The 72,089-nt window shown below is 47.6% G+C and overlaps 1 protein-coding gene across 4 annotated transcripts; it reads left to right on the top strand.

Annotated features, from left to right (window-relative positions):
* Positions 1–31,840: 31,840 nt before the first annotated feature.
* Positions 31,841–71,351, top strand: LOC144168917 (uncharacterized). 4 transcript variants are annotated; one of them, XR_013322292.1, is made up of 7 exons: positions 31,841–32,103; positions 33,709–33,802; positions 49,389–49,575; positions 51,351–51,519; positions 56,247–56,537; positions 63,203–63,366; positions 70,861–71,351. XR_013322292.1 is itself a non-coding variant. In XM_077697912.1 (7 exons), exons 3-6 carry the CDS (start codon positions 49,478–49,480, stop codon positions 63,348–63,350), a joined length of 696 nt encoding a protein of 231 aa, XP_077554038.1. In that variant the 5' UTR covers positions 31,841–32,103; positions 33,709–33,802; positions 49,389–49,477; the 3' UTR covers positions 63,351–63,366; positions 70,861–71,351. The 4 variants fall into 4 exon arrangements, 3 of the variants coding, with proteins under 3 accessions (XP_077554038.1, XP_077554039.1, XP_077554040.1); XM_077697912.1 differs by having other exon boundaries at positions 51,351–51,509; XM_077697913.1 differs by lacking the exon at positions 70,861–71,351 and adding an exon at positions 70,424–70,853 and having other exon boundaries at positions 51,351–51,509.
* The last annotated feature ends 738 nt before the right edge of the window (positions 71,352–72,089 follow it).

Genomic DNA, 72,089 nt, shown 5'->3' with positions numbered 1-72,089 from the left:
ACCAAAGGGCAATCAAAGACGTTTCTGTAGCCGTTAATCTAGTGTATAAAACTTCAGCCGGTAACTAGTTTGGCTTCTCAACTGTGGATATCTAATGCGCTAAGTTCGGTGAGTTGCTTACTATCTTAGGTAGTCATCGTAGTAGCGAACATTACAACAGAGACAGGGGTAAAGAGGAGAGCAAACACACGCTAGAACTTCAACTCAGTTTATGCAACACAAACACAGAAAACGTCCATATGTACATGAAATGTGGAAAGGATAAAAATACAGCGAAAACAAACAAAAATGTGGTTGATGCCTCTTTCATCCGAATCGGTACAACACGAATGTGAAAAATGCCTTCACAGGAGCATTTATTCTGCGTCCATAGAACTTGCACATCGCTATTTATATTACGTCGCTATGGCACCGTTTAGACACTGGATTGCACGCGCCGGAAATTAGCGTGAATCCGACTGAAATCACAACCCCTTGAAAACCATGCCAACGAAACGGAACCGAAACCGAAACCACAAGCAGTAGGTGGCGGGTGTTGCCTCGATCCCCACGCGTCCCGCGTACACGAAGACGCTGGCATCGAGGCGCCAACTGTAGGCGCTCATTAGTGTCATGATGAACTACTTCGCTTAACCTCTCCTAGATAACAGAATATCTTACACGGCATCTAAATGAAGAATGTAGTAAGAAAGATATAAGGCGTGTTCGTAGACCCACTTGTGTTTGAATTTGTAGCGCAGTGGGCAGAGCGCTGTGTACCTCCCATTGCGGCGAGAGAGTGGGGCTCGAATCCAGGCGCAGCCGCGCCAAAGCAACTTTTCCTGGCGGCGTCATTTCCGTGACAGATATGACACCAGTCAGATCTTCGTGTACCCTTGAATTAAACACTTTCGTGTAAAAATAGTACCGCACACGTCAGACTTGCTCATATCACAAAGCCACATGACAGTATGACATGATGTAAAAACAGTGCGGTAGGACCAAAAACACGAGGAAAGGAACCAGACAGGACGAGCGCTGACTATCAACTGAAAATTTTATTTGACCGGAAAGACATATATACATAAAAAACATTGAAACGATGCATGTGCTAACATTTGTGCCTACCGGTACATCACGTCGACCTACCAACTCGCCCAACTTTCCATCCTGCCACATGACAGTGCCGGCCATCAAATCACGTCAAATCACATCACAGTGGCTTGATATCCACATCACTGGGGATATTAAATGTCGCAAAGAAAACTGGGAGAACATGAGGACAGGACCCTTAGGTAGACACGTCCTGAACTACCCTCAGGGCTTTGGTAAAGCATTCACACTTGCTCCGCTTGTCTACTCGTTCCCCATAGCCTTGAGAGAAGCGTGTAGGCGCATACGAACACTCTTAGTGAAAATAATTTCGACTAGCAATTTCAGGAACACTGTTAGTAGAAAAAAGAACGGCAGATTATTCCCTGACATGAATAAAGCCGCATGGAATTGTACTGCTTATGGTTATCCTGACTCTACATTTTAATTGAAATAAATATAACTCATCGCAGGCAATCAATAAATGCATGAAAAAAAGTTTCTTAGTGCCAAAACAACAGTTTACGGCACCTCCATAGTCGTTCAAGTGCTATGCAATGGCACTTCAGGCCAGCCTGAGGCAGGGGGGCAGTTATTTTAGGCTTATAGAAGATTTCCGTTGTCATCAATGCGCAGCCAGCCAAATAAATTATTATTATCTTTACCGAGCCTATATGACACTTCTCAAGACCTCTGTACCGAAACCCATCAGTTGTTGCAAACTATGCGGTGTATTTTCTAGCGTTCGACAACAACAACAAAGCACGCGTCTCCGGCTTTCACCCCAAAAACAAGTGTTTTGTGGGTAAACGTTCCCTGGCAACCACAAGAACTAAACGTGAGAGGTAGGAGAAGCGCACCTACTAGCCAATCAACTGCACCTAGGCTACGGCGGTTCTATACTCGCCAATTGCGCGTGGTAACAATAATACACACGTACTTTTTGCCACCCTAACCGCACGTCTGCGAAAAGGCGGAAGGAGAGCTATCATTATTCCGTTCCGTTTCTCGGCATTAAGTCTTCCAACATCCTTGCCTCATGCGAGCAAACGTTTGCTCATGTGGGTTTGATACAACTTAGTGTTACGTCATAAAAGCTTTAGCCTCTAAAAGAGGTCTTTATAGGGTTTCAGAACATGCGTTTTCCCACGTCTTTGCCCGGAGACCTGTTTCCGCAGATTCGCAAAGGAAGTCATCAAATATCTTCTCGTGCCGAAGTATCCATAGAGAGGAAAGGAGCACACAAAACGAAGGTCTATAGATCACGGAAATCCGGAAAAAATGAGCCTAATATAGAACTCGGCCGGTGCTTCTATCCTCTGCCGGTATCGTTCTTTGGTGCGCATTGCCTTATCGTAGGCTGCCGAGCGAAGCAGTTTAGCGGCATTGAGGGGCGTTTGTCTTCCCCGTCCAACAGGATAGATATCAGCGTGCGTCCGTTTCGTTTGGGAGTAAAAGATGAGTGATGAGTTTTACGAGCAGACAGCGGAAATCTTGCAAACCAATAAAAAATTATGTTGGGGTCCTCGGGGTCACAGACAGCTGAACACTTATTTATTTTATGGAATTAACTAGCAGCGTATGTTTTCTGCGCCAAATTTTCTCTACTGCTTTCGTGTGATCTATCTAGATGGTTTTGTTTATTTTTTACCAGTCCTATAAGACGAACACGAGATACTACCGGTGTTCTGGGCATGGGGTTAAAAACACCAGAAATGCATACTTGAAACTAACTTCGCTCTCATGTTAATAAATACAGATGGGGGATTTCTTTCACCAATATTTTCTTCAAACGAGAGATTTCAAACCCTTGTGCGCCGATGGTCTATATAAGGCACAAGGGCTGATTACGCATGGCCGCTGGGGCGTCAAAAAAGCTCTTTCACCTTCATCACATAAAACTGCTGTTTAGCAGGCTCGTGCCGCGGCAGCTTTATATTTTTTCCCTCATTTACATGTAAACTTTTGAGAGCTTGAAGTGGACTCAGTAGACTGAACGCAACCCCATTTTTCGCAAACAAGAAAGCAGTCCTGTTTCATTGAAATGTAATGCATGTCCACAAATCCTTGTGCACCACCTAGATACACGAATTAGCGTATCGCATATTTAAGGTTAGACTTACTATAATTTTTCCGGGGGAAAAAATTTGAGCACTTGAAAACATTTAGCCCTAACGAGATTAAAATATCTGTATCTCCTTACGCAAACCACCTCGTGCATACGGTCCCAAAACCTCTCGAATTATCTTTTTCTCTCAAAGTATCCCACTATAGGCAAAAAAACGCATACGAATTTCAGAATTAGGTTTCCTAGCCAGCCTAGAATGATTTACCGTGTTTTTCCCATTACCCAAAAAGTCTTCGGCTCCGTAAAGTACAGTGAAATCGTCATATAACGAACTTCAGGAAACAGCGGAAAATTCCTCGTTATTCTGAAAGGTCGTTGTTGCGAAAATCGCAAAATTTAAGACAACAAAAAGTATTTCAATGCCTAAAACGACCAACATGTACAGCAATGCATCATTGAAGTCATTTTTCACAAAAAAATGCACAGGTGATCACGAAACAATGCACGTTTAATTAAAGTATTTGGCAATTTTCTTCTGGTGCGTGCAGCACAAGCTTCCTAGCACGAAGGACTCCAACTTTTCCACGTTCTTGTAGACTGAGTCAGTGAACGTGCGGTTTTTTCCCGGAAATGCGCAGAGCTTTAGTATGCTGTCCAGCCCATCCGCAGTCGTCACGTGCTCTTCGTAGTCTTCGAGTGCTGCCGCGGGACCCTCAGAAGCATCGTCGTTCATGCAGTCCTCGCTGTCTTCTTCATTCTTAACGTTCACGCTCGGGAGAATGTCCTTTGTTGTCAGCTCCCCTGATGTCCATGAAGATCCAGCAAGCCACCTGAGAAGCGTCGGAACGTAGAAAAACTTGGGGTGGGGCGCGAGTAGCATGGCCGCGGCTTACTGGACGGAGAAGGCCAACCATGCTTCATTTTATTCTCTTCTCCTCGCCCTCTTTTTTCTCTGTCTCGCATCGGCTCGCTGATAGCGCGGAGGAAGTTGCAAGACGTCCTCTTCTGCGCTGCGCTTTGCCGTGTCGTCTACTAGCATATCCGGTTGCCGCGATTGTTTAACGGAAATCTAAGAATCTCTGGCCTTGAAAATATGAGTTCGTAGTACTGAGGTCTTGTAAACATGGCCCGGAACTAAATAAAATAATGATTATTTTGATACGTTCGCTATTCCTAATTACGTATTGTGAAATAATTTTAGATAAAAACTATAAGCAGTCGGCGTGGGATTTCTTAAATGCTCGTCAATCTGAAAGTTTGTTAATGTGGTGTTTGTTGTACCGAGATTTGACTGTAATTATATCCTTTTAGGGTCAGGAACTCCGCAAAACAATGCTTACAGAATTTCACTATGAAATCTACCGAATGAAAACGTTAGTCACTATATAGACGTTCTTTCAAATACACAAATGCCTGTTAAGCCAAAATTGCTTTAAAATTGAAGTTAGCGCATTTATATCACGTACAAAATCTCTAAAAACGAAAAATAGAATGTTCAAAATTCACGAAGTATATTACCCGCTCAAATATTCATCCAGCAATGCAGAAGTGTCCTTCATCGCGTTTTCTACGGCGTCGAAAGTACGCATACAAATATCGAAAGAAGTAATTTTCCACAGTACTTTCAGGAAGCATGGCCAACCGTCAAGTACTCCAAGGCAGGCAAATACGAAAATAACGTTGGTCGTTTGTGTATTATTGAACAGATTTATTCTTAAAATCTTTTACAGGTAGAAATAAAGTGACCCTAAAACCTGTTCGCCAGGTGTAATCCGAACCCACGACCTCCTGAATACCGGTCTGATGGCATCAGACCTGCATTTTGAAGGTCATGGGTTCGCCTGCGACTTCGGGAGCATGTTTTTGAAGCGAAGCTTTCTATTCCGCACTGATAGCGACGTTTCCCCAAAACGCACTGCGCGAAAGCATACCTTCTCTGATGAGGAGGATGATCGTAGGTGAAGTGAAGGATGGCTCAAACGTGAAGCTTTCTGTAGTAGAAAGCGATGTCTTCAAAGTTTAAAGTCAATGTCCAAAATATATGTCGTTACGCCCAAAACGCGCTGCAAGACCGCCAACTTACACAATGGGTTTCTTCTAAGGCGCACCAAGCGCCTTAAAAAACGCTTCCCGCCATTTGAATTGAACCTGGGTCCTCCGCGGTATCAACGACCGTCAATGCGACTGCACCATTCTGATACGGTCGAAGCGATGTGGATTTTGGACTTTGACTCAGGTTGCATGGTGCCGTTTTAACCATTTTTATCCTAATTCAATAAAAGGGCTGTGATTTTTCTCCGCGTGGTTTTTTTTTTATATATAACAGATATCGACACGAAAAATACGGTCGTTTTAAACCAGCCTATTATTGCGCACTAGATTAATGTACCCACGGGTTGCATTAGTGACGCTCCCCTGTAGCTCGTCGGACGGTTGGTCGGCGCGTTTATGCTTATAGAAATTACAGAGTATGGGTTGAACGCGCGTCCCGAGTGAGTGCTTTATTGATATAGAAAGTGGAAAAGGAGTATCTGGCCTTTCAATGCCTATATTCATTATCCATCGATCAAAACTATGTACCCTCAAGTTTCGCTTTCATGCGCAGTTTAAGGTCGTTATTCACGTTACCGGGCAGCATTGACTGTTCGAACTTTATAAAATTCACTTAGTCGTCTACTTTAACGAAGTCCCGGAAAACAACCGGTAGCACCAGTAAAATAGAACGCTCCTTCTGAATGACAATAGCAAAATTTTGAACAACAAAAAGTGGTGCAGCTTGCACTCAGTGGTGCACGGCTGGACAAATAGCAGAGCTCACCTTTATTTCCAAACTTGCCGCTAAAAGCTCTCCATGACTGGCAGGCCCGGAATGTTGTATCGGCAGCCCTTCACATCTCCCCCAAAGTGGACCGTCATATAGCACGCAATACAAACCCCGACAACCGTCTTCCCGAACTCGGCATCGGAAGCGCGAACTTTCAGTATTTCCCGCTTCAGGCACAAATGCACGTGCACCGGCGAGGAGAACAGCACGCGAGAGATGACGCAACGAACGCGATCGCATAGGAGCCGGTTTTATAGGGCGAGGGACCCAGATTAGATTACGACCACTTGAAGCATTTTTCCCCGGGTTTCTCTATTTTTGTTTCATGTGCCGGCAGTCTTTTCATTGTTTTTTTTGTTGTTGTTGTGCTTAATTTGGAGGGTTAGGCTATCGCTTTTTCCGTTCTTTTATTGTGTTTTTTCACATCCCTAACCGCATGCCTCCATTTGCCTTCCCGTATTGTATTGAGGCGGCCTGGGAAGGCAAGATGGAATGGTTTTGCAGGCTACGGGCGCGTAAATTGGTATTTGTATTTGTATTTGTATTTGTAGGCGTCCCGCACTGCCTGCCAACACATTTTTTTTCTCCAAATGGCTGCACATGTTATTGTTCCACGCCGGTGCGAACCCCGCTTCCCTCAAGCTTTTGGGGTGGCGCATTGGTTATGTTGCCGGTTTCACGGCGTGAAGGTGCCGGGTTCGATTCCTGAGACCTCCCGGAACACATTTTTTTCTTACGGCGGGCACTTCAAGCCGCTACTCGTGGGCTCCTTGCCTTCTCGCCACTTCCCCTCACTCTTCGAGGTTTTTTACTGCGATGGACGGATAACATTCGGCCTAAACAGCTCTGCTGTTAAAAATCTGGAGATGGTGGTAGTTTGTTTTTTTTTTTTCTACAAGTTTCACAGTGATCCTTACAGTAAGTTCCTTGTGCCCTCCAAGCAGATTTCTTCAGGCGTGAGCAGTCGCATCCTCGGTTCTAGAAGCACACTCTAATCCATCTGTATTTTCAACGCAATGGTTGATCATCGAGCACGCCGTTGTTAGCAGATCACTCCTTTACTGAAGATCCACCGGTGAAGCATCACTGCGCAGCTGCATTTCCGCACTCCTTAAAATTCGCACTGCCGACGAGCTCCAAAACACGCTCTTCCATAAAAATATTTTCAGCTGCTTAACACCTTTTGAAAAATGCTCTTGGTGTATATAGAAGCGTATTTGGCATGGTTTCGGAGGTTTGATTGTTTAATTCGGATGTGACGTATATGATCAAATTGCTGGAGTTTTACCTTTACTCCAACGCACGCCAGACAACCCTGTTCCACTTTGTACCCCTGCCTAATTTCCCCTACCCAGAGCCACATTCTCTGAAGGCGCCCTTGCAACCCCACCCAAGCACACAATTACACGGGAGAGTGGCTGTCTGTGGCGGCGAGTGTCCAAGAGCGACGGGAGCGGCTGCCTGCACAGAGGCGCCGGATCCGTCCCTAACATCCCACGAACAATAAAATTTCTATGTTTATATCTAATGTAAGAGGGTACTAATCTCTTTATAATTCCTACTCTCTCTTGCGTTTATTATTTGTGTCTCCTCCTGTTGCGTCGGAATAATTCGAGTGCCTCACGAAGGCATCAAATATACTCGGGCACAACTTAAGAAGGACAACGCAAGTTGCCACTGTGCCTTATCACCTCAGCTGGCCGTTCCTCGAAGCGCCGCCAAACGTGCCTCACTGCCAGTATCTTGCACATGACGCTAGTCCTATCGATGATTTTTCTGGCTTCATGCGCTTGTAAATTACTGCAGCAACAATAAACAAACTACAGAGGAAACAGCACGTGGCGTCACGCATAAAGTGCTACCTTCTTTGAAAAGAGCGCGCCCGCGCTGACATCCGGGCCGTCGCATCCGAGGAGGGGTACACTCCCTGAGGTATTGCCGTTCTTAACTTGCACCCGAGTATAGCGCTTTGCTAAATCAGTATTCCCAGCTCTCAAGTATTCTTTTTCATGCTTGGTTCACTATGTGCGACGCTCTAGTAAGCGATGGTGGCCATTGAACATGAATTTGAGGATAAGTCGCGCTTTTTATGCTCACAGAAACGGACACAGGAAAAAAGCGTACACTTTCACGAGAAGACGGTGGTGTCTCTCGTTAAAGTGTACATTTCTTTTCCGGTGTCTGTCTCGGTAAGTATAACAAGCGCCACTTACACCAACAAGCCCGAAGTTCAAGCTTGGCTGAACAAATTTGACCACTGAGCTTTTGAATTAAGCCAATGGATTACCGCTAGTTCAGTAGTTTTGTGGGAGAAATGAAAGGCTGTGTTGAACTGTTGGCCCCTTTTGTACTATAATAAAGAATAACAATTTCCGTTTTTCTGTGGTAGATTCAGTTCGCGAGCGTCTTCGTTCAAAATTATTTGCATGCATTTAAAATTTTATGGCGCCCACATTCCTGACAATGGAAGCCTAAAACGCTGTTTTGCGTCCCTGGTTTTCGCGCGTAAAACGTGCTTTTAATGCTAAAATTGCAGCCTCCGGTAATCACATTCGCTAGCTAACCATCCGAAGACGTATGGTCTCCTTATTCCGAGATCCAAGACACAGGGGTAAGTGCTCGTCTCAGTAAACTTGCTTACCCCTGAGGCATTACATCTTCATCCACGGCATTTCATTCTTTTTCCTTGCCAATACGGCCTTTATTTCTCCGTGTAGATGAATTTCCTCGAACACCTCCGGCCTCTTCACTCTTCTTAGACATCTCATTTCTATTGATAGCGATTTCAAGGCAACTTCTGATTAGCTTCATACTAGCCACCTGTCCCACTCCAAGAAAAGTTTCAATGGGAAAATGAACCAGAAATGACGCATCAAGACAAAGGGGCATTCTCGGTATAAAAGACGTTGCTACCCTTTCGAGCAACCGGTCAAAGAACCATAGCGACGTAACGTTCGTACAAAGCGGAACAACAGCTTCTTAGCAAAAGTAAACCCCTAGTTCTACTTTTGCTGCATTTATTCTGGGAGATATAATTCTTGTTGGTGAATTCTTCCGGCCTGAACAATTTCACGTTTGTCTTTTAAAGGATGAAAGACTTCTAATGATACTTTAGCGTAAGTGTAAAAACGAGTGTGGTGATTCGACGACCTGTGAAGGTTTCGGGGTAAGGTGGGGAAAAGCCGGTCGCGCAAAATCGCGTTTCCTCTCTATATAAGTGAGGGCACACACCACGCCGGATTAATCAAGGGGCGGAACGCTGAATGGAGGTTTTCACACAATGCACCGATTCCCACATAGTCGACGTGGCACAGAAGTAGCCTACGGTATTGAACTGTGATGTGGCGGGAGTTATATCGAGCAGACGGGACGCTGTTTAAATGCCCCAAACTTTAATATTTTGTTCAGGCGTGAGAAAAGTTTTCTATGACCTTTTTAGGTCATAGACTTCCGACATCAGAAATATGAAGTCAGAAAAAAAATGATTCATTCCGACAGACACTAGGACACACTGGACGCTGCCATACACTGGGCACTGGCGGTCAATATATCAGTTGACCAGGAGAGATGCCTTGATTACCATGATTTATGGTTCAAGTGAAGACACGAACGTAAAGGTTGTATTGTTATCATTTGTAATAACAACGAAATTGCACAATTTCAGTTACCTGTCACTATCCCGTTGAGCCACTGGGGCTCGAGGCGAGTTGACACGCGTAAACAATATTTTTTTAGCAAACGGAAGTACGTGCTGCGCTCTCTTCTTTAATTTTGGAAAGTCCAGGATCCTTAGTCTGTCGATAGGTGGTGTTAAATGTCGAAACAACCACAAACTCCGAGACAAAAGAACAATTGTTTGAGTTCCCGTTCTCCACTCGTTAACGCAGCCGCTTTTCGCGCTCCTACTCACGTTTCCACTTCAATTCAATAGAGTTTTAGCATAGCGGCTAGCGCAGGCTCACGCTACGGCGGCGGGTTACCACGCCCCGACTGCGCAGGTGCGCGCGGGGATGGCAAGCAGGTTGCCCTCAGCCGACCGAATGCGCGGGCACGGCGAAGGCCGGAACTATTCTCCCCTACCGGAACTACTGTGAACCTGCCCAGTCGGGACCCACTACCCGCCGCCGTAGCATTAGCCGAGGGTACCCGCAATGCTGAAACTCTGTTAGCGAGCCAAGCGACGTCAGCCGAATGGAGCGATGCAGCTCGCCACTGGTATCGGGCAGTCAAAACAACTTTCGCACAACACGGCCGGGCTGGAGGAGCGGCGGGCGCGCAAAGTGCGCTTTCGCCGCTCCTCCAGTCCGGCCGTGCGCACAGATGGACGAGCGTCCCCGTTCCCCTCGCGCCACCACTGCAACCCTCCTCCTCCTTTCGACGCCCTATACCCTCCTTTCATCTCTCCACGCACTGCAGCGTAAAGGGGGAGGAGGGAGAGCAGGAGGGGCTAAGTACGGAGAGGAGCAAACACCCCTCGACGAGGGTCTCCGTTCCCCGCCGCGGCGAGCCACGTGGTATCACTTGAAGGGGAAATTCACACACACAGCGAAACTCTCTGGACCAGGGCATTATATAGGTGGCCCCTTAAAACGAGGAGGCAGGTGTGTAAGCGAGACGTGACTCGTTTTAAAATTATTTGGCGGATCAGCGCATTGAAGCTACACCTATGCTGGGAGGCGAGCCGTAGTGCAGGGCTCCAGAATATATTTCTTCTATTGGGGATATTTAACGCGCACCTAATCTCCACACACGGGCATTTCAGCTTTTTCAGCTCCATATGAAAACCAGCAACGGCGGCTGGGATTGAACCTGCTCACTGGAGCTCCGCAGCACAACGCCTTAGCCACTGAGCCACCTCAGCGGGTTCGCCATTTCTCGTACTATCTCAAAAAGAAATATTTCATTTGGATAAAGATCTCCGACGCAATATGTGGTACCAGTAAAATGCTCCCAGTTTGTATATATTTTTACTCTCACAAAATAATATCTAGTTTTGAGTGGCACCTTGTTTGTATACGCCCGCAACCTTCTGAGTATTTTTGGGTCATACTCCGCGAAGCGTAAACTTCGTGTAGCGCAAACTCTACTAAGCTAATTTGGACCTTTTCCAACAAAAATATAACCAAACACACCAAGCTTCTTGAATGAGTGAATGCCATGTCATTACGCATTGCACTGTGAAGAGAACGGAAAATTTTATCCTTGTGTTACCAATAGAATGCACCGTCGTTCGGCTGCAGACGCATACCTAAATTTATTAGATCCTTTGTGCCGTGCATTACTGGTTGAAAGCACCGTCTTTTTGTTTCTGGAATAGAACAACGGTGTTGCGATAACCTTCAACAGATGTATTGCGGCACAAATCTATTACGCTCTCGCATACAAAATACAGCACTGCCTTAATCTTGTGCAAGAAACGATTGTGTGGAAAAGTGCTGCCTATTTGCTGAGGGATTGCAGTATACCACACAGCTTCGATTTTTTCACAGGAGTATAGATAATTTAGGTGACGTTTTTGGGTGCTGTGCAGCTGGACAGTTGAAAATGCGGCTCTCATTGTCATCGTAACGAACAAATGAGCTTTCAGGTCAAATGCTGTATTGCACATTGTTTTCCGCGAACGGCAGGTAGTACACGTGGATGTTTGAACAATCACCGTGATAATCCAGTGCTTGTAAGCCCTGTAGCGACATTTACTTCAACGGCACTTATAACTTTTACACTTTCTGTGTGCTTATTATATTCTACCACCACGTCAGCGCAGCTATGGCAGTTTTCAGTTGCATTTCCTAGTACCTTACCTGAAAAGGTAAAGGATGCCATAAGAGAGCGCTGGCCGACAACCAGAAACTTTGAATGGCTGTCTTCTTACGGCAGAAACCGGTATTAAATTTCGGCACTTCTTCTAAAATTCCATGGAAAAACCTTGGAAATTCATCGGTTCGAGATGGAAAGTGGACGTTTGCCGACAATTAGGAAATATAGCTACAACGTTGTGGCTTCAGCTATGTGCCTCTGCCGTATGAATTGTAGCAATAGGTCCCTCCACCGACGAAAATATTATGGCTCTCAAAAGTTTTGGAGATTAAAATTTCTTTTGGGTCCGAATGAAGCCCGCGGCAGTGTACGGAATGAAAAGACGTCCTCTCGAATCTTATGCTCCTTCTTCGCTCTTCGTTACTTTGGAAGTGCAGCGCAACAACGGTCACAAAAGCTCGTATATAGTTTGAGGCACGAAAGATTCGAGCATACCTATTTTTATTTTTCTGCTTATCTCTAAAAACGCATCCTAATTTGCAAGAAAATAAGTGAAGTATGGCTGCGCATTGGAAGGAAGAAAATACCAATGTAAGAGAGGCCTGCACACCAGTACGTTCTCGATCCGAAGGTCAGTAAATCTAATAACGTACGAAGCCATTTTAAAGGGCTCCACAGACCGGCTCTTTGCTGGTGAGGGCTCATTGTTGAGAGGGTTTCGAACGACACAAGCACGAAGTAGGAAGTTTCGGCGGAATCCTTTTTTCTTCATTGCAGACGTTTTCAGAGCAGTAAGTGAAGTCGACAAGACTCCGTTCGGTTGCAAAAGGCATTATTAGGTTTAGTATTGTCAGCAGGTACTTGCGCCGGTCTCAGAAGAATTCGCTACCAAACACTCCACTTAAACCATTGTGGGGAGTAAATGATGGTATTCATTATAACACTCCACCAGTGAAAAAATGTAGTAAAACACTGGACGGTCACTCCTTTCATGAGCGTGGATATTACCGGCATGTGCATTTCATTGCATGCATAGGCCATTGCTATACTTTTGCGTTACTATATACAGTCCAATGTTTTTAGCGCACCTTTTTGGAATTATTTTATTCAACAAATCGGCATACATTTGAAGAGATTGAGCTACAGCAGTTGCCTGTAAAATGTAAAATGTTTGCATATGTTTTTGCAGTTCGACTATCAACGCTGAAGGCATCTGTGGCATTTAAAGGGAGTGTTCTTTTTATTTATAATTTCACTCAATATCGGACACTCGTAAGCTAATCTCGATATAAAATTAAGTGATGAAAAGGTTCAGACCCTTTGCTGCGAACAGAAACCTTGCGGCTAAACACAGGCTGTGCTCCTGCTTGACAGAGGTAGCCTCAAGCAGAGATTCTGCGGAAATCGTGTTTTCACGACTTTAAGGAACCTATAAGATAAGTACCCTAAACTGGATTCAAACATTCCTGAATTTTATAAGCCATATTGTGTATTTATGCGGCACAATGCTTAGTATTCTAGACGACGTATCGGGGGTTATGCTTCCCACAATATAGAATGCCGTACTGTGCTATAAACCGGAATCATTGTTGCCTTCAAAAATTTAGCTTCACACGCTGACGTGCAATATATGGCATGTCCTTCTTCTTCTTCGCGATAACAGTCAAACGATATAGTAAACAATAATTGCTTTTAATGCGTCATATAACCTTTGAATGACACCCAGCCAATGCTTCCTCCAAAGGTCTAAGTGGTTTCCAACTAGGTTTTGCAATTTGCTCGTCGGGATACGATGATGCGACCTTCTATTGCGTTGTGAAATGCTCACATACAGAGCGTCTTCATTTATTGCGGCTCTCTCGTCAAACCTTCCATCCGGCTGCCTTGTCTTTGCATAGTAATTCACCAATAACTATGTCCGACGTACCCGGGATAGACGAAAAACAATTGTTCGCTCTTCCAAAGAAATCTCGCATAAGGCAATAAAACAAGGAAGTACAGTCGGGTTCACCAAGCTGCTTTGAATTGTGCCAATTTGTAGCCAATAAACAACACCCCATGCATGGAAAGGATTGCGTGTCATCCGGAACGTTATCATCATAGGCGTCGAGAAGTGTCTTTTCGCAACTTCACAACCGCAGAATGCGATCCTGACGTGCTTGCGCTTGCTCGTTCTCCAACACACGCGCCGGGGCTTTAATCAACACGGTCCGATCAGCTTATCAAAGCCGTATATGGGCATGAATTAGGGGTCAGTTTTGTCGCCCACGTTAATACACCTGAAACAGCCGCGTACACGAGTACGCCATTGAGCAAACCTGCAAATGGCTGTACAATGAAACTTTTTAAACGCCAACCGGACCATGAGCAAAAGCAAGATAAAAAGGAGTAGAAAGTAACAGTCATTCCAAACGTGCACCGCTTCTGACATAGGTAAAACAATGTAGCAGGAAAATACGGGGTGAATGTTGCATTCTCAGCTCCATTTAGGCTTAGCCGTGCTTTCCCGGGCATACAGAGGAAGATAGATCACAAGCCTATAAAATCAGAAAAAGGCTGCAGCATGATGGTGATGATGGTTGGTTTTTTTGGCGCAAGGCCGACTAAGTGCACAGAGCGCCAAATAAGGAGGCTGCAGCATCGACCACAATAACAAGTGTGTGCCCTGTCGTACGGGTGTTGTGTACAGGTTGCGCCTCGATTGCAGAAGTGTGTATTGGGCAATCAGGTAGACGTGTCAACACTCGTCTGCGGGAACATTCGAATAACAAAACAAAGGCCACCTCTTCCCACTTTCCAGCGCACTGCCTCATGTTGCTGCAAGCCGTGTGTTGATGAATGCGACATTTTTTTGACAAATAAGGACCAGATGACACGAGAAGTTGCTGAAGCTTATCATATCAATAAGAAACAAGCCGGATGCATATGCCAACCTTCCCTGACGCTGTACAAGGTGGCAAAAGCATTTTTAGATGCCACGTAACTCTGTAAGTGTTTCTCACGCTTTTACCCGGTTTTATCAGAAGTTGTAAATTTTGTTTGGTTTCACCACATCATATTGTACGTGTCGGCTATGAATTTGTGTTCCTTTCCAATAAAATACCACTTGCGAGTCAACGCCTGCCTTGTCAACTTCTTATGTGCCCCTCGTCGTTTATTGCGCTGTTACATTCCAACGTGAAGGGACCATGTTTTCCACTTGTACCCGTGGCTGCAGATGCCTCATTGAAGAGTACTGCCCAGGGTTGTGTCAGTTCAAGGATATTGGCCTGCTTTGCTTCATTGCCTTAAAGAAAAGAAACGAGAAGAGAGTGGGCGTTCTGCGAGACCTCACTGCTGAGTCGCGAGCTGGAACGACGACATGCCACGCAAGCGCCGTCAAGAACATGGGGAGTCCACCAATCTGGAAGGAACTGCTAAATGCTAGCACAGCCCGAACGCGTGCCAATAACTGCAAAGACAGCTGAGGATCGTAGCGACTCATACGTGCAATAAGTAAGCCAGCCAATACTGCGCGCCGCTGCATTGCACTAATATTTAGGTAGCAAATAACAGAACTTTTTTAAATAATCAGTGACAGAAGAACGGGGAAACATGGCGGTTACTCAAAGCACGGCTTCATTTCGTAGAACGGTCATATTTTTTTCTTTGGTGTGTCACGTAAACAGTAAAGATAATGCCTGCCTCTCTGTCTATTTTGTTGCAATCTATTTTTTGTTGATGCTCATTGGCAATATCCACCCTCTTACCCAGTATTAACAAAAGCCCTCGGAGTCCTGCTTCCCCACGAAAACGTTCCCGTCTGGTTGACGTCAGGTGTGTTTTCATAAGGTAGAGTGAGGATAAAGTATGGTCTAATATATGAGCTGGCCCGCCTCCGAGTCTCAGATTGCGCTCCTCCACTTTCGGAAGTACCGAACTCCGTGCGAGGGAACATTCATCAAGGAGATTCCACCAACGTTGGACGCGGCGCTCCCTTGGCAGTTGTTGTTGATCTTGGGTTTCATGGGCTTTTTCGCAAGAACGCAGAATATTTTCGTTGCTTTTGTGCCTTCAGGTCACCGTGTTGTTTTCGCAAAGGCAGTTGGCCAGCATATTAAATTCCAAAACAAACTACCATTTTAATTTTATACCACGATGCTATCTTCAAGGTATACTAGACTCCAGATTGGTAGAGTTTTTTTTGTCGTGAGACTAAAATATTCTGCGGTTATATGTAGGTGTTTCTAACGCTAAGGCATATATGCTTAAAGAGCGCCAAGACTACCTGGTGTGTTAAACCACTCTGTTTTCGGTTAAAACATAAATGGAATGACTATAGCGTTACTAAATATGCGGCAATGTAGGTGAAGAAGGCCCTCCCTTTAGCACGTGAATAAGATCATACTGAAGAATGAAAATGAGAGTATTAAAGTATGAAGAGCAGCCAAAGCCTCGACAAGTTTACTTTCCTCGGAGAACAACAGGCAGGCTCTGGAAAGGACAGGAAATCCCTCAGTAACGCCCTCTCGTCCTAGTGGGTCTGAGGTTACGTTCGATAAAGACATGTGTGTTAAAACTGTCACATGATAACGCAAGAATTAACAACCTTCATTTGAAAGCACTGGTTGGTCTTCTAGAATCAGCTTTGCGTTGTAATTTAATTTGGTTGGTGGGAATTTCAGCAAAATACCATCATTTAACATGGTTTAAAGCAGTGAACTAATTTAACTGACGCAGTGAACATATTTGTTCGCCACACTTATCACGTATTCGTGGTTGTGTCCTGTTTAAAAGGTGTGTGAGTGTAAGGGGAAAGTCTCCAATGCTGCTAGCCTTCCGCGGTAAATGCGGTGACTCTCCATCCACCCGCTGCACAGACACGTGTTTATACTCCTGCCAATGACCCTACATCACACGCACTACATCATTCAATGTTCGCAAGCTAAGAGCCTGGACAGTACTAACTAAATCTGCGGAAGCCGTGAAACAAATAGCCGCAGCCTAGACCGCAGCCCACGGGCAAAAGAATGCCCAACAGTTCCTAAAGATTCACAAGGTGAATTCCGCAAATTCATGTGTAGACGAACTTCAAGGCACGAGCCTGCTATTCTGAAGACCATTCCTCCGCTCCAAGAAATTTACAGCACCCGGGAGCCCGGTCACGATTCTAATGGTGCTGAAGCTACACACGTTGCATCGCTTGTTTGAACATACCTGGACACAACTCACTAGGTAAAAACCGCTCGTGAGGTCGTAAAAAAATCAAAGCCCCTCACTTAAGAGACAGATTGTTAAAACGCGTAGCCTTCTCCCATGCAAAGTGGGTGAAAGACAAAATCGCACACTCACTCTCCCTAAGTCTAAAATACAAACTGTCAAATTCCAAACCCAACGTCCACTTCAACTCAGGCAAATTCAAACGTCTAAAGCCCCCTACCCCGCCACCTCCGCCTCCCCCGCCCCCCCCCCCCCGAATTCCAAACAGAAGTCCACCCCTCCTTCAAGAATTAATCATCATTATCACTTCTGAGAGTGTTGTGTGGCTGCCGAACTATATTTTGCGTATTATGAGAGGTCTGTTGAGTGTGCAAAGACACCCCATTGTGATGTTAAGTGGTGTATGATTGGTGTACTTTACGTGCAACCCATTGTTAAAAGTTGGCTTTCCTGCAGTGTGTTAGGCTGGCTTTTCTGCGGTGGGTTTTACTCAGAAATCAACGCTCTTAGTGAAGCAGAGCAAACTTCGCTTTAATATACGCCGATGTCGTTGCCTCTTCCCTGCACCTTACCTGCAGTCGACAAGAACAGAAGCCGACACTCTTTATACGCTAAACACTAATTTCTATTTGCGCCGCACCCTATTTTCTTCGTTTTACCCATCTATCTTCCATCGTACCTGTGATTACTGCCTTTCCCGGTCGGCCTAGGCGATTTGCTATGGCAGTGGCCGCAATTACCGTCCCCTTATGCGACAATGGGTGGTTAGACTCACCACCGCGGACGCCACAGCCTAGCAAGACCTGGTAGAGCAGGTCTGGGTATCAAGCCACAGGCTTAAAAGCCCGGAACAGAGTATCTTGTAACCAGACGTTGAATTCACCATCAGCACCAAAGGCCGACCCAGGCTCATTTTCTTACTCACTGCCTGCTCCCTTTTCTCGTTGCTCTGCAATGTACAAAGCATATTGAATTTTTGCCTGTCGCTAAAGTAATGATTTGGTTTCCCCCTAGCGACTGCAAAGAATGAAATGGGCGCTAAGACGACAAAGACGAAGTAAACACAAAGAACACATACAGGCGCTAAGTTCGTGTTCGTCTGTTTAGCGCCCATTTTATTCTTTCCAGTAAGCATGAATCAACCAGATTAACAAGTTTTGTTAACCCACTAATGAGTTTAATTACGCCGGTTTTTTCTTTTCATGGTGCAGCGGCTGCCTGTTTTTGTTGATGATCCATGGTGGCATACATTTCCTTCCTCTACGGTGTTACGCAAATTCCCAGGGGCCCAGCCTTTCCCCGAATACCTTTCTTTGCCGATGACGTTAGCCGTATGTTCATTAGCCACCGTCGCGATGAAGTATGGCTCCTCTTTATTAGCCCGGACAGACCCGTCCGCCTCAGATTGCACCCGGGTACTTAGGTAAGCAGCGCACTTCCCGAACAAGTGCATTATTCACTCAAGTTTCACCTACGTTGAACGGGTAGCTACATTTACGGTCGTTTTTCTTCCTGGAAGTCGTTCACTTTCTCAAGAGAACGAAGAGTATTCTTATACCTCTACGTCTTGTGGTTGTTTCGGGGCTACTAATGATGATGTTGGATAAAGTTAGGGGCCACCAAACAAGCGAAAACTTGTAGCTGTAAAAGCTGGGACTCAAGAAAGATTGTCTTCGCCATGCAGAACTCCGAAATAGGGCTGAGTCATTCCGTATGCACTCCCTCAGTATCAGTGCGTGTGGGCTTGATATTAGTATCGGATGGTTGTATCTAGCCAGTGCTGCACAAAAACAGGTATGCGTTGTTGCTGCTTCCGAGCGTATTCATGATGTGTTTATACTGTGTTTGGCAGAAAGCCCCGACTCTATATTATGGCGCAAAACATGTCGCGTAATTTAAAGGAACACTGAAGTGAGATTGTCAAGCTCCCAGTTTGCTTGCACTGCGTGGACCGGCTCAAATTAACACACTTTTCATCGTTTATCAGGTTGACAACTAGGTAATGATTTTATAAAGCACGAAAGAAGAAAAACTATCATGCGCGGTATGCGGCGGCCGCACCAACTATAGGCTGTGGCGACGGGAGGAGATGCACCGTGATTGGACGATGTCCAAGGTTAGCATTCAAACAAGTTTCGGTTAGGGCTCTGTAAAACAACATGCTTGACATCCGACGCTATCGTTAGATGGGGATTCTCGATATCTTAGTAATCGTCGTACCGCGCTTCTGCCTTGTTGTCGGCTGTAAAATGCCTAAGATAAGCCTCCCAGGACTGCTTGCAATCGTAGAAATCACTAGCCGAGGCTTACGCAGTGGATGAACGTCCTCCGCACCACCGCAGACACTCAAACGCCATGCGCTTTTCCCCCATATTTGGAGCTTGCCTCACTCATGCCTGTATCGTAAAAAGCGCGTTCGCACCAGGCCAATGGTTCGTTGATTCTGGCCTGTGCCCACTGCCCGCAAGCAGTCGGTGCTTATGAAAACAGCACGCAAACGACAACTCGCTAGCGCGTCAGTGTCAGCTGGCGCGCGTTCTGTGAACTAGTTCTTGGAGCAATGAACGTTGCGGCCCAAAAATGGTGAACTCAGTAGAGAAAGCATCGGCCGAAAACGAAAAAGCCAACTTACAAAAAAAAACAAGAAAACAATGTACCCGCGGGGATTCGAAATTGTGACTTGCAACACAACATACCTAGCGCTGCAGACCACTCAGCCACGGGCCAGCGCTGTCAGCGTTGGAAATATAGGGTATATAATGTGTAACCCTGTTAGCACTTTTATTTATTTGTAGCATTTCAAGCAGCTTAGGTAACTATTTGTTGTGTAGCGCTCGTACAGTAAGCGTCCCCCAAATTTCCACGGTATCTCACGTCTAGCAATTGCATTTCTTAGACGAAACAGCGTTCGAAGATGGGGTGTAGCCCGAAACAACCCATTTCCTCTTGAACCCGAAAGGCCCTTCCCGTTTGGGCCACCCCGTGCGCGCCCGTTCCCAAATCGCCCTTCCCATTTCACCGCTTTCTGTTTCAACCCGTTCCCAAAACACCCCTCCCTTTTCAACCCGCTCCCAAAACGCCCGCCTAAAATAGTTCAGATAAGTTTCTGAGGTCGAAAAGTGGGCTGGGCAAGGTAGTGTAGGTTACTCAGTAATTACTACAACATATATTACTCATTTCTTGCCTAAATATTTAGCGCTGGGGAAATTCTATTTTACATTGACTCTAACTCTACTAGGTAGATGGCGCCACCGACACGCCACCGCCACCCATAATATTTACCGCTTTCATAAAATACTTTTTTTGTGCAGTTAGTTAGATTTGGTAATTATATTTGGCGAGATATTTTTGCTGCTTTGAAATAAAAGAGTAGCCCTGTACTACCCCTTATAAATTAATAGTTGCATTTGTTAAAACACCCGAATTCATTCTCGGCAAGAGCTACGGACGCTACAAACTAACATCACTGCTACAGCGGAAAGGTTTAATTTTGTTAATTCTCGTCCTTTCTTTTTCGTGTGTGTTGCATATAAATGCATGCGTATTCGTATATGCCACCGTAGGGACTGGCACCATCACCGCTGCCGCGGAATACGCATGCCAGCAACACGTTCCAGACCGCTCGACCAACGCAGAAGCAGACGGAAGGGTGTGGTTTCAGCTGTAATTCACATACGCTGTACCGGGTCGGAAGTAACGCAGCAACCTACAAGTTGTTTTTTTAGTTGGCGCCGCGTATCGTAAAACGGACCATTGCAAAACGGTTGCAGGTTAATAGGTTGTCTCCATACTTTGGCTTTGTCAGCCGTAGCGTTTTTTTACGGTGAAATATACGTTTGACATAAATTCACTTTAATGTTCAGGTTACGGCGGACGCAAGTAATTTCTGGCTTTCGGTTGCGTCGGACGTAACTCAAAACATGAGGTTAAAATACAGTTGGACGCAACTTTAATTTCAAAAATCGCACGCCTCGGTCCGAGTCACTCGAGTCAAGACTGGGTTCGTTATTCTGGGAAGGTGCTAAATGGGAAAATACGAAACGGGAAGGGCGTTTTGTACCGGGTTGAAGCGGCATGGAACTAACGAGCGGTTCAAATGCGAACGGGTTCAAATGGGAACAGGCGAAATGTGAAAGGGCGAAAAAGGAAGGTCGTTTTGCGCCGGGTTGAAACGGGAGGGAACAAGCGGGAAGGATGAAATGGGAATCGGTTCAAACGGGAACCTCCCCGCAGATGTGTGGTCATGCGGCTGACCGCTGTGCTTGTTCTCCCAGCGCAAAAAGTGCTCAGTGCTCCCTAGTTTTACGCTGTACGCTACAAGTGTCAGTTTATTTTATCCCCTTAGTACCTATATTGACTTCGCTGACTCAACTCCCGTCTTCAAGTGGCCTTGGATTTTCCCACTAGCGTACCAGTCAGCGAAGCGTCACCTGTACGGTTGTGCAACGCTCGTGTTGAGCGACCTTGACTTGGAGCTAGATACAGTGTACAAACTAACAAAAATAAAGAAAGGCACATTCATGCGTTCACAAACGTGTCGTGGCTTCGTTTCAACTGAGCGAACGAGCCCCACACAAACACACACCTCCAGAAACACACGAGTGCAGGCAGCTAAATCTCAAAACGTGTGCCACATATTATCAAAATTGCAACTATGAAGCATGAATATTTGAAGAAACAATTGTTACGAGAAAAGCCTTCATAAAACACTCGTACATAGTAGTACCGAAATTTCAACCCTGTAATGTATCTCAAGGCCACTATTTCTGACACTCGGCTTGTTGCCTTTTCTATTAGGGCAACTTGAAAAAGGTTGTAACTGTTAGGAACTTTAAAGATTGCAAACGGATGTTTCATTGCTGATTACGATGAAATATAGAGGAATGGTTCATTCGTCGATACAGTGCACAAATATGTGCTATTGGGCTCATTCCTGTGTTCATTTGAAATATTTTTCACAACGTCCCCTACATCATTAAAATACTTTTGTCTGTTGACGAACAGTGCAGTCGATCAAAACAAGGACAAAATGTAAAAGAACGAAGAAGGCGCTTACTCGCAACTGATATTATTTTCCCGAAAAAGATACTATATACACAAAATTAAAGATACGAAAGCATAAATCAGGACGAAAACAAACCACAAAACTGCCAGTTATCGGGACTGCACCCACCAACAAAACGCTGGATTATATGGCTAGGGAAACTGCCGACAACTGGTAGTTGTTTGATGAAGTCGTCATTTGGGCGAGTTAGTACATACTTTCTTTGTCTTAAAAGGTCCGCCGAAGAATGTGTGCCTTCGGTTGTTGTTTTCCCTTGCTTTTCTGCATCCCTTTTAAAGCCTCCAATGGTTTGTTCATGATGGTTTGTTTTTTTAAGTGCTCTTTTCTTAAATTTTTTTGGACAGTGCATTTTCGGATGAAATAACAGTATATGTAAGCCAGTAGGTTGTTTGTCATCCTATCCTTCGTCATTTTTTTTTCAGCTTGCGCTCCAGTTGAACGTGCATCGCGAATCCGCCCAAATTTTCACTTCGCTTTACCTTTTTATATTCTTCCGCATGCCATAGAGGATACCCAAGCAGAGATTTTTGGCGTCCATTTGTGTCCTTCTGGTAAGCTAACTGTTTTACCCTGAGTAAGCATGCGAGATATTATTCATTTATGTCATTAGGGGCATTTGAAACGATATTTCCAATATAATGAACAGATGAACCTTATCGCGGTTACGTAAATGGGAACTATACAAAATTCTGGAATTTGAGCAAGTTCCAGAACTAGTTATAAACGAGCACCTTCTTTCATCCAATACAGTTACCTCCTGCAGCATTATGCAATAAAATATTTGGGTGCCAATAACATATTTAGGTCTAATGTGAAACGGACTTCTTAACTGATGTAGAATATGCCCTACTGCCAGCACTTTGTTATTCAAAAATAATTACTTCAAGCTTTGTCATAAAATTCATTTAGTTTCATAATTTCTGGAATAACCAATAAAATGACTCGTTTATAATACCCTCTTGATGTTTAGTTTAAGCTGTCACTTTCTTTTGCAATATCTTCCTTTAGATCTTTCGAAAATACTCCACCCAAAACGTCACCCCTCTTTGAAGTAACAGTGGTATATCGTGAATGTGTAAACGAGAATTTTAAATATGATATTACTTCATATTTTGCAGAGAACGCCCATCGCTATCATACAAAGAGGTTGGCCGCATCTTCCTACCAAAGCTGTCTAGTGTTCAATATGCAAAGGTAAGTTGCCAGGCTTGCGAAGTCAGCTAGCCATAAAGAGCTTCAAAATTTAGGTCAAATATGTGACGTATTTACAATACATACACTACTTACACGAGCAGACAAAGCAGCAGTGCATGAGGGGACCATTAGAAAGCCGGTGTAGTTGTTTTTGTTGTTGTTGCCCCTTTAGATATGGCACATACCCATTTTAGGGATCGACCAATCAACAGAGGATGGTTAAAATAAAAGGAATTCTTATCTAATCATGAGACGCTTAGAAAAGATAATTTAGACTGGTTGGAAAGACTTTTAAAAAAAACTGGAAAATCAAGGCGAGGGTGACCAATCGCAACACAAAGTGAATCTATCGGAATTTTCAATGCAGCACAGGAGGGCAGAGCATACATCCCGCCGTCAGAACCTCGTTTATCAGCGTGATCCTCCTCTTCGTCGTTCTAAGGACCGACCAGCGTACCTCGATGCTGCCACTGGTTTGTCGTATGCTGGATATACTGGAAGCGCCACTTAACAATATTTCCACGTAGTCAGGAACGATGCCAGGTTTTTTTAGTAATCAAATTTTATAGGAGTGAACCCATGCTCCGCCATAAACCAAAAATGTACAAACCCTCAACAGCATGAAGCCACGCGCACATTCTAGCGTAGACGAAATAAATGCCAAGGCGTTCGGTCTACTTGTCGGCGTATATTTATCGGGGAACGCAGTTCTTTCACTAAAAAGCCGTCCACACCGGGAACACTGTCAATGAAACAAAAAAAGTCTAGGTGAGTGAAGACTGAAGAGTGAAGAATACATGTCAAACAATATAGCAGCGAGATATGCAAGCCCAGAAAGAACAAAAGGGTGCTTCGCTGTCATTTATGGATAATATCACCCTTCGGAGAAACGTACCGGCGCAAAAAACATCAACAATGCTATTTATTGAAAATAGCTCGCGCAGATGCCATTTGTACTGTCTCATTTGGAAAATATATTGGTTAACCCTAAATAAATTATATGTTTCAGGGAGCAAAACAAGTCATTCCCGAAGCGTGCAATACCCCACATAGTTCAAGTAGGGTTTATTGGCTACGAGAGCCGGGTTTTAGTCAGGATTCGAGGCTGTGTCTGGCAGACCAGACAGAGTTAGTGTCAGTCGTCTTACCTATTGGGCTACAACCGTTTTTTTTCCCTCTTTATTACCTTTTTTCGCACACGATACACGTCACGGATGGATTACAAACCGTCGGCCGAACTTCGGCTGACGGGAAAACTTAAAATGAACATCAAACCTACACAGTTCTTCTAGCACAGGTAGCCATTCCATATCGGGAGTCTGCAACTTGTGCACTTCATAGAGCAAACCAATACTCTGTGCAAAGTATATGTTCACAGTGAGGGCGTGCTTGTCAGCGTGGCGCACCGCCATCCTCGACCTCGAAATGGCATGCAATACTAGAGCCATGATGAGGTCATACGGCACATTGTTGTCTCTAGCTACGCAAAGAAATCGTATGCCTTGGGGTGAAACGGGCAGGTCTATCTTTAAGGTCCTTTGCAACACATCCTAGAAAAAGATGGCGTCCTAGCACTCCGCGAACACGTGCTCAACAGTTTCTGGCTTGTTGCATAAAGTGCACGTTGTAGGACCAGCGACAAACAAGCCTTTCTCCTGCATCCACGTCGTAACGGGAAGTGTACCGGTGTGTAGGTGAAAGAAAAATGTTTTCACGGCTGCTGGGACGGCTATCTTTTTAGCACGAGATAACACGTCCTGGCCAGGAAAAGATCTATACACTGATCGGTAAAGTGACACAGGTAACAACACATCCTTTAAGTCTTTAGTAAGCGCCTTTCTTGACACAGATGCTAAGTACTCCAGTGAAAACCGTACTGCTAGAAACCTAAAAGAGTATACAACCTCCTTCATATAGCCTTTAGTTCTGCTACAGGTTTCATCTGCGGATGAGGCAATATATGTTGGCCACGCTTTCGCCAGCACACTTCGTACAAATGTTCGAAGAAAAGGGTTATTCGTATCCCGTAAGAGCAAAAACCTATTAACAAGCTGATTGATTGTAGGGTTTAACGCGCTGACGCGACGCAGGCGATGAGGCGCGCCGTAGTGGAGGGCTCCGGATTAATTTTGACCACCTGGGGATCTTTAACGGGGGCCGAAATCTCGTACACACGGGTGTTTTTGCTTTTCGCCTCCATCAGAAAAGCGGCCGCCGCGGCCGGGAATCGAACCCGTGACCTCATGCTCAGCAGTGCAGCGCCTTAGCCACTGAGCCACCGCGGCGGGTCGATTAACAAGCTGGCGAATGTAAACGTGACACAAACCAACCCCGCCCTCCTTAAATCGCCGGAAAGGATTGGTTCTGTTTAAACGCTCCCAAACTTAAGACCAAATGAACACGGCAAACACACGATGCATTTTCTGAACTTGAACTCTCGAACAATGAATTACTTTCATCACGTGCCACAGCTTTGCTACCAGAAAAAGATTGCAAACTGTGGCACGTGCGAAAACAGTCAAAGCTCGACCTCCCCACTTGGTTGTCTCTTCGCGCAGCCTCACCGTTTCGGATTCCCAGTAATCGCGGCTATCCTGATAACTGTCCAGGGGAACTCCGAGATAACGCACTGGTGTGCGTTACCATGACACATTTTCAAAAACTGGTGGTGCTGCCGCCCACTCCCCATGAAAAAAAACCCACACACTTTGCCCAATTAACAGAACTCTTTGCACGCGACAAAATTCTTTTGTTGTCATTATTGCTTTGCTGATGCTCTCCTTGTCCTCACAAAATACAGCCACGTCATCCGCATATGTTAATAGGCTGACCTCACTCGAGTGTAGGCAAAACCCGCGCACACCATCATCATTGATTATGCGCAAACAAAAGGGTTCCAAAAAATGCAAAACAATAGAGGCAGGGTGTCCCTGTCTCACAGAAAATAAAACTGAAATACATGCTTGTTTTGGATACATGCTTGTTTACAATCAATTTTGTGAAACATTCACGATACGCCATACGTACACTCTCCTTCACAACATCACCAACATTAACATAGTCCAGAATGCAGAACAAGATTTCGTGACACACTTTATCGAAGGCCTTCTCATAATAATTCTGAAGCATTGCTACTCTTCTACAGAATACATCACAACACTGTAAAACAATGCGTGCGACTTTGGCTACGACCGTGAGTTAGGACCCGAGTGTCAAACGGATTACTCCCTCACCTGTAACGGTGCGGTGTACCTTAGGACCTCCTAATGTCCGTCCGTGTTCATCCATGCGCACACCACCATCAAGCGAAAATCAAGCGAAATTCGATTTTAGCCATGAGTTGCAGTTTCATTTAGGAAATAATCAAGGTGCAACCCACGGCTCAAATCGAATGACGGTCGGGGCGCAAATCGGGTGTCACTCGAGGCGCAACTTGGATGTCATTTCGAGTCCCCGTAATCCGCACCCTCGCCATCATCCACTGAGTGGAAATGCTACCATTTTTATACATTCTTTTTTATTCTCAGCAACCCTCATTGAGCGTATCTACAATGGCGTATTACTTCATGCATAAAAGCGGCGGTTTACATTGCACAGCATGTTGAAGTGCATTTAACGAGGGTTCTCGTGTTTTTTAGTTGTCACTAAAAGTGCAGAGGATGAACCGCTATGTAGAAATTGTGCTCGACCGGAACAATACTGAAAATTCTAGTGCAACGTAACGCGACATCCGAACACCTACTGCAATGTTCTTGTATTTGTTCTGTAAGAAGCGTCCGTTTTTGTACACACTGCTCGAAACAATTTCGACATTCTTTTACGGACAACATACACCAATAAGGCACATGTTTATAGACCTTGAAACGCCCCGACTTTATAACAAGGGCGAAAGTCTGTGTGTGGACCCACAAAGCAGTTGAAAGGAAGGTATATTGAAGAACAGTTATGGCATTTTGTCGTTCAGAATTTTCGGCAGCCACGCAAGAATGCTTTTGATATACCAAAGTGGGCAATAATCTGGGTTGTTGGTCGGTTGCCTTCAACTTAAAAGTTGCCTTGGGCTCATGGAGACAAGTTGAACGAATTGAAATTGGAATGCCAAAGGGCATGACGTAACACGTACCATTTTCCCGCAGATGTGTGTGTACATCACTTTCCATACCGCACTTGTAAATATTTCTGAATTCAGCCGGGTTTTTAACAGAAATATGTTTTTCCCGCGCAGAAGGCAACCTCGAAGGGAGGGTAGGGCGGAAGGTGTTTCACAACAACACGAGACACCTTGTGTTACTCATTTATGGCCTTATTCTCTATTTGGTACACGGAATGAAAATTTGAAAATTCGAACAAAACGTTTTATGCGTAGAACTTAGTTGTGTCCTGAGCTTCCGGACGGAAAACTGTGGCTGTGTGTGCATTCGTCTTTTAGACGCTTCAGGGCGTTTCGTGGCATCTGTTCTGAGGTTTACGTATTTTTTGCTACGAATGGTGCATGATTTGTGGCTGGCCTTAAAACTGATGACATGCAGCAAAGATGAAAATGTTAGCTTGTGTTTCTATCCGGCAAAATTACTGCGTGTAGGCTATTCCATCTTTGTGAGAAGACGCGCACCTGTTATTAACAGCCCTTAACAGTTGCATTGCCAACCTCCACCTTTGTAAACGTCAAGTGGTTTTACTGAACTGCTGCAGATTTCAAACGGCTACACCCATTGCCCGGAACTGGGGCTAAAACTTTCTAAAGGATCTTTTAAAAGGCGCAACAATTTCTTTCGAAATTTGCAGCAGCCGGGGTTTCGCACGAGGCGGGGTTTTATTGAAAGGAATAAAGTTTTTTATTTCGTATACATGGTTGGGAGGCAAAAATACTGTAGGTATGTATTTAATGTAATAGTACCACAAGAGAGCAGCACTTGCCTCTCCTTTACAAATGCAGCAACACTCGGCAGTTGTCCAGACACACATGAGTGACTCAGATGACCCAAAAAAAAACGACGTTTTTAAAGAGAAAGGAAACAAAATTACTGTTGTATTCATTTCCGCGCTTTCCAAGCGCTGATTTAAAAATGAATGCATGTGTGGCATCAGCATAGTTTTCTGTTATTACGCTAAGAGTTGGGCTGTGGTAACCGCACCTCGAAATTGGGCAGTAAACGCTTCCCGCGTGCGGAGTCACCGCATGAACGTCATGCAATATAGCAGCAGGCGACGGCGGGTTCAGGATTACCGTCTTGGGAAGTTATCACACAATATGGAGTCTGCTATTTAACATTGAAAAAGTGACGTCAATTAGGCTACCAAAGACGACAGAAAGAAATACATAGAAAAGAAAAGCAAAAAATGGTCGCTATCTGCTCCTTTCGTTACAAATCTCAAGGAAAGACGATAGTCGACTGGCGCCCCTGCCAAGTAAATGATTTCCTTGCCTGTCCACACACCTCTCATACTGTTCGTCTCCAGTCTCGTCCCTCTCAAAATAAGAGGCTTTTTGTAAAGTCAATTTAAACTTACCCTGTTCCATTGCTGCTTGCCGGGTGCTCGATGCCAGCGCTTCCGTACGGCGGAGACACGCGTGAATCGAGGCTTCCTGTTTTAATGTCTCTAGAGCCACGTTGCCCTATTCCATGTGCCTTCCAAGAGGAACGTGGAAATTATCTAGTGGAATGATTTGTAACTGTTTCGGTTTGACTTCTTAAAATGCCGCTAGAAGACATAGTGGCGCAGGCGACAGCAGGCAACGCAGTGAATATTTCATGCAGTGGATGGAGTCTTCCATTTGAAAATCAAGCATCCATTAATTCGTTGTAAAGGAACACTGCGAATATTACTTCGCACTAATTTTTTGCCTCGTAACTGCGTAATGTTTTTGTTTTGCTCAACAATGATGACAAGAATGAATATTGCCACCAGACTTGGACGTTTAGAGTTGGCTCTGGGTATATAAACCTATTGTGCAACTTCTGTTTCGCTTTGGCAGGGTGGCTGAATTGAATTACAGATAGACAAATTTTCACGTTCAGTAGCCCAAGGAAGACTATCGTCTTTAAAAGCACACACGAGTTCAGGAGAGCATGTCCTCGGTCACACGTCACCAGTTAGACGCCTTGATAGCGTGTATGACGTCCTCGGAGGTACCATTCCTAAACACATCAAGGTCTCCTACAAGAGAGCCTACAATTGCCAAGCATGTACCCTACTAAGGTAGTCATTATAGCTGTAACGCGTTTAATTTTATTTTTTCATTCGCTTACATCACGTCGATACCCCGACAAGACAACCATATTCTCGGCGAAAGTTCGTCCGAACAGAAGAGTACATGTGAAGCTTGTCGCATTAGCGCATTGTTTTCTCGATGACTGTATGGAGGACAAAATGAACGTTGCAAGGCACAAATCACGGAGAGCCAACACAACAAGGACAAGTGAACAGACCCACACAAGGCGCTACTAGTCGCTTCTCCTTGTTAGTACTAACGCTTCCATTCTTTGCCATGTCCTACCAACAGACCCGAACCAGCACACTGGCAAACAAAGGTTCCAGCGTTGTTCGGTATATATGAGAATTTCGGTTAACTGGCTTGTTCCTAACAGACATTTATAGTACATGTCTCACGGCCTATTAGCAAATGTACAGCTACGGTGACTATCACGCACGGCTTCTGAATACTTATTGCAGAGTGGTGCTGCAAATGTTTGGGAATGGCCACCCGTCGTCAATACAGGAGAGCCGACGCGGACGATCGTTACAGAACACCACTTCGACATACGAAAAGACGCTTTAATTCTCGTTATATGCGTTTCACTGCTGAAAATACAATTTAAACACGGGTTATTTTGTCTGGGTCGGTAGAAGATATAAAAAGCAGCGGCACTTCTAATAGGAACTATTATGTAACCCCTCACTTTGCGCAATCACTACGTGAGTCCAATGGCTACGGAAAGGTTTTAACAGCTCAATATCAGGCCGCTAATACAAAACTAACTACAGCGTAAAGTGTTAATAGCTCCCGTGAAAAGAGAGAAAGTTGGACTTGTTGCATTCTTAAAAACAAACACAACCTGAGCTACATAAAAAAAACACATAAAAGAAAGGAAATTACGTGAAAAAGCAAAAACAAGAGCCCACTCCCAGCTGGTTTTTTCTTCTTGAAGAAGAGCTGGCTTTCTCGGACCACTTAAGCGACTAAAGGGGACCCACCATTTTTCTTAACGGGGCTTTAACAGAGCGAAAGGGGCGCGGGGGAAGTTCGCGAAATTCAACTATGCATTTCAACCGCTTTCAGCGCAGTCGCTTCACAGAGCTACAGATAAGACGGGTGACGGTGATTGAGTTAGTGCTTCGTTTACTCTACCGAGAAAAGCAGCCGATCCTTTAGGCCGTCGTAAAGTGGAACGGGGGTGCTTTTAAAGAGCTTATTTTTCATCTTTCCGTCAAGCTCTTCAGAGCGCACCGAAAGTGCAGCGGTTTTCACCGAGAAGTTGCACACTCGTGGTTCCATTAGTGTTTATTCGTCTCTCCAGAAAACGTCTCATATAGCAGATGAAGCCGGCCCGTTAGATGTATCACGCATCTGTGTCCAGTGTAATAATAATTAAAATGCTAAGTTGGTGCACCATACCCAAATAAACCTGCTATATTGATCATGTAGGCGTTACACACCTGTAGCACGTCACGGCTGTAAAGGGCAGGTGCTGAGGACAGCCCCGTCAGTGCCAAACTATTTTAGTGCATATTTTGTGCACAGTAATTTATAATAAATGGCCGCGTATGTGCGCCTTTCGTTGCAAATGTCGATGAAAGACGAGAGTCGACTGCTGCCCCTGCCAAATAAATGCCTCCCTTCTGTTTCCGCTCACGTCTCATGCTGTTCCTCTCCCGTCTCGTTTTAGATGCGACGGCATCTCATTCACTCGCCTTGTCCCTCTATACGGCGTTGTCATTGTCCGTCCACACCCCTCCCCCATTCTCCTCGCCGCGTGAGGTGCGCTCTCCGCCGCTCACCCACTCTCCCCTCCGATAGCGAACACTCTCTCGCGAGGGGCATTGGATTGGATTGGCATGGCTTGGCTTGGCATGGCTTGGATTGGATCGGATTGGACTGGATTGGATTCGGATTGGATTAAAGTGGAATGTGTTGGATTGTGTTGCGTCATAGCCGCGCAACGTTGCGTCCTAGCCACGGCAGGGGGTTCACGCACGTTACACGCGATGGGAGAATCAACCTAACGGAAACAACAACGGAACCCCCTATGCGTCGCATCTACACAGGGGTTCCCGCGAGGGGAGGTGGAAGTAATTTTTTCTCCCGTCTCGTTCCTCCCACGGTAACACGCTAGAGGCCTTCTCAAGTCAATTTAAATTTACCGCGTTCCACTGCTACAAGTCGAGCGCCTCGATTCCAGCGCTGCCGTACTGCGGATACGCTCGTGAATCAAGGCACCCTAGTACACCGTTTGTAGAGCCCCGTTGCCCTACTTTACGAGTGTTTCAAACCATAGAGTTTCATACATAACAACTAGAGAGGAATCTGGCGCTGCGATCGTACGCCGCCATGGGAATTGTGGGTACTGTGGGAATCGGATTGGCAGCAAGTGGCTCGTGCAAAGGGCTATGGATATGGCTTCTCGGCTCTGAGAGGTTTGTTAGTTCTGTTTTCGGCACGTTTTTATCACGGAAGCAATGGAGGACGGAAAAATGTCCGCACCGCTTACGACGGGCGGCTCACTGGCCCTCGTAGGGATAAATAAGGCCAGCGGAGTTGAAAAAGCTTTTTATCCGAAGGCGGTATACTTACTTCGGCACGCTTGCTGCGCTGACGAAGCAGGAAGGACGGGGAAGCCGCGGCCGATTCTGGATAGCGCTGTTTTTTGGCGCAGCCCTACCCCGCCGGAAAGAAGAAAAAGCTTCAGCGACCGAATGTTAAAGGTAAGTTTACACAGCGGAGTGTAGCTGTAGACACTATTAGGCTCTGTGGTAGTTGCGCTCACGTAAACGTACGTACTCAAACTACTTTATTGTTGCAAATGAGAGTGCTGGATTTCTTTGTGTGTGGGGTGGGGAAGGGGGTGATGGAGCCGTAGGGGGTGTGTGGAGCTCGACAACAAAATCAGCCGTACTCGCTCGCTGGAGCGCGCCCGTCTCGCGGCCCGAACTCTCACTTTCTCCCCCGTGATTGTAAGTTTCTCTGTGGCACCGTTCCCTGCCCTTGCGTATTCGGCTGGCGCCGTTGTGAAATCTCTCCCCGCTACCCGAAACTGTTATGTGGTGCGCCTCGCAGCCACTGTGCTCGCGAGACCAGCTGCCGTCGTCGCGACCGGCCGCTTTGCGGACCCAAGACGGGCGTCGTGATAAGCGGAGCCGTACGCGTCGTGAAATAGCCGTATACTCACTCGCGAACGCGCCCCGACAGCCTGCACATCGACCTGGCGGAGTTGTGCTGGAAGAAAAGTAGGCAAGAGATGAGGACGCACGAGTTGTAGTTAAACAGATGAAAATTTAGAAAGTAGAGGGGGATAATATAATATGCAAGGACAGGTAACGCTGAGAGAGTTCGGGCCGCGCGCCGGCGAGCGAGTACGGCAATTTCACGACGCTTGATTTTGTTGACTTTCAGGAGTACGGCACGCATATCAAGACGCCTGTGTTGGGGCCGCGAGGCGGATGGTCGCGACTGCGGCAGCCGGTCTCGCGAGTTCGGTATCTGCGAGGCGCACTGCGATGAATTAACGCGGTCTCGAGTAGGGATGCGCCAGCCGTCTTTTGTTGCTGGGTGACGCCGTACTTGCACAGCGTAACGGTTACGTACGAAAGAAAGCACCGTGTAAATTAGGTACAAATGTAACTGGTCGCATTTGATGTTCCCAGAAGAAGCGCCTAAGATCCCACTGGTAATCCGGTCAGCCGTGCTAGTGCGTTGGCGCGCCAAATTTACACGACACGCTCAGTTGCTTGCGCAATCCAAGGCCAGTATTAAATGTGGAACCGGGCTATGCATTGCTGAAGCATTTCAGAGTTTCACTAAAAGATGAGTGACATGCTGGCCACCGTTTGAGCTAGCGGATAGTGTGTGACAGGTTTAAACAAACATTATGTGCATGTCACTGCGAACATACGAAACGCGATCAATACATGTGATATACATTTTGTCACACTTAAACTGAGGTTGGGTTTTGCAATTGCTATCATAGTAGCAACTTGTTGACACGATTGTTTTGTTTGCATGTTCATTATTCTTGTATCAAGTTGCATGCCTTTCACTGCAGGCTGAATGAAGTACAAAGGAGTGAAATTGAGAACTTTGTGCCTTGCAGAAACTGTTTATGCCTTTAGTAGCGCAAGAAATTTATCCTCTATGCAATGAAAATTCAATGTTACAAGTAACGAACAGGCAAAGTTGTAAACATGACATCCAGGGCAGTGTTCCAAACAGCCATGCTCAATGTTAATGAGTGGCTGTCACAGCTCAGCCTCCTTCTCACATAATTTCCAATTGCATATTTGGCCTCGTGCATGTCTCCACTACATATTCAGCGGTGCCTGGCCACCCCATTCTCCACTGATTCGTCCCAGACAGACAACCAGCAAGCCACAGAACCCAGCCATGCCCATACATCATGCCCATGATGTGAGTTTACTTCGCATTCTTAGTAATTTATCTTGTGTTCTGTCATTTACTTCATATTCTTGTTACTTTATCTCGTGTTCTGTTGTTTACTTCGTATTCTTGTTAATTTATCTAGTGTTCTGTCCTTCCTTTTTTTATGCTATTCCACAAGCATTTTTTGTGGCTGGTGTAATATGACCTGTTAGCTTGACGTTATTTCTCTTTATGCCCCATTTCTTGTTTACCGATGATGGTGTAACCTTTTGACATCTGGCCTTGGCCTGACTAACCAGTCATAGTGCACAAGCTTAGGGAAAAAGTAAATGCCTAATAAGGATTTCAAAGAACCAAGCATGTGCAGTCGTAGGCATTATTTCCAAAGGGGAGTTTCCATGTGCACAGTGACATTACTGGAAAGCAACCTGTGTGCACCCGCCGCGGTGGCTCAGTGGCTAAGGCGTTGCGCTGCTGAGCACGAGGTCGCGGGTTTGATTCCCGGCCGCGGCGGCCGCTTTTCTGATGGAGGCGAAAAGCAAAAACGCCCGTGTGTACGAGATTTCGGCGCACGATAAAGACCCCCAGGTGGTCAAAATTAACCCGGAGCCCTCCACTACGGCGCGCCTCATCGCCTGCGTTGCGTCGGCGCGTTAAACCCCACAATCAAATCAATCAAAGCAACCTGTCATTAAAAAGGGCTGGTCGTATTGTGTGCATTTTCTTAGGCACACATATCGAAACCCTCAACCTCTCCCCAGGTATTTCATAACATTCGTGAAAAATTTCCTTTTATTTAGTCATTTATGCAGCACCCATTAAACCAAAAGGTGGCACATCTCAAACATATTGCTAAGTTCCTCGTTGTGGGTACTCGCTGTCAGCCAACACAAACAGAACTCATCACATCAAAGATGGTACACGATGGGCATGAATGCCAATGCCACTAAGGTCTGTAGTGGACGCGCATTTCACGGCGCGCTGAAGGTGCGTTTCTCACGCTCGCTCGGGCGGCGGTTTGCGTTACCGGACCCGCCGGATGTATGACGCGTGAGCTATTGTGTTCCATGCCTGCGCCGCCGCTCCATCGGGGACCGGGGGGGGGGTTTATTTCTCTTCGCTTGATAAAGGCACTTGAGTTCCAGCAACCGGTCGGTGTGGTCGCTCTTATCGTCACGAGACATGGTGTCAGAAGTGGGATAAAGTAGCGACACATCAATCGATTATTAATAGCAATCAGTCTAAGGTGCGTAGCCTGCAAAACACGCTATGGCGGATGGAGAGATCAAGCCTTCTATCCAGTTCAGCGGCACCGGGCTTCAACCGCCACCAAAATTCGATTTTGGGAACCCAAGCTCCTGGAAAGAATGGGTGTACCAGTTCGACGACTATTGCTATGCATCTGGGCTCTACCAAGCGCCGGGAGAAGTACAGGTCAGAACGCTTCTTTACGCCATGGGCTCCCAAGACGCCCGCCGCGTTCTCTACACTAGCATTGTCCAGCGAAGACTGGAGCTCGCTAGAAGCAGTCAAGAAGAAGTTCACCGATCACTTCATCCACCCGGTCAACGAGGTCTACGAAAGTGTCCGCTTCCACCGTCGAACCCAGGGCGTAGGCGAGACCGTAGACGAGTTCTACAGTGCACTGCGTACACTTGTCAAAAAGTGCAACTACGCCTCAGCGGAAGTGGAAGAACGACTCGTTCGAGACAGGTTCGTCGTGGGTCTCTGGGACTCTAACCTTGTGGACAAACTGTGCTGAACACAAAAGCTTACCCTTGAAGAAGCAAGACTACAGGCTCGCATCAACGAAGATGCCGTGAAAGCCCGTGCAGTGGTGTTCCAAAAAGAGCGGAATCCTGCTCACTGTCGCCGAGGCCAAAGTTCAAAAGCGCTTCCAAAAGCCGCGACATGGCTCGGATTCTCAAGGGAGCTCCGGCATGCGTGTTACGAAGTCCAACACAAGCGACGCTACCAGGAGCTGCAGATACTGCGGTCGACCAACGCATCCTCGAGCAGACTGCCCAGCTAGGCAAGCCAAGTGCAAAGGGTGTAATCGGATTGGACACTTCGAAGCAGTCTGCGAAAAGAAAAGCAAGAAGAACATGGGAGCTCTCACACTTCACTCCGTAGCAGCCCTCACCAGAGCCAAGTTCGTAAAAGTGGCCGTCAACGGTCACAACGCTAACTTCAAGGTTGACTCGGGGGCGGAGGTGACAGTGGTACCGGACTCGTTTTCAGGCATACATAAACAGCTGCAAAAGCCAGAAGGTGAGCTTACGGGCCCAGGAAATTACTCCCTCACCGTTCTTGGAACATTCCAAGCGAAACTGAGCTGGAAAGGCAGGTCTACAGTGCAAACAGTGTATGTTGTGCCTTCGCAAGACCCGCCACTTCTTGGATTCCCTGCGATACAGGCTCTCGGGGTTATACGGTTCGTGGGCAGTGTAACGGATTCTACCGTCACTTTGAAGGACAGTCTCTTCGATGGCTTGGGCGAGCTGCAAGACGAATACGTGATACGTCTCCAACCAGGAGCCAAACCGTTCTCACTCAGCGTGGTGCCGAGAAGAGTACCGATTCCGCTTCACAAACCAGTTCGAGAGGAGCTCAGCAAGCTCGAATCCCAGGGAGGCATCCGACGGGTGGACCGTCCCACACCATGGTGTTCCAGTATGGTAGCCGTTCCAAAAGGCGGAGGAGGCTACCGAATATGCGTTGACCTCACCCGACTCAACGAAGTCGTGCTTCGGGAGCGTCACATACTACCCTCAGTCGAGAACATCCTGGGACGCCTCGGGTCAGCAAAGGTATTCTCTAAGCTCGATGCTACCGCTAGCTTTCACCAGGTTAAGCTTTCCGAAGAAAGTCAAGAACTCACTACGTTCATAACACCAATGGGAAGGTTCTGTTTCCAAAGGCTACCTTTTGGAATTTGCTCAGCGCCAGAATATTTTGATCGACAGATGAGCAGAATTCTGGAGGGCCTCGAAGGAGTTGTGAGCATGATTGACGACATTCTTGTCTTCGGAGCATCGCAGCAAGAGCATGACCAACGTCTCAAGCAGGTGTTACAGCGCTTGGAAGAGGCGGGAATCAAGCTGAACCGCAAGAAGTGCACGTTTTCTGCAACCCAAGTCAAGTTTCTTGGAGTCATGGTTAGCGCACAAGGAATCAGTCCCGATCCAGAAAAGGTCGAGGCCTTGGCCAAGTTACCAACCCCATTGGATGTCAGCGGTGTCCGAAGACTGCTGGGAATGGCGAACCATGTGGGCCGCTTCATTCCTCATCTTTCCGACATCACAGCAGCGATCAGGGCATTGCTTCAAAAGAGAAACTCGTGGCTTTGGGGACCGTGCCAGCAAGCTGCTTTCGACAAGCTCAAAAGCTTGCTCAGGTCAGAGGTCTGCATGGCTAAATATGATCCATCGTACCCCACGGTTGTGTCAGCTGACGCAAGCTCATATGGTCTCGGAGCCGTATTGCTTCAACATCAACCATCGGGAGAACGACGAGCGGTTGCCTACGCCTCACGATCTCTAACGGACACTGAAAGCCGCTACAGTCAGACGGAAAAAGAAGCTTTGGCTGTGACGTGGGCTGTCGAGAGGTTCGATCAGTTTCTGAGGGGCATCGCATTTCAAGTCGAAACGGATCATCGTCCTTTAGTCATGCTCCTGGGATCAGCAGAACTCGACATGATTCCGCCCAGAATCCAGCGCTTGCGAATCCGTCTCATGCGCTATCAGTTCACTGTTCTCTACTTCCCTGGCAAGCTGATTGCCACGGCAGACACGCTGTCAAGGGCTCCTATTCAGGGACACGATCCGGAACGAAGTCAACGGCAGACAGACTCCATCGAGTTATTCGTCGGGGAAGTCGTTACAGCAGCTGCCAACCTCATGTCCTCCCGCATGGATGCGTTACGCAAGCACCAAGCGGAAGACGGCCTCTGTTCTGGGCTACTCCGCTTCTGTGAGAAAGGATGGCCAGAAAACGTCTCAAAGGTCCCAGTTCATCTAAGGGAGTACTGGAAGGAAAGAGGCAACATCACAGTGTGCGATGGCTTCTTGCTCAAAGATCGGTGCATCATTATTCTAAGCTTGATGCGCCGTGAGGTACTTCAGCAAATCCACGAAGGCCACCTGGGCATTGGACGGTGCAAAGCAAGGGCAAGGGACGCAGTTTGGTGGCCTACCCTTAACAGCGAAATTGAGCAGCTCGTAACATCGTGTGAGAAATGCACTCGGACGAGAGTTCAGCGTTCGGAGCCACTAATCGCAACACCGACTCCAAATCGGCCATGGCAGCGTGTAGGCGAAGACTTGTTTGAACTTGACGGAACTCACTACATAATCGTGGTGGACTACTACTTTCGTTTTCCGGAAGTAAACAGCTTGTCGTCGACCACCTCCACAGCTGTCATTGCGGCTGTCAAGAGCACGTTCGCGCGACATGGAATACCTGATGTGTTCGTGTCCGACAACGGCCCGCAATTTTTGTCACGGGTGTTCGCCGAGTTCGCGCAGACCTACGGATTTCATCACATCACGAGCAGCCCGGGTTACCCACAGTCAGCCGACGAGACCCACACATGGCGCTTCTGGTATACCGCGACACGCCAGGAGTGAGCGGATACAGCCCGTCGCAGCTCCTAATGGGCCGACGCCTGCAAACGACAGTGCCGAAGATGCCAGACACCCTGCAACCGGAGTGGCCACAGCACGATAAATTCACAGCTAAGGATAAAGCTAACCGAACAAAACAAAGTCAAGTCTTCAACCGTCGTCACGCCGCCCATCAACTCCACCCACTCGCTGACGGGGAGGATGTGTGGGTGCAGGATATGTCATGCGCAGCAAAGGTGCTTAGCCCAGCAAGAAGACCGCGCTCATATGTGGTGGAAACACCGAAAGGCATCATTCAGCGCAACCGTCGGCATTTGGTGCCATTCAACGGTGCAGGCATGCCTGAGGGCCTTGCGTCTGACAGTTATTCAAGCACAGGTGAAGCACCAGCAGTGACGGTCGAAAGCTCCGCGGATCAAAGTAGAGAGCTAACTTCAAATCAGCGCACCGAGCAGCCAGAAGCAACGGCTGAAACAACAGCGATGTCACCATCAACCAAGTGCGACAGTGACAGTGACCCACGAGTGACCAGGTCCGGCCGACAGGTCAAGCGCCCGAAAAGGCTGGACTTGTAAAACACAATTCTCTCAGAAGGGGGGATGTAGTGGACGCACATTTCACGGCGCGCTGAAGGTGCGTTTCTCATGCTCGCTCGGAAGGCGGTTCGCGTTACGGGACCCGCCGGATGTATGACGCGTGAGCTATCGTGTTCCACGCCTGCGCCGCCGCTCCATCGGGGACCGGGGGGTTAATTTCTCTTCGCTTAATAAAGGCACTTGAGTTCCAGCAACCGGTCGGTGTGGTCGCTCTTATCGTCGCTCGTCAGCCGACGAGACAAGGTCCATGTCACAAGTACTCGCTCATAGTGGACAGTGGCAGAATTACGTCAAAACGAGCAACATCTCAGGAAAGACTGCCAAGGCCAATAAGTTTCCGGTCACATGCACTCGTTCATAGCAGACAGTGGCAGCATTACGTTAAAACGAGCAACACCTCAGGAAAGACTGGCAAGGCCAATAAGTTTCCTGTCACTGGCACTCGTTCATAGCAGATAGCGGCACCATTACGTCAAAACGAGCAACATCTCAGGAAAGACTGCCAAGGCCACTGATTTTCCGGTCACGGACACTCGTTCATAGCAGATAGTGGCAGCATTACATCAAAACGAGCAAGATCTCAGAAAAGACTGCCAAGGCCACTGAGTTTCCGGTCACGGACACTCGTTCATAGAGCCAGTGGCAGCATTTCATCAAAACGAGCAACATCTCAGGAAAGACTGCCAAGGCCACTGAGTTTCCAGTCACGGGCACTCGTTCATAGCAGATTGTGGCAGCATTACGTCAAAAGGAGCAACATCTCAGGAAGGACTGCCAAGGCCACTCAGTTTCCGGTCACGGGCACTCGTTCATAGCAGATAGTGGCAGCATTACGTCAAAACGGGCAAAATCTCAGCTGCCAAGGCCACTGAGTTTCGGGTCACGGATACTCGTTCATAGCAGATAGTGGCAGGCCACTGAGTTTCGGGTCACGGATACTCGTTCATAGCAGATAGTGGCAGCATTACGTCAAAACGAGCAACATCTCGGGAAAGACTGCAAGGCCAATAAGTTTCAAGTCGCATGCACTCGTTCATAGCACGCAGTGGCAGCATTACGTTAAAACGAGCAACATCTCAGGAAAGACTACCAAGGCCACCAAGTTCTCTATCACAGGCAGTCACTCAGCCCACAGAGCCCGAAAACGTGCCGCAAACACTGAACACCACAAAAAAGGGCCCCAAGGCCACCAAGTTCCCTGTCACAGGCAGTCACTATCAGCCGGCAGAGCTAGAACACGTGCGTCAAACACTCAACAACACAAAAAAAGGTCCCCAAGGCCACCAAGTTCCCTGTCGCAGGCAGTCACTGTCAGCAGATGGGGGCAGAACATGTTGCAGGCAACACTGAACACCATAGGAAAAGATACCAGGGTCAACACGCACCCTGTCAGAGGTGCTCTCTGTCTGCCGACAAAGCCAGAACAGAGCACGTCAAACACGAAACACCACAAGAAAGGACACCAGGGTCACCATGTTCCCTGTCCTAGTTGTCAGCCGAGAGGCAGATCACAGCGCGCCAAACACGGCACATGTAACACCACAAGAAACGACAGCAGGGTCACGAAGTTCCCTGTCCAAGGTACTAGTCAGCCGAGAGGCACATGTAACACCACAAGAAACGATAGCCGGGTCAGCAAGTTCTCTGTACAAGGTACTAGTTGTCAGCTGAGAGGCACATCACAGCGCGTCAAACACAAACACGGAAGAGCAGAAGAAAAGACACCAGGGCCACCGAGATCCCTGTCCAAGGGAGGAGCTGCCAGCTGAGAGGCAGATAACAGCACGTCAAACACGGCACACGTTACACCACAAGAAACGACAGCAGGGGCAAGAAGTTCCCTGTCCAAGGTACTAGTTGTCAGCTGAGAGGCACATCACAGCGCGTCAAACACAAACACGGAAGAGCAGAAGAAAAGACACCAGGGCCACCGAGATCCCTGTCCAAGGGAGTAGCTGCCAGCTGAGAGGCAGATAACAGCACGTCAAACACGGCACACGTTACACCACAAGAAACGACAGCAGGGGCAAGAAGTTCCCTGTCCAAGGTACTAGTTGTCAGCTGAGAGGCACATCACAGCGCGTCAAACACAAACACGGAAGAGCAGAAGAAAAGACACCAGGGCCACCGAGATCCCTGTCCAAGGGAGTAGCTGCCAGCTGAGAGGCAGATAACAGCACGTCAAACACGGCACACGTTACACCACAAGAAACGACAGCAGGGGCAAGAAGTTCCCTGTCCAAGGTACTAGTTGTCAGCTGAGAGGCACATCACAGCGCGTCAAACACAAACACGGAAGAGCAGAAGAAAAGACACCAGGGCCACCGAGATCCCTGTCCAAGGGAGTAGCTGCCAGCTGAGAGGCAGCTAACAGCACGTCAAACACGGCACACGTTACACCACAAGAAACGACAGCAGGATCAAGAAGTTCCCTGTCCAAGGTACTAGTTGTCAGCTGAGAGGCACATCACAGCGCGTCAAACACAAACACGGAAGAGCAGAAGAAAAGACACCAGGGCCACCGAGATCCCTGTCCAAGGGAGTAGCTGCCAGCTGAGAGGCAGATAACAGCACGTCAAACACGGCACACGTTACACCACAAGAAACGACAGCAGGGGCAAGAAGTTCCCTGTCCAAGGTACTAGTTGTCAGCTGAGAGGCACATCACAGCGCGTCAAACACAAACACGGAAGAGCAGAAGAAAAGACACCAGGGCCACCGAGATCCCTGTCCAAGGGAGGAGCTGCCAGCTGAGAGGCAGCTAACAGCACGTCAAACACGGCACACGTTACACCACAAGAAACGACAGCAGGGTCAAGAAGTTCCCTGTCCAAGGTACTAGTTGTCAGCTGAGAGGCACATCACAGCGCGTCAAACACAAACACGGAAGAGCAGAAGAAAAGACACCAGGGCCACCGAGATCCCTGTCCAAGGGAGTAGCTGCCAGCTGAGAGGCAGATAACAGCACGTCAAACACGGCACACGTTACACCACAAGAAACGACAGCAGGGGCAAGAAGTTCCCTGTCCAAGGTACTAGTTGTCAGCTGAGAGGCACATCACAGCGCGTCAAACACAAACACGGAAGAGCAGAAGAAAAGACACCAGGGCCACCGAGATCCCTGTCCAAGGGAGTAGCTGCCAGCTGAGAGGCAGATAACAGCACGTCAAACACGGCACACGTTACACCACAAGAAACGACAGCAGGGGCAAGAAGTTCCCTGTCCAAGGTACTAGTTGTCAGCTGAGAGGCACATCACAGCGCGTCAAACACAAACACGGAAGAGCAGAAGAAAAGACACCAGGGCCACCGAGATCCCTGTCCAAGGGAGGAGCTGCCAGCTGAGAGGCAGCTAACAGCACGTCAAACACGGCACACGTTACACCACAAGAAACGACAGCAGGGTCAAGAAGTTCCCTGTCCAAGGTACTAGTTGTCAGCTGAGAGGCACATCACAGCGCGTCAAACACAAACACGGAAGAGCAGAAGAAAAGACACCAGGGCCACCGAGATCCCTGTCCAAGGGAGTAGCTGCCAGCTGAGAGGCAGATAACAGCACGTCAAACACGGCACACGTTACACCACAAGAAACGACAGCAGGGGCAAGAAGTTCCCTGTCCAAGGTACTAGTTGTCAGCTGAGAGGCACATCACAGCGCGTCAAACACAAACACGGAAGAGCAGAAGAAAAGACACCAGGGCCACCGAGATCCCTGTCCAAGGGAGTAGCTGCCAGCTGAGAGGCAGCTAACAGCACGTCAAACACGGCACACGTTACACCACAAGAAACGACAGCAGGATCAAGAAGTTCCCTGTCCAAGGTACTAGTTGTCAGCTGAGAGGCACATCACAGCGCGTCAAACACAAACACGGAAGAGCAGAAGAAAAGACACCAGGGCCACCGAGATCCCTGTCCAAGGGAGTAGCTGCCAGCTGAGAGGCAGATAACAGCACGTCAAACACGGCACACGTTACACCACAAGAAACGACAGCAGGGGCAAGAAGTTCCCTGTCCAAGGTACTAGTTGTCAGCTGAGAGGCACATCACAGCGCGTCAAACACAAACACGGAAGAGCAGAAGAAAAGACACCAGGGCCACCGAGATCCCTGTCCAAGGGAGTAGCTGCCAGCTGAGAGGCAGATAACAGCACGTCAAACACGGCACACGTTACACCACAAGAAACGACAGCAGGGGCAAGAAGTTCCCTGTCCAAGGTACTAGTTGTCAGCTGAGAGGCACATCACAGCGCGTCAAACACAAACACGGAAGAGCAGAAGAAAAGACACCAGGGCCACCGAGATCCCTGTCCAAGGGAGTAGCTGCCAGCTGAGAGGCAGATAACAGCACGTCAAACACGGCACACGTTACACCACAAGAAACGACAGCAGGGGCAAGAAGTTCCCTGTCCAAGGTACTAGTTGTCAGCTGAGAGGCACATCACAGCGCGTCAAACACAAACACGGAAGAGCAGAAGAAAAGACACCAGGGCCACCGAGATCCCTGTCCAAGGGAGTAGCTGCCAGCTGAGAGGCAGATAACAGCACGTCAAACACGGCACACGTTACACCACAAGAAACGACAGCAGGGGCAAGAAGTTCCCTGTCCAAGGTACTAGTTGTCAGCTGAGAGGCACATCACAGCGCGTCAAACACAAACACGGAAGAGCAGAAGAAAAGACACCAGGGCCACCGAGATCCCTGTCCAAGGGAGTAGCTGCCAGCTGAGAGGCAGATAACAGCACGTCAAACACGGCACACGTTACACCACAAGAAACGACAGCAGGGGCAAGAAGTTCCCTGTCCAAGGTACTAGTTGTCAGCTGAGAGGCACATCACAGCGCGTCAAACACAAACACGGAAGAGCAGAAGAAAAGACACCAGGGCCACCGAGATCCCTGTCCAAGGGAGTAGCTGCCAGCTGAGAGGCAGATAACAGCACGTCAAACACGGCACACGTTACACCACAAGAAACGACAGCAGGGGCAAGAAGTTCCCTGTCCAAGGTACTAGTTGTCAGCTGAGAGGCACATCACAGCGCGTCAAACACAAACACGGAAGAGCAGAAGAAAAGACACCAGGGCCACCGAGATCCCTGTCCAAGGGAGTAGCTGCCAGCTGAGAGGCAGCTAACAGCACGTCAAACACGGCACACGTTACACCACAAGAAACGACAGCAGGATCAAGAAGTTCCCTGTCCAAGGTACTAGTTGTCAGCTGAGAGGCACATCACAGCGCGTCAAACACAAACACGGAAGAGCAGAAGAAAAGACACCAGGGCCACCGAGATTCCTGTCCAAGGGAGTAGCTGCCAGCTGAGAGGCAGATAACAGCACGTCAAACACGGCACACGTTACACCACAAGAAACGACAGCAGGGGCAAGAAGTTCCCTGTCCAAGGTACTAGTTGTCAGCTGAGAGGCACATCACAGCGCGTCAAACACAAACACGGAAGAGCAGAAGAAAAGACACCAGGGCCACCGAGATCCCTGTCCAAGGGAGGAGCTGCCAGCTGAGAGGCAGCTAACAGCACGTCAAACACGGCACACGTTACACCACAAGAAACGACAGCAGGGTCAAGAAGTTCCCTGTCCAAGGTACTAGTTGTCAGCTGAGAGGCACATCACAGCGCGTCAAACACAAACACGGAAGAGCAGAAGAAAAGACACCAGGGCCACCGAGATCCCTGTCCAAGGGAGTAGCTGCCAGCTGAGAGGCAGATAACAGCACGTCAAACACGGCACACGTTACACCACAAGAAACGACAGCAGGGGCAAGAAGTTCCCTGTCCAAGGTACTAGTTGTCAGCTGAGAGGCACATCACAGCGCGTCAAACACAAACACGGAAGAGCAGAAGAAAAGACACCAGGGCCACCGAGATCCCTGTCCAAGGGAGTAGCTGCCAGCTGAGAGGCAGCTAACAGCACGTCAAACACGGCACACGTTACACCACAAGAAACGACAGCAGGATCAAGAAGTTCCCTGTCCAAGGTACTAGTTGTCAGCTGAGAGGCACATCACAGCGCGTCAAACACAAACACGGAAGAGCAGAAGAAAAGACACCAGGGCCACCGAGATCCCTGTCCAAGGGAGTAGCTGCCAGCTGAGAGGCAGATAACAGCACGTCAAACACGGCACACGTTACACCACAAGAAACGACAGCAGGGGCAAGAAGTTCCCTGTCCAAGGTACTAGTTGTCAGCTGAGAGGCACATCACAGCGCGTCAAACACAAACACGGAAGAGCAGAAGAAAAGACACCAGGGCCACCGAGATCCCTGTCCAAGGGAGTAGCTGCCAGCTGAGAGGCAGATAACAGCACGTCAAACACGGCACACGTTACACCACAAGAAACGACAGCAGGGGCAAGAAGTTCCCTGTCCAAGGTACTAGTTGTCAGCTGAGAGGCACATCACAGCGCGTCAAACACAAACACGGAAGAGCAGAAGAAAAGACACCAGGGCCACCGAGATCCCTGTCCAAGGGAGTAGCTGCCAGCTGAGAGGCAGATAACAGCACGTCAAACACGGCACACGTTACACCACAAGAAACGACAGCAGGGGCAAGAAGTTCCCTGTCCAAGGTACTAGTTGTCAGCTGAGAGGCACATCACAGCGCGTCAAACACAAACACGGAAGAGCAGAAGAAAAGACACCAGGGCCACCGAGATCCCTGTCCAAGGGAGTAGCTGCCAGCTGAGAGGCAGATAACAGCACGTCAAACACGGCACACGTTACACCACAAGAAACGACAGCAGGGGCAAGAAGTTCCCTGTCCAAGGTACTAGTTGTCAGCTGAGAGGCACATCACAGCGCGTCAAACACAAACACGGAAGAGCAGAAGAAAAGACACCAGGGCCACCGAGATCCCTGTCCAAGGGAGTAGCTGCCAGCTGAGAGGCAGATAACAGCACGTCAAACACGGCACACGTTACACCACAAGAAACGACAGCAGGGGCAAGAAGTTCCCTGTCCAAGGTACTAGTTGTCAGCTGAGAGGCACATCACAGCGCGTCAAACACAAACACGGAAGAGCAGAAGAAAAGACACCAGGGCCACCGAGATCCCTGTCCAAGGGAGTAGCTGCCAGCTGAGAGGCAGATAACAGCACGTCAAACACGGCACACGTTACACCACAAGAAACGACAGCAGGGGCAAGAAGTTCCCTGTCCAAGGTACTAGTTGTCAGCTGAGAGGCACATCACAGCGCGTCAAACACAAACACGGAAGAGCAGAAGAAAAGACACCAGGGCCACCGAGATCCCTGTCCAAGGGAGTAGCTGCCAGCTGAGAGGCAGATAACAGCACGTCAAACACGGCACACGTTACACCACAAGAAACGACAGCAGGGGCAAGAAGTTCCCTGTCCAAGGTACTAGTTGTCAGCTGAGAGGCACATCACAGCGCGTCAAACACAAACACGGAAGAGCAGAAGAAAAGACACCAGGGCCACCGAGATCCCTGTCCAAGGGAGTAGCTGCCAGCTGAGAGGCAGCTAACAGCACGTCAAACACGGCACACGTTACACCACAAGAAACGACAGCAGGATCAAGAAGTTCCCTGTCCAAGGTACTAGTTGTCAGCTGAGAGGCACATCACAGCGCGTCAAACACAAACACGGAAGAGCAGAAGAAAAGACACCAGGGCCACCGAGATCCCTGTCCAAGGGAGTAGCTGCCAGCTGAGAGGCAGATAACAGCACGTCAAACACGGCACACGTTACACCACAAGAAACGACAGCAGGGGCAAGAAGTTCCCTGTCCAAGGTACTAGTTGTCAGCTGAGAGGCACATCACAGCGCGTCAAACACAAACACGGAAGAGCAGAAGAAAAGACACCAGGGCCACCGAGATCCCTGTCCAAGGGAGGAGCTGCCAGCTGAGAGGCAGCTAACAGCACGTCAAACACGGCACACGTTACACCACAAGAAACGACAGCAGGGTCAAGAAGTTCCCTGTCCAAGGTACTAGTTGTCAGCTGAGAGGCACATCACAGCGCGTCAAACACAAACACGGAAGAGCAGAAGAAAAGACACCAGGGCCACCGAGATCCCTGTCCAAGGGAGTAGCTGCCAGCTGAGAGGCAGATAACAGCACGTCAAACACGGCACACGTTACACCACAAGAAACGACAGCAGGGGCAAGAAGTTCCCTGTCCAAGGTACTAGTTGTCAGCTGAGAGGCACATCACAGCGCGTCAAACACAAACACGGAAGAGCAGAAGAAAAGACACCAGGGCCACCGAGATCCCTGTCCAAGGGAGTAGCTGCCAGCTGAGAGGCAGCTAACAGCACGTCAAACACGGCACACGTTACACCACAAGAAACGACAGCAGGATCAAGAAGTTCCCTGTCCAAGGTACTAGTTGTCAGCTGAGAGGCACATCACAGCGCGTCAAACACAAACACGGAAGAGCAGAAGAAAAGACACCAGGGCCACCGAGATCCCTGTCCAAGGGAGTAGCTGCCAGCTGAGAGGCAGATAACAGCACGTCAAACACGGCACACGTTACACCACAAGAAACGACAGCAGGGGCAAGAAGTTCCCTGTCCAAGGTACTAGTTGTCAGCTGAGAGGCACATCACAGCGCGTCAAACACAAACACGGAAGAGCAGAAGAAAAGACACCAGGGCCACCGAGATCCCTGTCCAAGGGAGTAGCTGCCAGCTGAGAGGCAGATAACAGCACGTCAAACACGGCACACGTTACACCACAAGAAACGACAGCAGGGGCAAGAAGTTCCCTGTCCAAGGTACTAGTTGTCAGCTGAGAGGCACATCACAGCGCGTCAAACACAAACACGGAAGAGCAGAAGAAAAGACACCAGGGCCACCGAGATCCCTGTCCAAGGGAGTAGCTGCCAGCTGAGAGGCAGATAACAGCACGTCAAACACGGCACACGTTACACCACAAGAAACGACAGCAGGGGCAAGAAGTTCCCTGTCCAAGGTACTAGTTGTCAGCTGAGAGGCACATCACAGCGCGTCAAACACAAACACGGAAGAGCAGAAGAAAAGACACCAGGGCCACCGAGATCCCTGTCCAAGGGAGTAGCTGCCAGCTGAGAGGCAGATAACAGCACGTCAAACACGGCACACGTTACACCACAAGAAACGACAGCAGGGGCAAGAAGTTCCCTGTCCAAGGTACTAGTTGTCAGCTGAGAGGCACATCACAGCGCGTCAAACACAAACACGGAAGAGCAGAAGAAAAGACACCAGGGCCACCGAGATCCCTGTCCAAGGGAGTAGCTGCCAGCCATCAGGGACAACACGGTGCAGCAAACACTAAAGACCAGAGCAGTGACAGCAGGTTCACCAAGTTCCGTGTCACAGGGATGCACAGTCAGCCAAAAAGGGCAGAGAATGGTGCGGCAACACTGAACACAACGCAAGACGCCGAGGCCATCATGCTCCCTGTCAGAGGTAATCGGTGTGAGTTGACAGGCAGAACAGAGTGCGTCGAACACTGAACAGCACAGGAATAGACACCAGGGCCGCCAAGTTCTCTGTCCAAGAGAGTAGCTGTTGACCCACAGGCAGACCATATCATGTGAAACTGAACACCACAAGACACCAGGGTCACCAAACACCCTGTCACAGGGTCTCGCTGTCAGCCGATGGAGCAGAGTATCGTGCGGCAAACACTGAACATAGCACAAAGGTCTCCTAGGCCACCAAGTTCCCTCTCATGGGGACTCGCTGTCGCCCGGCGGGGGCAGAACATGGTACAGCAAACACTGAAGATCGCAAATATGGCACCAAGGTCACCAAGTTCCCTGTCACAGGGACTCACCGCAACCGACGAAAACCACACTTTCCTTGAGCTGGGGCGCTACTGGTGTGCAAACAAAACTTGCTTTGTCAGCTTGTGCCTTATGTAGGAGCCTTTGTTTTTTTCAGAGATGCGGCGAGCAATTGCCTTGAGGCGGAGCACGATGTACTTGTGGATGACCACCCTTAGTAAGTTCGTGACATGAGGAGGGTTGTCGCAGTAGTGCTCCAGGCCGTCAAACAAGTAGCTGTGCTGCTGGGCGAAGTTGCTGAATGCTTTCAGTGTTAGCGCAGGAGCTCGTAGGTTGGCATTGTGGCTCTCCCGACGTATGATGTTCTCTGACACCTGAAGGGCGATGTGCACTAACCGAGATGGCTCAATGAGGCCGCCATTGTCTTTCAGAGCTGTCAGAAGGCTCGTAATGTTGTCTGAAAGTAGGAGGCCAGCGCATTCTGTGCAGTGCAACTGCTTCGTGATGCTCCTCACAACATAGCCGCCTATGTATTGAACGACCTCTCGGGAAAACTCACTCAGGTGGAAGTAGTCATGGTCAAGTGCAGCTTGTTCCGACACAGTTGGTATGAGTGCTGCCTCGTTTTCGGGGCTGTTTTCTCGGCTGCAGGCACTCCTGCGCTGCCCCTGGCTGCTGGATAGGGTTATTCCTTCAAGCTGTGCTTGCACGTTGGCCTTTTGGGAAGCCAGCACAGCAGCATGAACGAGTGTCTTCCGGTACGCGAGGCGGAACTGCGCTGCAGAGGGGTTGTTGTTCCAGCCTCCGCGTTGCCGGATGCAACTGAAGTACATTTCAAGTGGGTCCTGGTCCAAATTGCTTGTGCAAATGTACCTACACACAGCAGAAAAAAAACAGGCGCATACAAAAACATTTGTAAGGGAAGTTGCGGCACAGTTTTTTTAACCTTACTTTGGAGCCGGCTATATGCAAGGCATACATTAGCCACCTTCATTGACATCATGCAACTAAACAGCAATCTGTTCTTTAAATGCACACCTTAGCAGAAAGATTGGGCGGCTTACTTATTCATATGGTGGTGGATTGCCTAGTGATACTGTTTTGGGTTCATTGGGTGGCACACAGCCACAGAACGGAGCACTATTGACCAGAGTGTAGTTCAAGAGCGTGCGTGAAACTGCCTGGTCTTGCCAGCCAGTGGAAATCATTTAGGGGTTGCATTTAAACTGAACAGCTACCCTACAAAATAATATGGGGACCCTCCTAGAACTTGCTAAAAATGTCGGGGCAGCAGCCTAGTAGGATTTCTGTACCGATTTTGTGCGCTCCACAACGGTTGTGCTCGAAATATAGATCTAATGCTGCCCCTTAAAGCAGCAGGGTGAGGAATTAAAGGTTAGTGGTTTGCTGTGGTTTGGTAGTTGACAGTCATTCGTTCATTACGTGTTTTTCCCACATCAAGGCCATAAGTTGTCTATTCGTTGTTTGTGCACTGAAACACTGGTTGAGATAAAAGACAATACCACTATGCCTTTAGCTGTACACCGCAAACAAGAGGAGAGGAATAATGGTGAATGTAGAAGGGCCTGTACACTAACCTTGCAGCTGGCTTTTCAGTAACGCGTGCATCAGAGGCAAATGTGGGATGAAAAATGTCTGCCATTTATGTGACATCTCTGTTGGAGGTTATGCAAACAAATTGGACTACTGCCGTGCGCATTTTGCAGGCTTTCAGTACTTCACTGTACTTGCTTTACATTATGTAGTATACCTATGGACCAAGTACTGATAACATAAGCGCTTCCACAGGAATCATGGTTAAGTAATTTAGGTTAACGGTTGTGTAATCATTGCAGATTTTGTTGCTGTCATACAAGACCCTCACAAAAGGCACGCCAGTTGATGTGGTGTTTAGACCTCAGTTCATGCGAACTGATTGGATGCAAGGACAAATCCCATTACAAGCACCATAGAAAACGTTTGCCTGCCAAGCACGCAGCACTCCTCAAAGGATTCGCATTGCACGTGCAAGAAAAACATGAAGGCAAAACGGACTCTGCATTATTGTGAAGATACATTAGTTAATAATTTGCTATGATTTCGTTTGCCATGGAGTGATGTCTTTTTTATTGGAGGATTTACTTTTCATAGAACTTGTTTCAATAATCTCAATCCCTTAATAGGATTTCATGAACTCGGCAATGTTCATACCTGGTGAAGTAGGTAAACATTGCAGATTCTTACGTGAATCGATGCATTGCCGGGGTAAGGGTTAACCTACTAAACGAAGTAGTGTCCTGCGCCTGTGCAATAGCATGCCTTTGCATGTGTGCCTCACGTGATGAGCCTGAAGTTCAGGTGTTCATTTTTGTTAGAAATTACCATCATGCACCAAACTGGCCTTAAACGTATGTCATTGGAAAACAGAGGGCCCTTGTTTTTTGACACTTATGCTTTCGAGAGGGCGCATTATCAGGCCTTCAAATTCAAATGCACATAACTTCAGCCATCCTTCAAACACATCCTGTTCACAGCTACCACATTTTGTGAACTAGCATTTATAATGTTTTTACCTGTACACCCTAGTGCTACAATGTGTACCCACCTGCACAGCTCAGAGTCGAACATCGATTCAGCCAGCATGACCACGCTCTTCAAGGTGAATGCCAGGGATATAGCGGACATCCTCCTGCCGTCCTGCACCACTGGTCTGCCTGACTCCAGCTGGAGGTCCATGAGGTCCTGGCCTGCAGCCTCCATGGCCTCCCTCTGGTACTCAAAGGTTTGTGCTCTCAGTGGTGCCTTAAGTCCCTTGGCCACAGGGCTGGTAGAGTTGAGGGCATCAAAAGCCCTAAGGAAAAGAATCATGTTTCATACAATGTTGCCCCTTAGATGTTCACTTAAAATTGACCGTTCAGCGCACCTACTGACTTTGTTATTACTGCGAGCGTGTTTTTCAGCCTCGCTGAGGGCACTGCGACACAGGCAAACACGTTGACCTGTGTCGACTAGTTCTGATTGAGGCAACTGCTGTAGTTGAAACTGTGTCTATAGTCAGCTGAACCAACGCAAAGTGCCTTTTCTTTGATGCGGTATTTATTAGCTAGCAGCCCAGCTCTTTACTTTTTATGTTCTTTGTGATATTCTGGGGGCATATTACAGGAAACAAGGTGAAATATGAGTTTAAATTGGACATGCGGAGAGATAACAGTTGTATGGTATGTTACAAGTGTGGCTCTAAGTTTCAGTTTGCAGAGGATCTGCCCACTCCAATAAACAATTGTAGAGCCAACAGTTTCCTGAGATATTGAACTTCTGTTAGATTTTCTGCACAATTGTAGATTCCTAATTGTTTGAGCCTGTTGAAGGGTTGTTGTGTACACTTTGCGTATGAGACTGTTGAAATGACCGAGGATAGGGGAGACAATAAGGGCTGCGGCTTACAACTAAAGCTTGTTTGCGGTGTATTCTTTGTAGTGCCTGGATGCCTGTGTTATGGTATCCCGCATATGATTCCTGTGTATTGGATTGATTGATAGATGGATGATTGATGTTGTGTTTAATGTGTGGGAGCGACGACCTGGGCTATGAGGAGTGACGTGTGTAGGAGTCGGCATTACTTGTTGGTGCTCTGCTCCCAAGTGCAGAAGGGCTGTGCATACTTTGCACTGCCATCTTTGCAAGTTCACTTCTAGCTTTGCACCTTTCATCGCAGGGCATGCCATATGCATGCTGCTCGAGCGCTAGCTTGGCTCATGATGTTGAATCATGTTGAATAAGTTGCTGCAACTTGCTTAAAGTGCATTTGAAAGCGTAGAAAAAAATAGTTTCGCCACGCAAGTTTTTACCCATTGCGACTGCCGTCATTCGCAAATGACATTAATTTTGGCTGTGTAACATAGCGTCAAGAAAATAGTATTAAGTCGGCCGAATGACATTCCATAGGAATGACATTAAATTTCTTGTGTCACGGGTATTAGCCACTGAGCCACCAAGGCGGGTGTTTTGGATTACACAGGAAGTTACTTCAAGATGTATCTGTGAGGATGCATTGAATGAGTAGCCCTGGTAGCTGCATGGCATTTAGAGCGGGTATTTGTATCCCTGCAATGCAGGCTTCCAAAAGGGGGGTGTAGGGAATGTTTGTTCAACAGGGAGAGTCAGCAGCTCAGATGCTGAGGGAGGGCAGGCTAGGACAGATTCCTGGGCAGTTTCATTTACTATCCGGGGGCCCATTTGGAGGTTGTGCCCTGTTAGGCTGGCACTTTTTCGCAACATCCAAGTCGTAATACATGTAGTGGGTGTGTAGAGTGGGGTTTAGGCAAGGGATTTCTTACAGGTTGGGGGAGTTCCAGCAGGGTGAGGTGGAATACCAAGCTCCTCGAGAAGGGTGTATGGTTAATTGTATAGTGATACTTGAAGGGCGATCGCAGACCTAGTTTACTTAGTGTTTGTTTGAAGAGTGTCTGTGCTCCCAACGGTTTGTATTATTTTCTGTCCAGTCATTTTACAGTAATTATACGTACTTACAGCATAAAATATGAGCACCATTATGATTGTTAGTCACTGCCTGCCTTGTATATGTGATTGCTGATGCTCTTACCTGTCTACCATCGCGATGAATTGGGCAGTGCCACTGGCGCCATCAAACCCTGGCTGGCGGAGCTCTTCTGCAAACTGCAAGGCTTTGCTGACAGAGCTGCTGAATGTTTGCGCTGCCAGTCTTACTTTCATCACCTGTTCAAGACAAAATCACAAACTTTGTACATTTCATGCGTCTGTAAGGTATAAAGCGCATCTCACCTGCTGGTGGTACTCTACGTGGGCCTTCGAAAGCTTGTTGGCCGCATGAAGGCCTTCCTTGGTCTGTAGCTGGTGCAGCAAGAGTATGTACTTCCACTGGATGCGCTGCACATGAAAAAAATGCACTGGCAGAGCTCCGAAAAGTTGCTGGTTGCTGCCATCCTTTTGTATGGAATGTTAGCACTGCAGGAAGAAGAACATTTCGAGGCAGTAGAATATCCAGGTTTATTAAGTAAGCAGCCCTGTAATCAAAGCATTGTGTTTGTAACTGGCGAATTGTTGCATTTATTTAATGACCTCAAGGCTCAGTACGAGATAGCACAGCTTGATTGGACCCTATCACGCTGGGCTATTTCCCACATATAGTATGACTAGTGAGCCTTTGCCATACGCCTTCAGTCAGTACCATGACCTTGCTAGAACAGCTATATAGCACTCACTCAGATGGCAAACTGAAGCTAATAATGTTGTAACCCTTTATGGCCAGAAATTGCAGGAATGCGACCAGTGATATCGTGTTTCAACAACCTTGTATTCTGATGGTGGCACAACTCACTCCTATTGCATAAGTTACTTAGCTAACTGTTGTTTGGTTTTTTTGTGTAGGTGTCTTGGGTTGCCTCACGTCATTTCAGTGTGCGCTCAAACTAACTGTAGTCGTGGTGGGCCTGTCACTGCCCGTTCTGAGGTTTTTTACACCCACATTGCAGCCATTCTTTGCTTGTTGCTCCCTCGCACTCTCTGCAAAACCTTTTGCACAGTGCTGTCTTGCATGCAGTAATCAGCATGTGCTGAGGGGGCCTGTGGGCTTCTAGGTTCTTGGAACCACTAGTCTGGGATAGTACTGGATAGTCTTAAGGCTATATGTGCCTTACGAATGTATAGCGAAAGAGTACTGATATGCATTTTCAATACACCGTGGCACTCCATGGCAATAAATTGGAGACGTTACTTATCTGGAGCAAAATATGAAGCTTAAAATGAAAAGTAATGCGCATACACGGTGGTTGCTATTCGTGAAAGGAATGATGTGCAATCCAGGATATTTCATTAAACTGGCACGAAGCATTGCACATGAATTATTCATTTTTACGTTTTATTTCATCTGCAAGAGTACGTTAGGCAAACCTCAGTTGAATGACCGAAATGGTTAGCAAGTTATAATTAAAACAGCAAAATTCAGCATTACACCAAATGCCCCACATACACATATGAACGCGCATATACTATACATAGAACACCCTTGGCAATAGCGGCAACGGTGAGGTTTATTTGACGTCTCGGCCAACAGTCTGGCCTTTGCTAAAAGTAAAAATGCAGTCCTAGTTGGGCGCATTTATACAAAAATCCGCCACACTATCACAACTACAGTGAAACACATAAATGAAAGAAAAAAAGAGCAAGCAGAGAGAGAGAAAAGTGAAAGAAGGGGACGAGGAAGTGCTCACATATGAGTGAGTGAGGGAGTAGGGGAGTGATCATAGCAGAAATGTTTTGTATGGCGACAGCACCTGCCCCCGCTGCCGCTTCCCCTGTTTTCGAAAAACAAAGAGTGGGAATGGGGGGAAATGGGGGGAAAAGAGACCAAGGGTGTTACAGGTTTTAAAAAAAATTGTCACTGATTGGCAGGGAGTGACCCAACAAGTGCTCAATATCCGCAGTTGCTGCTCTGGATTTTTTTTAGAAGATTGGGGAATGAAAATAAAAGGTTAGGGAGAGAGGTCAGAGGACATTTCCCATCAAGCATGGGCAATAAGCACAAATAAGTTTTGAAGTGTGAAATAGAAATGTGAAAGAGCAACTTGCAAACAATGGTGAAGTTCTGGTACAAAAAAAAAGTAAAGGGAAAGCAGACAAAAGAAGAAAAGCGGGTTCAGAATGGGAGGTTGAAAACAACGGAAGGATAGAAAAGGAAAGTGGTGCCACTTAACGAATTCTCACACATACACGGCAATTTCAACAGTCCGGTGCTACGTGGATAGTTCGGAAGGTGACAATATTTTTATCACTTCCAGTGGCCTTAGTTTTCTGCATACACTTTTTTTAATTCATATTTCATTGGTATGGGATATTATTAACATTGTTCCAGCTCTAGCTTTGACTTAAGCCAATATCTAAGAGTGATGCTTAGTTTATTGAAAGACAGGTTTCGAAGGCTCACGTATTGCCGAAGAGGAAGGTTTGAGTTTAGTTTTGAGTGGGCCCTGTGCTTCTTTCACGGAAGCTTTAGGAACTTCTGTGCTTGTCCCATATACCTTGAGCTCAAGCGAACAGGTAATGTTGGAGAAGTAACATGCCGTGTTCCCGCAAATTACCAGAGTACCAGGTTTAGGGAGCCAGTGTGTGTACATAAAGGTATTTTGCGTCAGGGCTGTCTACTTTTAACGAGTACCTACGCGTAATTTACTGTGTCCTTGGCTGCTTACTTGTTCGCCATGTTACGTTGACGTTCCCTTTCAATCAAACAAGTAACGCATGAGGACCATCAATGGTTCGTCTTTAGGCACTTTTACACTGCACATTTCTGTTTATGTATCTAAGAGGAAGACGCTAAGGTACTTATGATAACTGCGCTTAAATATGTGCCACCATTCAGACACTGTATTTGCCAACCAGGGTGCCATCACAACAGGCCCAAATGTAAAACCATAAATACCCTGAATGTGAAGCCCCTCATTCCGAAAACCACCACCTTGGTCTGCCCAGGTTTCTCGTGTGCGAAGGCCTACACCGCACCAGTGAAGCAACCCGCCACCGCCTCTTCAAACACCTTAAATTCCCCCAAGCCTACACTCAAAATGCCACTTTCTATGGAAGATCAACCGGAAGCCCAATTCTCCAAGCAGGAATAACCCGAGGAACCAAGAGGACGGAAATGCCTTGCCACAAGCCAAGAACCTCTGAGGGTCCGATTACCTTTGGGGAAAAGAAACCGAAATGGGAAATAGAAAACCCGTGCAATCCTCTCAATACAAGCATCCGTGCGGCAACAAAAAGGTGAGCGAATCTAAGTCTTTGTCACACTTTGTCCTCATACACCAACCACTCCTGTCTTTCCCCTGCTGTAAAAGCAAAAATTTCTAGCATCAGAGCAGAGACCTGCTCAGACAGGCAACGTTTGCTTCATGTTTAAAAAATGCAATCCTCAAACTGGCAATCGAAAACCGTGCTAAAACAAAACACCCACAAACACCACAACCCCCCTACCAAATGCATGAAGGCCTCTGGGGCCACCCAGGCTGCAGCAAAGAACGCCGCGCATGGCGAGTGGCTAGATAACAGAAACACTGTTTTAACAATGGACCGCCTAGTCAACCTGGAAAAAGCCTACGTAAGCATAAAAATGAATGTATCGAGCTTCACCAACTCCACCACACTGCACAACTCTGCAGTGTAAGCTTGAAGCTAACACAGAGAACCTCTGTTCTCAAATGGACTTGTTCACGGCAGAGTTCCTCAACAGCATCAACAACCTATCACGGGACATCCCGCAAATTGGCACCCAATATGAAGCAAGTGGATGCTATCCATTAGATCAGTAACAATGGGGCAAACAGCAGGGTACAGACACAAGCTGTAATAGATGCAGCCAACCCAGATGTAGAGTCATTGGCAAATGGAATGTGCACACGCAAATATGAACTGCAACACGCAAATTTGAAAAATAGTGCTACCACATGCCCAGCAATGAGGTGCTGATGTTATAATTGGAAAGCCACATTTCCCAACTTTATTACTGTATAAGCAACGCGTCAATCCCACTCGCATGCAAAGAAGCAGTAGGCCGCAACGAAAATTTTGCGCTTAAAAACTCCATGATTGCACTCTGCCTTCTGTCATAGAAGGCAACAATCGGCCCATTTTGTTCTAACGAGCCAGTGTAGCGGAAGGCCTACCGTGCGACTTCTTCAAAACTGAAGGAGAGGCGGATGCGTTCAATTCTGGCCATAATCTTTGCGCAGGCAGGCACACTGGCGCTCCATGCTCCTCATCACGCTGCCATTGACAAACCAGCGTTTCTGACCTGAGAAATGCTCTCCTGACCGGTCAGCGCACCACACACCACTGCACTCTCATCCACATCGACGTAGTCCACTAAGAGCACACCTTCTGAAACGTCCGCCACGGTGGTTTTGTATTGGTTTTAGCCAATTTACCTACCCTTTCCATTTCAATCTCCCTTCCAAAGGCAGTACAGCCTCGCGTGTGGACACCAGTACCGTTGCACAGTGCACTGGCCCTATTATTGGCATCAACCCACCGGTGTGGTGTTCCATTACCGGTCGCGGCGGCCACCCTTCTGATGGAAGCGAAAAGCAAGAACGGCCGTGTGTTTGAGATTTCAGTGCATGTTAAAGATCCCCAGGTGGCCAGAATTAATCCGGAGATGAAAGATGCATGCCTCATCGCCTGCGTTGCGTCGGGACATTAAACCCATACAATCAATCAATCAATCAGGCCACTGGTGTGGCGGCGTGCAGTTCAAACTATTCATGGCGGAACCAGCATAGGCTGCTTTTGAAATTGGAGGGCATAAATTCGCTAATAGGAGCTATTTACGTTTTTACAGCTTTTCTTTTTAAGGCTTACGGAAGCAAACGCAAGCTCTTCAGTACTACCTCAACTTTATGTTGGCAGAAGACAGGCTCGACAACTCGCCCCGTGACTGTCCCTGTTTACCCCAGCACACCAGGCAAAACTGTGGAGGTTCCCCAACTAGTGTATATAGAGTAACTCTGCGTGGTGCCTACTCGTGTTCGAATTAGGGGACTTTTTGTACAGACTTCCATCCCGCTTGGCCGGACCAAGCCATACATTCTGAATTATCTAGAAATACGAATTATTGCGCCAAAAGCTCTACAACTCTGCGCCTCACAAGAGCATTCATCGCGTCATGCCCTTGAGCCACAGGAGAGCAAGTGCGGCAGCTGTTATATCCAGCCACGGGCTGACTGTGCGGAGGTGTCGCAGCTGTGCCCACTTAATACCTCGCTGCTGCGGGTCCCCACAATGTGGCAAGGGTTTAGCGGCTACTTTGCTGGTGCTCGTTCAATGGCCCACTGCTATTGGAGCACAAGTGTGGCAGGTGTGACCTTTTATTAAACACTCTGGGCATAGCCTTCGCAAAACAAAGCCAAACAGACCTATTGGTCAAGGTCACTAGATTTGCCATTTTTGTACTTCTAATTGACAAGCTTACACTGGAGCTACCAGTTGATTACAGAGTTCTGTACCCCTAAAATCCTGGGGATGCTTATTCAAAACTACTGGGATAAGCAACATTTCTCAAAAAATTACAGCACATAATTTCAACTGTGTCTCTCGCCCAGTGAAGTTGCAACCACCGAGGGGGCCTTAAAGGAGCTACATCCAGAACATACCCTCCCAAACTTCGAAGTCAGTCCACAGACAAGGACACTCAACGATGGGGCATCCAGCAGCCCCAGAGTGCGTTCAAAAAGCACAAGCCTCACGACCTGCCACCAACAGGCTGAACTGGGGTAGGGCATAATCCCGGGTTGATGGTTGGCCAACGCCACGGCACGTTAAACCATCGGTTGCCAGCATTTTAATAATGTTGTGCTTATCCTATCAGGTCTCGGTGATTTGAAAAGCAGCCTCATTTGAATAACAGCACCCTAACTTTCAGCACACACTTCACTCAAATAAGCTGTACAGTGAGGAAAATAATGAGCAGCTGTGCAACTAGCTATGCACTGCACCTATGACATATAACGGGCAGTTCATTGTGATTGGCTGAGGCCTGCCATAGCCAAAATCAAATTTAACGGAGATTATGAGCTTGCAGAATGGTGCAGATGAGATTGCAGAATGACAGCTAAATTTAAAGCACATTCTTTTTGTAGCAGTCACAATGGTAAGGTTAACTGTACCAAGTTTGCCTTAGAGGAGCACTGACAACAATTTTCGGCGTTAATATTATTGCACAGTTCGCTTCCTTCACTCAACAGAATACCCTGGCTGAAATATGAGCGGCCTGCGACGCGAAGGACATAGTTCAATTGGATCTCATTTATCGCGCCGACGGAGCAGTGCGCGGAGCGGCACTCAGCAAATGGACATCAGCGTGACATCACTCCAGGAGAGGAAAAAGAAGTGACGCGACAGCGCTCATCAAAAACTCGTGACGTCACTTCACGCGCGCGGCCCCACAAGCGGCGAGTGGGCGCAACACCCTCTCAACTCTCAAGCGGGCACCGGTGACGTCCGCACAAAGTGGTGAGGTCAGGCAGGGAGTCTGTCACATGCGCCGTTCGGGATGAAAGCGCAGGAATTTGAAACAAACGATTTTCAGGCCGTTCAGTGTAATTAACTATCGCGCGCTGAAGTATTTGAAGTGCTGTTTCAGGTTGGCCAGACCATTAAGCATCGATAAAAGCAATAAAAATGTAACATAAAGTTTTCGTGTCAGTGCTCCTTTAAGGTAGGTTTTTTCTGTTTGCATCAGCATAAGCCACCATACCGGCCTTTGGTTTTGGTACCTCTCATGGATATGGCATTGCCAACGTCATGAAGCATTACATGCAACAGGAGAATTTAAATTTTGGCCTTACTTGTTCAGTTGCTCAGTGAGTGAAGCAGCCTTTGGTTGTGCATGAGTGGTGGGGCCACTACAAGATACCAGACTTCCTGAATAAAACAGACTTGCATTTTTTGCCTGCATGGCGCCTTTAAGGAGGAGGAGGGGGGAGCCAACTAATCCAAGCCCTAATTGTTCACATGGGCCCTTATACCCCCCCCCCCCCAAATATGATCCTTTCTGCTTTTAGATTATAAGAGGTTCATTGACCTATCTGAAAAGCATACAAATTGCTTTGCACCTTCCTTTCAACATACCCATTGCCATTCTCAAACGTTTTGGGAGTGCACAGTATGGCGGAGAGCTTAGTGAAGCCTGCCTTTCCAATCATTTGGTCCGTTTATCCAAAACTCCTAATGGAAACTACTTTCTTAACCAGCGAAGTATAGGTCACAACGACTACTTGCTACAGTCCTCTCCTGTGTTAAAGCCATGCAAACGCTGCCATTAAACCAATACCCACTGCAATGTATCCATGTACCGTGCATGTCACGGGGAACAGAGAACGCTAGCCCTTCAGAAACACCTCCTTCCTTGGTCTGGTCTGCTCTATGTGGATGCTGTAGAATAGACACGCTGCGCCACATTTGCCTCTGCAGTGATAACACTGAGGACCTCCCTGTTGACTTTGACCCCTTCAATAACAATTCGCTTCAAAGGAGCCGTTCAAAAATACACCAACCACCCTGTTTTGATGCTGCCATTCGAAATTCTCCGTGCCACCCACCCCACTACCTAGTGAGGTGTGTCCGCTTTAACAAACACTGGACTCAGGGTTATGAGGGGGCCTGTAATAGGGCTTGAGTGCTCACATGCCAAGCTGTTGTCAGCCTCAAAGCTTATCATGAAGGCAGACCTTCCAGGCGTACACTTGTTACATGCAGAGGAAGTCCCGCACGTTGAAACCTTGCCCACCTTGCATACCTCCTGGCTCACACCAATCGTACAAGTTCCAAAGAGCACATGCGGTGTCTACTTCGGAACACTTTCAAATTCCACTAAACTTCACCCAACCCACCCTTCATCATACCTTTCCCCGGAACGCCCCTGTATGTGCACCCTCGAAACCATTCCCCGCATCTTCTGGCGATGCTCCAAGAATCCATTTTCCATTTGTCCAAATTATTTTGTGAAGAGGTGTAGGGAGGAGGCCTAGGAATTGCAGATTAAAGATACATGCCTTCTTAGTTTGCACCTTTAGCTGTTGATGTTGCCTGCTGCATCAGCCGGCAGCCACAGCCGGCCCCTGAACCACGTTACGCATATCGAAAATGTCTCCGCTTTCGCTGTCTCTACTATTGAAAATGGCTTGCAAGTTTTCTGTAAACGTTGTGATGCCTTTTCTGGCTGTGAGTTAAGAACAGAACGACTGTCGACTACACATTTGTGCTTTTCAAACACACTACTTACGCCATAGGCACTGCTGAGCAGGGTCCCCTTGTCGCCCAGCAGGTTCCTGAGCAACTTCAGCCCATGGCACGCATCGAAGACCATAAAGATTTTCTCCTCTTTGTTCCTAGGGTTGGGGAAGTATGGCTTGAGGTCCTCGTATGCGTGCTCGTGCACCTGGCAGCCGAGAAGTTTTGCCATTGAGACGTTCGCCCCAAGGCAATCGCACACAACGGCTACCACTGTCAGGCCGCAGTCCTGGATGCATGCAATGGCCTCCAGCACCAAGTTTTTGAGCACTTCACCGGACAGGCCAGCATTGAGGAAATAGCCGAACGGCATCTTCCAGGGTGCAGCCAGTCCCACCACCATGAACACGAGGGCGTCTGTTGCCAGTGGCAAATCGTCGGCGTCCTGGGGCTCTTGACTGTGGCCAAGGTCCACATAACCGATGAAGCGTCCAGTGGAAGCGTCAAAGTCGCACGATCTCTTTATGCTCATGCCGTCCAGCAGTATGGAGCACAACCGTTCACGGGGGGTGTCATCCTTATGTTGGCGGCTCAGGTCATCGAGAACTTCGGCTGTGAAGCCCGGCCAGCCGTCCACTGCTTTGAGCCATGCTCTGATTACTCTCGTGCTTGGCATAGGAAACATCTTGCTCACGTAGTCGTACGCACGTGGCGAGTAATAGTGGAGCGTAGTGGCAAATTTTTTCATTTCTTCACTGTAGCGCCTGCCTCGTGGCTGCTGCATAGCATTGTGTGACCAGCTGACAAGGATTTCTTGGGGCACATTACCAAACAGTTGCAGCTTCTGTTCAGCTTCATCAGAAATTAAATGCTTGGCCTTCAAGTCATCAATAAGGCACTCCAGTGCCTTATTTTTTTCCTGGTAGCGCTTCGCTCTTTCTCGAAGGCACTTCAGCTGTTTGCGAGTGGTAGTGAGGGATTCACTTAGCCTCTGTACTTTTGCCTCGGGCTGCTCTTGGTCGAAGTATGCATGGTCTCTGGAATGGCTTGGTCCACTGCTTGCTGATGTGCGCGTGACGCCCAGTGCATGGCTGCGATGCTGTTGTGGCTCACGTTCCGCTTGAGACGGGCCCTCCAGACATTGCAGCGTGCCTGGTGCCTGCATTGAGGTTGTTGCATGTGTTCAGCTTTAAGGGAGTCTGAAATACTTCCAAAAAACACTTTCACCCTTTCATTCGTGCACTGCAAAAGCTGTTGTTATCAGCAGAGAGCAGCATTGCCTGTTTTGCTTGGCCCAGCAGATACTCCTTGTAGTTGCAGTTTGCTTCAAAAGTGGCTATCTAATGCATTCATTGCTGCAACTATTGTGGCTGCAACTTTTGTGTGTTGTGGCTATTGGTCAGCTACTTAGCTGGCCAATAGCTGCATCACCTGTATAATTATGTGTTTCGAGAGCTCAAACACCGCCAAAGCCCAGAAAGAGGGAAAAATCTTTTCAGCAAGTTTGTAGATAAATGTGATGGGCTTAAAACTAATTTTTACCTGAGGTCCTTTGTGACCCCCCCTCACCCCCATTATAAGTACTGGAAGCACTAGTTGGCTATGTTGTGCAGAGATTGCAGATTTAGGAAAAAGGTGAAAAAAGGCTGCAGGGTTTCTTTACCGTTACTATTGGTTCATTTCGTACACACCTCTGTGTGCAGCTCTCCCATGGCAGCGCCACCATTGCGAGTGTCATCTGTGGGCCCCACCACCTGGGCACCTGCCGCTGCCGTAGGGCAACCTGCCCTGCTTGGTGCCGTACTCTGCAAGAAAACTGCGCATCAGTTTACATGTGACTGCTACCAATGAGCGCTGTTTGAAACAAGTAAGAATCGCTTTTTTACAAGACAAAATCTGTCTTGAACATTGCGCACAGTTGGGTAGTCTAGTCAGCTCTCCGCACAACTACAATAACAAGTAAGATCGTAGTCAATGCTGTCAAAAAAATGATTTGAGTGATTTTATTTGGAAAGAAGTCATGATAATAGAATAGCTGTGTGGTTTTTGCTCCTGAAAGTTTATTTGAAATTGTACATAGAAACAATTATCACACAAAAACCACAACTGTGCATGTCTTGCCTTTCTAGAAAGGAAAGCTCTAGTCTAAATTCACTTGTAGATGGCCACTGTAGGGTGGGTCACAGCTGAGATGTTATCACTTGTGTGTTCGTACCCCAATTTGAAGCTGAGCCACACCTTCTTGGTGTTTTATTATAGGAATAGATGTGCACTTGCCTCTAGCAAAAAGATCTGTGCACGCATACATCGCCACGTTTTTTCGTCCACACCTTTATCTTGCTCCTTATACCTTTCGTGCATTCACAAAAACGGCTTAGTGGCTGACGGTTTATGCCGCTGAGCATAACCTGATTTCATCACAGCCGTGGTGGGCCCTTTTCCAGTGACGGCAAAAAATAAAACCACCTGTATGTTGAGCCTTTAGCACCTGTTGAAAATCCCCAGTGACAGATTGATGGAAAATCTTTATTCAAAAGGAAAAAAAAGAGTAGAGGAGGTGGCTACCCTAACTCCAGTGTTTCAGTGGCCTCCAACATCAGTGTGGCTTTCTCTCCCAGCCATTGCTGGCAGGCAGGGTGATTGCTGTGCACGGTGGCCTCCCAAAGCTAACTTGACATGTTTGTGATTGGGTGTATTGTTGGTGTGTACTGGCATGCCCATACTTCCATACTATATGTGGTAACCGTGGTAATTCCCAGTTTATCTTCCATATCTCTGCTACAGCATGTTGTGTAGCCCAGAGAAGCTTTGTTGTGTCAAAAAACGATTTGAGCCCTTCATGTGGCATGCCGCCCAAACCTCCCCTTCTCCCAGAAACACACTTGTGCAGCACATGACACTTAGTCTGCTGGTTCTCACGGGCAATAGTATGTGTGCTGGGCTTGCGAAAAAAATTTCTTCATATGTAGATAGCACACACATTGACCTGTCACCGTCATCGTGACCTCCTAACTGAGGTCACCTGCTCCTCATTTCGGTCAGGTGGTAGTGCAACGCAATTTATTGGCCCTTAGAAGGGGAGAGGGTTGGGGAAAGGAGGCCCAGACTCCAGCTCAGGGGAATCCGAGTGCCATGGACGCGGCCTCTGCTCTGCCGACCAGTAGGCGCTGGTCCTCGAGGGAGGGGCTGTCCAGGATAAGCCTCCAAGGCCTAGGAGCGTGACGGGAGGGAGAGGGGATGCTGCTGCTTAGTGATGGCTTGTTGGGGTGGCTGTCCCGAAAGCAAGGCAGGAGGAGTGCCGATCCGGGGAACCGGAACAGGGGCGGGCGGAAGGCTTGGGGTGCGACTGCAAAGCCACACCATGTGCTCAATGGTTCCGTCGGCTCCACAGAACTTGCACTGAGGGTTGGTGAACTTCGTTGGGTAAAACTGGTGCAGTCTGACTGGAGACGTGAGAGTATTTGTCTGCAGTCGCCTTAGCATTGTCTGTTGTGGCTTCGTGAGGTTGGGATGGGGATGTGGCAGCCACCACTGCCTGAACCGGAAATGCTAATGATTTCGGCGAAAGATGCCAGGCTATCGGGTATGGAGTCCACAGTTTCGTCTTGCTTGAAATCGGTGTTTCCAGAACTGGGTGGAGGAGGGCAAATTTGAGGGGCTCGATGCTTGTGGGCGAGGTGCGTTAGAGCGCTGGCCACTGCGTGAGCTCGCTCATTGCCCCTGTTGCCTGAATGTGCCGGGATCCAAAGTAGGTGGAATGTTGTACTTGTGTGGCGGTGCCTTGATGACGAGGCGAGCAGAATCTCCTGGGCTCTCTCCCAAGCAGAATCTAAAGATTCTGCTCGGGAATCTCCAGAATCTCCCGAGCAGAATCTCCTGTTGGTGCCTGGGCAATGGCCAAGACGATTGCCATTTCTTCGGCTTCTAGGACTGAGACCGGTGGAAAGATTGTCATAGTGGAGACGGTGTGTCCATTCCCATCGACTAAGACTGCAACCAGAGGCTTTTGATTGTAGCTGGCGCCCCTGATGGGGAGGGCTGCAGCATCCGTGTAGAGAACCGCTTCTGGCGGGATGCAGAATAGGCGAGCTTCGATGGTAGCCGCTCTTTTCCACCTGCGGTCACGATGTTTCTGGGGATGGGATCGACGTGTATTCTAGAACGCCAAGTGGGCGGTAAGAAGTGGTTTAATCCGCTCTCAGGAGGCCCATGCATGGGGAGGCCTAGGCGTCAGAGTACGTGTGCCCCCGCCTCCCGTTTTTTTCGAGCCTTCTGAATTGGCACGTCACATGGGCTGAGATTAGTTCATCAATCGTGTTATGGAGACCCAGTTCTTCTAGTCTGTCTGTATTGGTTCGTTGTGGTAGGACCACTGCCTGCTTATAGCATTTCCGTATAATGATGTTTATCTCGTCAGTTTCACGAGCCGAAAGACGGAGGAAATGATGTTTATCGCGCCAGTTTCACGAGCCGACAGACGGAGGTATGGTGTACTGTAAATGATTCGGGTAATTATGAAGGCCTGGACAATTCTCGTAATGTTCGCCTCTGTCATACTGCGGTTTCTACTTGTAATTCTATTGATTAACTGAATTCCTTGTCGGCATGTGGTCTTGAGTTTTCGAATAGTGATGGTGTTAGCTCCTGATTTTTGAAGGTGCAACCCGAGAATGCCAATGTTGGCAACTTCAGGGATCAGATGACCGCCAACTTGGATGGGTGGTCTCTTAGAGCTGCGAACCTTGCTGAGGCGTTTGTGGCCGTCCAGTGGAAGCAACTCCGATTTTTTCGGGGAGCAGTCCAGACCGCAGGTACGGGCGACATTCTCTACAAGGGATGCCGCTTCTTGTAGTTTTTGGGTTATAGTGATTATGCTTGATTGGTTCTTGATGGTCCAGAGTGTAATGTCATCAGCATAGAGTGCATGCTCCACGCCTCCTACTGTCTGGAGTTTGGCGGGCAGTTTGAGGAGTGCCAGGTTGAACAGTGGTGACAGCACTGCTTTTTGAGGTGTTCCTCTATTGCCGAGCTGGATTGCGTCGGAAGTGACGTTCCCGATCTTAATTTTGGCCGTTCTGCTCGTGAGGAAGTCCTTCACGTACTTGTAGACTCGTGCTCCACACCCTGTTTCGTTTAGGTTCGCAAGGATCGCGCTGTGTAGGACATTATCTAAGGCTCCTTTGATGTCTAAGGTCGGTATTGCCTTTGGGTTGTCGATACCATACACATCAATCACTTGACGCTTTAGTTGGAGCAAGACATCGTGGGTATAAAGATGTTTCCAAAAGCCAAACATCGTGTTGGGGAGTTGTCCTGTAGCTTCGAGGAAAGGTTCTAGACTTCTCAGCACGATCCTCTCCATGAGTTTGCCTATGCAGGATGTCAGGGAGATGGGTCTTGGGTTGTTAATATGAAGTGGTTTGTTCGATTTAGGAATAAACCGCACTTCAGCTTCCTTCCATTCAGCTGGAATTTTGCTTGATTGCCAATATTCGTTGAATTTGTACAGAAGAACTTCCAGGGTCTTGTCATCCAAATTAAATAGCATGCTATATGTAATTTCATCGCGGCCGGGAGCACTTCCTTTCCGACTATCATTAAGTGCGGCCCTCAACTCGTGCATCTCTATAACGGCGTCCAATTTGGTGTTCGGTTGGCCAGTATAAGGAGGGTGAAGGGCTCCTCTGGCCGTTTTTAGGTAGAGTGATGTTAGCTCAGCGAAGAGGTCTTGCTGCCGGCCAGTGTACATGTTCAAAATTCTGGTCATGTTGTGATCTGTGACTGTTTTACTTGAGTTGGGATCGATGAGGTGCCTCAGGAGGCTCCATTTTTTGCGGAGACCGAGGCTTCCTTTCATTTGCTCGCAGATATTGTGCCATCAGTCACGTTGTAATGTGCTCGCATGGTCCTCCGCTAGCCTTGTAATATTTCGTATCCTCATTCGAAGTCGGGCATTCTTCTTGTAATTTTATACACGTCCTCCATAGACGGGTTAGCCGTAAGTTGGCTTCCGGTCTCATCGAATTGAGAGGGATGGTTTCAGTACATTTCTGGACGTCGTCGAGAATGCCCTGCACTAGGCTGTCATAACTTGGTACATCTTCTGCAGCTTCGAGGGTGGTATTGACACCTTTACGGTGTTCTCCAAAACGATCCCAGTCTACCACGCGAGCAGTGCGATGGGTCACCTCATAGTTGTTTTGACGCCCAAATGCGACTATGATGGGGTGGTGATCCGAATGAGCGACGAGATGGCACTGCGGCGGACCGCTAGCAGGGCGCAAAGTGCCAAGCAAAACAATGGGGGCCAGCGTGTGTCGCTTTGCGCCCTGCTGCCGGTCCGCCGCAGTGCCATCTCGCCACTCATTCGCCCCTCAAAGCGACGGCCCCAACTCCAGAACACATGCATTTGCATGGCGCTGCCCCGTCGTTTCAAAGCCACGGCCTGTCGTTTTAGAGAATTGGGCCCCAGGTTATCTTGCTTATCATCTGATCTTGTAGACATGCGGCCGTGTATGGCATTGGTACATGTGTTTCTGGATTGAACTGCGTATCATGACTGCTTATCTTCAGATTTGCTTGATTTAGCAGCTTTTGCAAGCTTGAAAACTGGAATAGCAACAGCTTGCTCTGCGCCAATTTGCTCAACACAATCACAGGTTTTAGACGCAAGGAAAACGCACATTTTACAAGAAAACGAACATGGCAAACAAAGCGCCACTTCTAACTAAAATTTATTAAAGCAAAGCAACATTTATATGTTCAACCGTGGGTGATGGAAGGGACTACACAATTATGAGATGTGGATGGTTTTCTTGTTACTGTTAAAGGTGTCACAACGGATAATGCATAAGGCACTGTGAGCAAAGTTGGGGGCTTGTTTAGACGGGCATCTGATGCGCTGAAGTTTTCGTACGCGATACCTGTCAGATGCAAAATTTGTTTTCTCCCTTTGGCTGCTGCATGCTCACAATTGATCAAACAAGCAGTGGCCATGTCTTGCCTAAGGGCTGCGTTGAACAGATCCTGTACCCACGAAGTACAATCTAGTTTTGAGTGTCACATTGAATGGCTTAAACAGGCAGGGTTTTCGTCTTTCATTTCGTCTGGCCTTTGCTAATCACGTTTGCAGGAAGGGAAGCACCAAGGGAAAAAACAGGGTGAACAACGAAAAATGGAAAAGAAGAACGTTCACATCATCCGCTACTGGCACCGTGCGTCACATAGCCTAAAAATGAAGGGAAGCACCAAGGGAAAAAACGGTGAACAACGAAAAATAGAATAGAAGAACGTTCGCGTCACATAGCCTAAAAATGGTAGCCCAAAGGTATGGTGTGATTGCATTGACGGGAACCGCAAATTAACACGAGGACAAGAGAAGAAAACAACAACCTATACGAGACGAAGCGCTTCGTTTCGTCTATGTTGCTGTCTTCTTCTCTTGTCCTCATGTTAATTTGTGGTTCCCGCCAATGCAATGTATTACCAACTCGCCCCAGCGTCTGCTCTTTCAAGTATGGTGTGAATGTGGCTTTTTACCACACCTGGCAAGTTGTCACAGATTTGCCCGATGGTGCCAGAGACGAAAACCCCCCAATGTACAAAGAAGCACGAGACGCTGTACACTGAGTGCACAGAGAATGTTGTGTATGAGGTCCTAGTGAGTTGCTACAAAATGTACATTGAGCAGACCAGTCGCTGTTTTAACGAAATAGCGCATAAGCACAATTGTCCTGTGAAAAACAAACCTGGAGGGCACAAGTCCGGCCATTGTAAGCAATGCAAGTGCATATCGAGGTTGCAGCAAACGAAATTTCTGTGCATGGCAAGTGATAAGCTTGAAAGAGAAGTCATCGAAGCATTGTTAACTGAAAAAGCACGCGAGGAGTGCATACGCAAACCATCTGTTGCCCTTTCTGCATGAGAGGCTTTATCTTTATGTTTATCTGTATGTTAAGCCCGGTTGGGTCCACTGCAGGATGAAGGCCTCTCCCAAAGATCTCCAGCCACGCTTATCGGGTTTCTGGAGGCTGATAGTGTGGCTGTATAATCATTGGGAGGATTTTTTTAGCAAGTGTACTTGACCAGGGTTGCCAAATCATTGTCTGGCGAGGAAATGCTGTCTGTGTCCCAGGGAGCCTCACCTAGTATGGTTGAGCCTATCGGGTACAGCTTCCCATGGTATCCGGCAACGTTCTATACCAGACTAGGCAGCATATCGGACCTGGTACGACGCTTCGGAGGCATAGCACACACTTAGACGTATAGTTCCTCAGCGTAGCGCATCTCTGCAGTTGCCTTTATGAGATCGCTTTTATTTATAAAAAAAAAGAGAGAGAGAGAGAGAGACTAAATTTCTTATAAAAAAAGTGGACCAAAAGCACCAAAATCGATGGGGTCCCGTTTGGATAATGTATAAATGCGGCTTTTGCTTTAATAAAGCTTAGTTGGAAGTGGCGCTTCGTTTGCCTTGTTTGTTTTTTTCTAGTGTGTGCATTTTTCTTGCGCCTTAAAAACTTTGTTCCCGCAAACTTGAGAAATACGGTTTGTGTAGTCCACTTATTCTTGTAGTCTGGTGATTTGCTGTGAGAAATAGTTGCTCTATGCAAAGTGACTTGAAATTACAGTGCAGGTAGAGGCAGCTGTATCAGGGTTAGCATACTCTAGGTGGCTGAACTTGCGCACTGGACAGCACATAGTAGATGTCAAGTTTCTATAACAAAGTAAAAGCTCCAGTGAAAAAAAAAAAAACCATTTCCAAAGGGTGCCTCTTCTGCAAAACGCAGCTTCACATGCCGTTTCGGGCTCATGTTAAGTCGGTGCTATACGCTAGCCCTGTTATCTGGTCATGCAGCCCTGGATGAGTATTTCTGTGCTCAGACATGATGACAATTTTTGTGACTATGCTATTTGCTCCTTACTAGGTGCTCCTGTTGTAAACACGTCGAACTTTTGTTATTCTGCGTCAAGCTCTTTGTTGAAAGATTGGCCTCATTTGGACATGAGTGACGCCAATGGGAAGTTTGAGGCTACTCCACCTACCTATTAGCTCGTGTGTAGGTTTCACCAAAGGCAAGCCCGCTACTACTACTATGTGCTTGCTTCGATGGCTTTTCTTCTGCTGGCTGCTACAACTAAGCTTTCAGTTGCGATACTATTTCCAAATGAGCCGCTATTTTGAAACATATATTTTAATGAACCACATGGTGATGGCAAAATGCTCATTTCACCTCGCTTAACTTTATGCACAAATAGGCAAAGGTAAATTTTCATGGATGTGCTGTAGATTTTACAGGGCACTTAAAGACTGTAAAGCTGTGGCCTAAAACTGCATTCCTCTACATTTCATCTCACATTTCAGAACTGCTGTGAACCATGTTGCTGGGAAAAGGCCTTGCTGCAAAGACTTCCGGTTGGAGTGGCCCTGTATGCTGCTGGTGTGGTCACCATGCACCTTTTCTTAATCTTCTGCTGGGAAAGCCGACAAAGACTCATTGTTGTGGACCTGCCCGTCACTGCAAGCAGCCCGAACACTGCACCTCTGAGGCCTCCATCCTGACAATCCTGCCGTGTTTAAGCTTTAACCAGTGGCCCTTAAGTTTACAGGCCTTTCCTTCAAGTACTGCCTTATCAGATTCGTTTTTGAACTCAGCCTGTGATGTAATGAACTTTCTGCATATCCAATCTGTCATACGCCCAAGGCCATGTACTTGAATTTGAAAAATCAGCTGTACGTTTCTTTGAGATGTGCTGCTTGTTACTCCTCTGCAGTTGGTTGCTGCCTACGTGGTAAAAAGGGATCACTTTGCATTTAGCCCTACTGCCTCTTGTTATCATTGTTGTTCACGTGTGTATGCCTCAATAAAATACATATGTGCACACTCTTGTCTTACCTTTGTCCTGAAAACAGGAGCTTCAAAGAGGGTAGGGACGGCATTGTCGCGCAGTCGGCGTCGCACTCCACCTGGCCAGAACATCGATGGCTCGAAATGGCTTGAACAGAGCATGTGGTGGTGTTTTGGGGTGAAGCCCTGCTGCCCCATTGCTGTGAGCCATTTCTGCAGGAGCTCAGCATTTCCTAGTGGGAACCTGGCCATGGAAATTAACTATATGAGCATGCAGATAAATAAGGTCACACAAAGGCTGCCGCTATTTTTTGCAAGTGACTGGGGAATGTAGTGCATTTCCTCAGGGCTTTGAATTGCATAGATGACATGCATTCATTTTTCGTGGTTTCAAAGTAAAGGCTCAATTTTTTCTACCATTCACGGTGACATTGTGGCTTGCACTACACTGAAATTAGTTGAAGGTGCTTCATACTGCTAGCATAACCCCTTCCTGGAGTTCAAGCTATCACAGGTTTTCCAGAATAACCGTGATTAGCACTTCACGTATATTCTTGCGTTAGTGGCTGGTGTTTCGAGCTGAAGCATACACTGCCTCAAGCAGGCGCAATCAATTACATGGCGAGTCAACAAGCGAGGATTTATTTACCACTAAATGCATTCATGCTATTTCAAAATGTATTGCGCGCGTCCTTCAGTACTTACTTGTGGTAAGAAACTTCGCCTCCGGGTGTATATTTAATTG

The sequence above is a fragment of the Haemaphysalis longicornis genome, unplaced genomic scaffold, assembly GCF_048455015.1.
Source record: "Haemaphysalis longicornis isolate Haplotype H1 unplaced genomic scaffold, Haemaphysalis longicornis Haplotype H1 scaffold_2, whole genome shotgun sequence".
NCBI lineage: Eukaryota > Metazoa > Arthropoda > Arachnida > Ixodida > Ixodidae > Haemaphysalis > Haemaphysalis longicornis.
This window is presented reverse-complemented; position numbering and strand designations above follow the sequence as displayed.

Bases quoted from the DNA above. Each gene is read 5' to 3' on its own strand.
- LOC144168917 (XM_077697912.1), top strand. From the start codon at position 49,478: ATGAACGAGTGTCTTCCGGTACGCGAGGCGGAACTGCGCTGCAGAGGG. The intron at 51,510-56,246 runs GTACTCAAAGGT...TGGTCTGCCCAG, and splicing joins GCCTCCATGGCCTCCCTCTG to GTTTCTCGTGTGCGAAGGCC. The intron at 56,538-63,202 runs GTGAGCGAATCT...CTCTGTGTGCAG, and splicing joins ATCCGTGCGGCAACAAAAAG to CTCTCCCATGGCAGCGCCAC.